General features: G+C 55.8%; 3 protein-coding genes across 4 annotated transcripts in view; 2 read left to right on the top strand and 1 right to left on the bottom strand.

The window, feature by feature from the left end:
- SCRN2 (secernin 2) overlaps nt 1–7,034 on the top strand; it is a 12,751-nt gene extending 5,717 nt beyond the window's left edge. Inside the window, exons 5-7 of one of the 2 annotated variants that reach the window (XM_075581658.1) lie at nt 534–699; nt 4,864–5,044; nt 6,786–7,034. In XM_075581658.1, coding sequence (XP_075437773.1) covers nt 534–699; nt 4,864–5,044; nt 6,786–6,947 — 509 coding nt within the window. In that variant the 3' untranslated portion in view covers nt 6,948–7,034. Of the gene's footprint in view, nt 1–533; nt 700–4,863; nt 5,045–6,309; nt 6,493–6,785 lie in introns of those variants that run through there. The other variant, XM_075581656.1, reaches the window with a different exon arrangement.
- A 22,275-nt stretch (nt 7,035–29,309) lies between these two features.
- MRPL10 (mitochondrial ribosomal protein L10) lies at nt 29,310–43,224 on the top strand. The gene is given in 8 exon segments (XM_075581659.1): nt 29,310–29,370; nt 33,709–33,836; nt 33,838–33,949; nt 34,239–34,315; nt 34,318–34,362; nt 34,365–34,407; nt 41,706–41,855; nt 42,908–43,224. Coding segments are annotated over 8 exon segments (828 nt in total). The 5' UTR covers nt 29,310–29,315; the 3' UTR covers nt 43,126–43,224.
- A 47-nt stretch (nt 43,225–43,271) lies between these two features.
- On the bottom strand, nt 43,272–67,088 carry LOC142476178 (T-box transcription factor TBX21-like). Its single transcript, XM_075581655.1, is given in 7 exon segments — nt 43,272–44,056; nt 46,445–46,530; nt 46,829–46,966; nt 54,159–54,280; nt 55,383–55,434; nt 55,436–55,538; nt 66,052–67,088. Coding segments are annotated over 7 exon segments (2,103 nt in total). The 3' UTR covers nt 43,272–43,491.
- Nucleotides 67,089–72,089: the final 5,001 nt, after the last annotated feature.

Below are 72,089 nucleotides of genomic sequence, written 5' to 3'. Positions count from 1 at the left end.
AGGGTAAGGAGGGGGGGCATGAGGGTGTGACGGGAGGGGGTAACAAGGCTATCTAATAAAGGTTAAGCCCGCTGGTTACCCCTGAACCCGTGGGGTCCCTGGTACCCCCATAAGCCGGGACCCGGGGTAACACGCGCTGGAGAATAAAATGACCCTGTGTTTTCCTATTTCATGTTCCCTTCCGTCACAGAGGGTGAGATGGGGGGCAGGAGAGGGGGGGCTGGAGGGTGAGGAGGGGGGCAGGAGGGTGACGAGGAGGGGGGCAGGAGGGTGACGAGGAGGGGGGGCAGGAGGGTGAGGAGGGGGGCAGGAGGGTGAGGAGGGCGAGGAGGGGTGGCTGGAGGGGGAGTGAAGACGGGAGTGTGAGGTGGGCAGGGGTGTGGGGGGCAGGAGGGTGAGAAGGGGGGGCAGGGGAGTAGTAGAGGGAGGCAGGGAAAAAGGTGTTGCGCTGCCCGTGTCACTCTCTCCACGGTTGTCCCCGTGTCACTCTCTCCGTGGCTGCCTCCATGTCACTCTGTCACGCTTGCCCCCAGGACATGTCACCGTGGCGTCGATGCTGCAGATTCTGCGGGACAAGGACAGTGGGATCTGTATGGACTCTGGGGGTTTCCGGACCACGTCCAGCATGGTTTCTGTGCTCCCCCGCAGCGCCCACGCGCCCTGCGTCCACCTGCTGACCGCTACGCCCGACCCCTCCAGGTACTGGGCATCTGTGACCCCGTGTCTCTGTGTGTGTGTGTGACCCTGTGTCTCTCTGTGTGTGACTCCGTGTCTATCTGTGTGTGTGACCCCGTGTCTCTCTCTGTGTGTGACCCCGAGTCTCTCTCTGTGTGTGACCCCGTGTCTCTGTGTGTGTGTGACCCCATGTCTCTCTCCGTGTGTGTGTGACCCCGTGTCCCTGTGTGTGTGTGACTCCGTGTCTCTCTGTGTGTGTGACCCCGTGTCTCTCTCCGTGTGTGTGTGACCCCGTGTGTCTCTCTGTGTGTGTGTGTGACCCCGTGTCTCTGTGTGTATGACCCAGTGTCTCTGTGTGTGTGACTCCGTGTCTCTGTGTGTATGACCCTGTGTCTCTGTGTGTGTGTGACCCCGTGTCTCTCTCCGTGTGTGTGTGACCCCTTGTCTCTGTGTGCGTGTGACCCCGTGTCTCTGTGTGCGTATGTGACCCCATGTCTCTCTCCGTGTGTGTGACCCCGTGTCTCTGTGTGCGTGTGACCCCGTGTCTCTCTCTCCGTGTGTGTGTGACACCGTGTCTCTGTGTGTGTGACCCCGTGTCTTTGTGTGTGTGTGTGACCCCATGTCTCTCTCCGTGTATGTGTGTGACCTCGTGTCTCTGTGTGCGTGTGTGACCCAGTCTCTCTCCGTGTGTGTGTGTGTGTGACCCCGTGTCTCTCTCCGTGTGCGACCCCGTGTCTCTGTGTGTGTGTGACCTCGTGTCTCTGTGTGTGTGTGACCCCGTGTCTCTCTCTCCGTGTGTGTGTGACACCGTGTCTCTGTGTGTGTGACCCCGTGTTTTTGTGTGTGTGTGTGTGACCCCATGTCTCTCTCCGTGTATGTGTGTGACCCCGTGTCTCTGTGTGCGTGTGTGACCCAGTCTCTCTCCGTGTGTGTGTGTGTGACCCCGTGTCTCTCTCTCCGTGTGCGACCCCGTGTCTCTGTGTGTGTGTGACCCCGTGTCTCTGTGTGTGTGACCCCGTGTCTCTCTGTGTGTGTGACCCCGTGTCTCTCTGTGTGTATGACCCCGTGTCTCTGTGTGCGTGTGACCCCGTGTCTCTCTGTGTGCGTGTGACCCCGTGTCTCTCTGTGTGCGTGTGACTCTGTGTCTCTCTGTGTATGACCTTGTGTCTCTCTGTGTGTGTATGACCCCGTGTCTCTCTGTGTGTATGACCCCGTGTCTCTGTGTGTGTATGACCCTGTGTGTCTCTGTGTATGACCCCGTGTCTCTCTGTGTATGACCTTGTGTCTCTCTGTGTATGACCTTGTGTCTCTCTGTGTATGACCTTGTGTCTCTCTGTGTATGACCTTGTGTCTCTCTGTGTATGACCTTGTGTCTCTCTGTGTATGACCCCGTGTCTCTCTGTGTATGACCTTGTGTCTCTCTGTGTATGACCCCGTGTCTCTCTGTGTATGACCCCGTGTCTCTCTGTGTATGACCTTGTGTCTCTCTGTGTATGACCCTGTGTCTCTCTGTGTATGACCTTGTGTCTCTCTGTGTATGACCCCGTGTCTCTCTGTGTATGACCCCGTGTCTCTCTGTGTATGACCTTGTGTCTCTCTGTGTATGACCCTGTGTCTCTCTGTGTATGACCTTGTGTCTCTCTGTGTATGACCCCGTGTCTCTCTGTGTATGACCCCGTGTCTCTGTGTATGACCCCGTGTCTCTCTGTGTATGACCCCGTGTCTCTCTGTGTATGACCCCGTGTCTCTCTGTGTGCGTGTGACCCCGTGTCTCTCTGTGTGCGTGTGACCCCGTGTCTCTCTGTGTATGACCTTGTGTCTCTCTGTGTATGACCCTGTGTCTCTCTGTGTATGACCTTGTGTCTCTCTGTGTATGACCCCGTGTCTCTCTGTGTATGACCCCGTGTCTCTGTGTATGACCCCGTGTCTCTCTGTGTATGACCCCGTGTCTCTCTGTGTATGACCCCGTGTCTCTCTGTGTGCGTGTGACCCCGTGTCTCTCTGTGTGCGTGTGACCCCGTGTCTCTCTGTGTGCGTGTGACCCCGTATCTCTCTGTGTGCGTGTGACCCCGTGTCTCTCTGTGTGTATGACCCCGTGTCTCTCTGTGTGTATGACCCCGTGTCTCTGTGTGCGTGTGACCCCGTGTCTCTCTGTGTGCGTGTGACCCCGTGTCTCTCTGTGTGCGTGTGACCCCGTATCTCTCTGTGTGCGTGTGACCCCGTGTCTCTCTGTGTGCGTGTGACCCCGTGTCTCTGTGTGCGTGTGACCCCGTGTTTCTCTGTGTGCGTGTGACCCCATATCTCTCTGTGTGCGTGTGACCCCGTGTCTCTCTGTGTGCGTGACCCCGTGTCTCTCTGTGTGCGTGTGACCCCATATCTCTCTGTGTGCGTGTGACCCCGTGTCTCTCTGTGTGTGTATGACCTTGTGTCTCTGTGTGCGTGTGACCCTGTGTCTCTCTGTGTATGACCCCGTGTCTCTCTGTGTATGACCCCGTGTCTCTCTGTGTGCGCGTGACCCCATATCTCTCTGTGTATGACCCCGTGTCTCTCTGTGTGCGCGTGACCCCATATCTCTCTGTGTATGACCCCGTGTCTCTCTGTGTGCGTGTGACCCCATATCTCTCTGTGTATGACCCCGTGTCTCTCTGTGTGCGTGTGACCCCGTGTCTCTCTGTGTATGACCCCGTGTCTCTCTGTGTATGACCCCGTGTCTCTCTGTGTGCGCGTGACCCCATATCTCTCTGTGTATGACCCCATATCTCTCTGTGTATGACCCCATATCTCTCTGTGTGCGTGTGACCCCGTGTCTCTTTGTGTATGACCTTGTGTCTCTCTGTGTATGACCCTGTGTCTCTCTGTCTGTGTATGACCTTGTGTCTCTCTGTGTGCGTGTGACCCCGTGTCTCTCTGTGTATGACCTTGTGTCTCTCTGTGTATGACCCTGTGTCTCTCTGTGTATGACCTTGTGTCTCTCTGTGTATGACCCCGTGTCTCTCTGTGTATGACCCCGTGTCTCTGTGTATGACCCCGTGTCTCTCTGTGTATGACCCCGTGTCTCTCTGTGTATGACCCCGTGTCTCTCTGTGTGCGTGTGACCCCGTGTCTCTCTGTGTGCGTGTGACCCCGTGTCTCTCTGTGTGCGTGTGACCCCGTATCTCTCTGTGTGCGTGTGACCCCGTGTCTCTCTGTGTGTATGACCCCGTGTCTCTCTGTGTGTATGACCCCGTGTCTCTGTGTGCGTGTGACCCCGTGTCTCTCTGTGTGCGTGTGACCCCGTGTCTCTCTGTGTGCGTGTGACCCCGTATCTCTCTGTGTGCGTGTGACCCCGTGTCTCTCTGTGTGCGTGTGACCCCGTGTCTCTGTGTGCGTGTGACCCCGTGTTTCTCTGTGTGCGTGTGACCCCATATCTCTCTGTGTGCGTGTGACCCCGTGTCTCTCTGTGTGCGTGACCCCGTGTCTCTCTGTGTGCGTGTGACCCCATATCTCTCTGTGTGCGTGTGACCCCGTGTCTCTCTGTGTGTGTATGACCTTGTGTCTCTGTGTGCGTGTGACCCTGTGTCTCTCTGTGTATGACCCCGTGTCTCTCTGTGTATGACCCCGTGTCTCTCTGTGTGCGCGTGACCCCATATCTCTCTGTGTATGACCCCGTGTCTCTCTGTGTGCGCGTGACCCCATATCTCTCTGTGTATGACCCCGTGTCTCTCTGTGTGCGTGTGACCCCATATCTCTCTGTGTATGACCCCGTGTCTCTCTGTGTGCGTGTGACCCCGTGTCTCTCTGTGTATGACCCCGTGTCTCTCTGTGTATGACCCCGTGTCTCTCTGTGTGCGCGTGACCCCATATCTCTCTGTGTATGACCCCATATCTCTCTGTGTATGACCCCATATCTCTCTGTGTGCGTGTGACCCCGTGTCTCTTTGTGTGCGTGTGACCCCGTGTCTCTCTGTGTGCGTGTGACCCCATATCTCTCTGTATGCGTGTGACCCCATATCTCTCTGTATGCGTGTGACCCCGTGTCTCTCTGTGTGCGTGTGACCCCATGTCTCTCTGTGTGCGTGTGACCCCATATCTCTCTGTATGCGTGTGACCCCATGTCTCTCTGTGTGCGTGACCCCGTGTCTCTCTGTGTGCGTGTGACCCCGTGTCTCTCTGTGTGCGTGTGACCCCGTATCTCTCTGTATATTCCAGGTCTGTGTACAAGCCCTTTGTATTCCTCCCACGGGTCACCTCTGTGCCCTGGGTGGTGTCCCCCAGTTTTGGGGCGAATGACCCGGTCAGACAGACTCCTCGGTTCCAGACACACGTGGATCGGAGACACGAGCTTTACAGGTGCCACCAGAGGGCGCTGGAGTCCTGCAAAGGAAGCGAGGTGAGGAGCAACGCTCTGCGGGGGAGGAGTCAGAGGAGCGACGCTCTATGGGGGAGGAGTCGGGGAGCAACGCTCTGCGGGGGAGGAGTCAGGGGAGCGACGCTCTACGGGGGAGGAGTCAGGGTAGCAACGCTCCGCGGGGGAGGAGTCAGGGTAGCAACGCTCCGCGGGGGAGGAGTCAGGGTTGCAACGCTCCGCGGGGGAGGAGTCAGGGTAGCAACGCTCCGCAGGGGAGGAGTCAGGGTAGCAACGCTCCGCGGGGGAGGAGTCAGGGTAGCAATGCTCCGCGGGGGAGGAGTCAGGGTAGCAACGCTCCGCGGGGGAGGAGTCAGGGTAGCAACGCTCCGCAGGGGAGGAGTCAGGGTAGCAACGCTCCGCGGGGGAGGAGTCAGGGTAGCAACGCTCCGCGGGGGAGGAGTCAGGGTAGCAACGCTCCGCGGGGAGGAGTCAGGGTAGCAACGCTCCGCGGGGGAGGAGTCAGGGTAGCAACGCTCCGTGGGGGAGGAGTCAGGGTAGCAACGCTCTGCGGGGGAGGAGTCAGGGTAGCAACGCTCTGCGGGGGAAGAGCCACAGCAGAGACACCTGCGGGAGTGGAGTCAGGGAAGTGACGCTCTGTGGGGGGGAGAAACTCTCTGCGGGGAGGAGTCAGTGGAGCAACGCTCTGCGGGGGACGAGCCGGGGCAGAGACACTCTGCGGGGGAGGAGTCAGGGGAGCGACGCTCTGCGTGGAAAGATCCAGGGCAGAGACACTCTGGTGCTGAGCACATCCCTCCCTGTGTAGGACGCAGAGCAGAGGCTGCAGGGGTCAGACTCAGGGGAGCGACGCTCTGCGGGGTGAGACTCAGGGGAGCGACGCTCTGCGGGGTGAGACTCAGGAGAGCGACGCTCTGCGGGGCCAGGTGCTCAGCACATGCCTCCCCATGTAGGACGCAGAGCGGAGGCTGCAGGAGGCACAGCAACGCTCTGCGGGATAGGGGAGCGACGCTCTGCGGGATAGGGGAGCGACGCTCTGCGGGAGAGGGGAGTGACGCTCTGAGGGATAGGGGAGCGACGCTCTGCGGGATAGGGGAGCGACGCTCTGCGGGATAGGGGAGCGACGCTCTGCGGGATAGGGGAGCGACGCTCTGCGGGATAGGGGAGCGACGCTCTGCGGGATAGGGGAGCGACACTCTGCGGGGTGACTCAGGGGAGCGACGCTCTGCGGGGTGAGACAGGGGAGCGACGCTCTGCGGGGCCAGGTGCTCAGCACATCCCTCCCCGTGTAGGACGCGGAGCGGAGCCTGCAGGAGGCGCAGCGAGGGCTGGAGGATAGGGGAGCGACGCTCTGCGGGGCCTGGTGCTCAGCACATCCCTCCCCGTGTAGGGCGCAGAGCGGAGCCTGCAGGAGGCGCAGCGAGGGCTGGAGGATAGGGGAGCGACGCTCTGCGGGGTGAGACAGGGGAGCGACGCTCTGCGGGGCCTGGTGCTCAGCACATCCCTCCCCGTGTAGGACGCGGAGCGGAGCCTGCAGGAGGCGCAGCGAGGGCTGGAGGATAGGGGAGCGACGCTCTGCGGGGTGAGACAGGGGAGCGACGCTCTGCGGGGCCTGGTGCTCAGCACATCCCTCCCCGTGTAGGACGCGGAGCGGAGCCTGCAGGAGGCGCAGCGAGGGCTGGAGGATAGGGGAGCGACGCTCTGCGGGGTGAGACAGGGGAGCGACGCTCTGCGGGGCCTGGTGCTCAGCACATCCCTCCCCGTGTAGGACGCGGAGCGGAGCCTGCAGGAGGCGCAGCGAGGGCTGGAGGATCACAATCTCAGCCTGGTGAACAAGCTACTGGACGGCAGTGTGACCTCTGACCTGTGTGACCTCTTTCTGCCCTGCGTGGAGAAGGAGCTGGCGCTGTACAGAGGGGAGGGGGAATAACCGCGCAGTGCCGGACACGCCGTGACATCATCGCTCTGACATCACTGTCAAGCTCTGCTATGAAATAAAAATGACCTGTTTATGACACATCTTTCTAACACGAATACAGGAACTCTGGGGCAGGGGCAGCTGGGGCGCAGGGGCAGCTGGGGCAGGGGCAGCTGGGGCGCAGGGGCAGCTGGGGCAGGGGCAGCTGGGGCGCAGGGGCAGCTGGGGCGCAGGGGCAGCGGGGGCGCAGGGGCAGCTGGGGCGCAGGGGCAGCTGGGGCGCAGGGGCAGCTGGGGCGCAGGGGCAGCTGGGGCAGGGGTCACATTCTATTGCCCCCAAGCTGGCTGGGTCTGGCTTTGAATGGGTGTCGGGTTTCCGCAGTTTTCCCGAGGGGCAGATGGTGGGGACAGTTACCTGGAGAGGGGGCAGATGGTGGGGACAGTTACCTGGAGAGGGGGCAGTTGGTGGGTGCAGTTACCTGGAGAGGGGGCAGTTGGTGGGTGCAGTTACCTGGAGAGGGGGCAGTTGGTGGGTGCAGTTACCTGGAGAGGGGGCAGTTGGTGGGTGCAGTTACCTGGAGAGGGGGCAGTTGGTGGGAGTTACCTGGAGAGGGGGCAGTTGGTGGGTGCAGTTACCTGGAGAGGGGGCAGTTGGTGGGGACAGTTACCTGGAGAGGGGGCAGTTACTGGGGACAGTTACCTGGAGAGGGGGCAGTTGGTGGGTGCAGTTACCTGGAGAGGGGGCAGTTGGTGGGTGCAGTTACCTGGAGAGAGGGCAGTTGGTGGGTGCAGTTACCTGGAGAGGGGGCAGTTGGTGGGTGCAGTTACCTGGAGAGGGGGCAGTTGGTGGGTGCAGTTACCTGGAGAGGGGGCAGTTACTGGGGACAGTTACCTGGAGAGGGGGCAGTTGGTGGGTGCAGTTACCTGGAGAGGGGGCAGTTGGTGGGGACAGTTACCTGGAGAGGGGGCAGTTGGTGGGTGCAGTTACCTGGAGAGGGGGCAGTTGGTAGGGACAGTTACCTGGAGAGGGGGCAGATGGTGGGGACAGTTACCTGGAGAGGGGGCAGTTGGTGGGTGCAGTTACCTGGAGAGGGGGCAGTTACTGGGGACAGTTACCTGGAAAGGGGGCAGTTGGTGGGTGCAGTTACCTGGAGAGAGGGCAGTTGGTGGGGACAGTTACCTGGAGAGAGGGCAGTTGGTGGGGAGTTACCTGGAGCGGGGGCAGTTACTGGGGACAGTTACCTGGAGAGGGGGCAGTTACTGGGGACAGTTACCTGGAGAGGGGGCAGTTGGTGGGGACAGTTACCTGGAGAGGGGGCAGTTGGTGGGTGCAGTTACCTGGAGAGGGGGCAGTTGGTGGGGACAGTTACCTGGAGAGGGGGCAGTTACTGGGGACAGTTACCTGGAGAGGGGGCAGTTGGTGGGTGCAGTTACCTGGAGAGGGGGCAGTTGGTGGGTGCAGTTACCTGGAGAGGGGGCAGTTGGTGGGTGCAGTTACCTGGAGAGAGGGCAGTTGGTGGGTGCAGTTACCTGGAGAGGGGGCAGTTACCTGGAGAGGGGGCAGTTGGTGGGTGCAGTTACCTTGAGAGGGGGCAGTTGGTGGGGACAGTTACCTGGAGAGGGGGCAGTTGGTGGGTGCAGTTACCTGGAGAGGGGGCAGTTGGTGGGGACAGTTACCTGGAGAGGGGGCAGATGGTGGGTGCAGTTACCTGGAGAGGGGGCAGTTAGTGGGTGCAGTTACCTGGAGAGGGGGCAGTTGGTGGGGACAGTTACCTGGAGAGGGGGCAGATGGTGGGTGCAGTTACCTGGAGAGGGGGCAGTTGGTGGGTGCAGTTACCTGGAGAGGGGGCAGTTGGTGGGTGCAGTTACCTGGAGAGGGGGCAGATGGTGGGTGCAGTTACCTGGAGAGGGGGCAGTTGGTGGGGACAGTTACCTGGAGAGGGGGCAGTTGGTGGGGACAGTTACCTGGAGAGGGGGCAGTTGGTGGGTGCAGTTACCTGGAGAGAGGGCAGTTGGTGGGTGCAGTTACCTGGAGAGGGGGCAGTTGGTGGGTGCAGTTACCTGGAGAGGGGGCAGTTGGTGGGTGCAGTTACCTGGAGAGGGGGCAGTTACTGGGGACAGTTACCTGGAGAGGGGGCAGTTGGTGGGTGCAGTTACCTGGAGAGGGGGCAGTTGGTGGGGACAGTTACCTGGAGAGGGGGCAGTTGGTGGGTGCAGTTACCTGGAGAGGGGGCAGTTGGTGGGGACAGTTACCTGGAGAGGGGGCAGATGGTGGGGACAGTTACCTGGAGAGGGGGCAGTTGGTGGGTGCAGTTACCTGGAGAGGGGGCAGTTACTGGGGACAGTTACCTGGAGAGGGGGCAGTTGGTGGGTGCAGTTACCTGGAGAGAGGGCAGTTGGTGGGGACAGTTACCTGGAGAGGGGGCAGTTGGTGGGTGCAGTTACCTGGAGAGGGGGCAGTTGGTGGGGACAGTTACCTGGAGAGGGGGCAGATGGTGGGGACAGTTACCTGGAGAGGGGGCAGTTGGTGGGTGCAGTTACCTGGAGAGGGGGCAGTTGGTGGGTGCAGTTACCTGGAGAGGGGGCAGTTGGTGGGGACAGTTACCTGGAGAGGGGGCAGTTGGTGGGGACAGTTACCTGCAGAGGGGGCAGCTGGTGGGGACAGTTACCTCGAGAGGGGGCAGATGGTGGGGACAGTTACCTGGAAAGGGGGCAGTTGGTGGGGACAGTTACCTGGAGAGGGGGCAGTTGGTGGGGACAGTTACCTGGAGAGGGGGCAGTTGGTGGGGACAGTTACCTGGAGAGGGGGCAGTTGGTGGGGACAGTTACCTGGAGAGGGGGCAGTTGGTGGGGACAGTTACCTGGAGAGGGGGCAGTTGGTGGGTGCAGTTACCTGGAGAGGGGGCAGTTGGTGGGGACAGTTACCTGGAGAGGGGGCAGTTGGTGGGGACAGTTACCTGGAGAGGGGGCAGTTGGTGGGTGCAGTTACCTGGAGAGGGGGCAGTTGGTGGGGACAGTTACCTGGAGAGGGGGCAGATGGTGGGGACAGTTACCTGGAGAGGGGGCAGTTGGTGGGGACAGTTACCTGGAGAGGGGGCAGTTGGTGGGTGCAGTTACCTGGAGAGGGGGCTGATGGTGGGGACAGTTACCTGGAGAGGGGGCAGTTGGTGGGGACAGTTACCTGGAGAGGGGGCAGTTGGTGGGTGCAGTTACCTGGAGAGGGGGCAGTTGGTGGGGACAGTTACCTGGAGAGGGGGCAGATGGTGGGGAGTTACCTGGAGAGGGGGCAGTTGGTGGGGACAGTTACCTGGAGAGGGGGCAGTTGGTGGGTGCAGTTACCTGGAGAGGGGGCAGTTGGTGGGTGCAGTTACCTGGAGAGGGGGCAGTTGGTGGGGACAGTTACCTGGAGAGGGGGCAGTTGGTGGGGACAGTTACCTGGAAAGGGGGCAGTTGGTGGGGACAGTTACCTGGAGAGGGGGCAGTTGGTGGGTGCAGTTACCTGGAGAGGGGGCAGTTGGTGGGTGCAGTTACCTGGAGAGGGGGCATTTGGTGGGTGCAGTTACCTGGAGAGGGGGCAGTTACTGGGGACAGTTACCTGGAGAGGGGGCAGTTGGTGGGTGCAGTTACCTGGAGAGGGGGCAGTTGGTGGGAACAGTTACCTGGAGAGGGGGCAGTTGGTGGGGACAGTTACCTGGAGAGGCGGCAGTTGCTGGGGACAGTTACCTGGAGAGGGGGCAGTTGGTGGGTGCAGTTACCTGGAGAGGGGGCAGTTACTGGGGACAGTTACCTGGAGAGGGGGCAGTTGGTGGGTGCAGTTACCTGGAAAGGGGGCAGTTGGTGGGGACAGTTACCTGGAGAGGGGGCAGTTGGTGGGTGCAGTTACCTGGAGAGGGGGCAGTTGGTGGGGACAGTTACCTGGAGAGGGGGCAGATGGTGGGGACAGTTACCTGGAGAGGGGGCAGTTGGTGGGTGCAGTTACCTGGAGAGGGGGCAGTTACTGGGGACAGTTACCTGGAGAGGGGGCAGTTGGTGGGTGCAGTTACCTGGAGAGAGGGCAGTTGGTGGGGACAGTTACCTGGAGAGGGGGCAGTTGGTGGGTGCAGTTACCTGGAGAGGGGGCAGTTGGTGGGTGCAGTTACCTGGAGAGGGGGCAGTTGGTGGGGACAGTTACCTGGAGAGGGGGCAGATGGTGGGGACAGTTACCTGGAGAGGGGGCAGTTGGTGGGTGCAGTTACCTGGAGAGGGGGCAGTTGGTGGGTGCAGTTACCTGGAGAGGGGGCAGTTGGTGGGGACAGTTACCTGGAGAGGGGGCAGTTGGTGGGGACAGTTACCTGCAGAGGGGGCAGCTGGTGGGGACAGTTACCTCGAGAGGGGGCAGATGGTGGGGACAGTTACCTGGAAAGGGGGCAGTTGGTGGGGACAGTTACCTGGAGAGGGGGCAGTTGGTGGGGACAGTTACCTGGAGAGGGGGCAGTTGGTGGGGACAGTTACCTGGAGAGGGGGCAGTTGGTGGGGACAGTTACCTGGAGAGGGGGCAGTTGGTGGGGACAGTTACCTGGAGAGGGGGCAGTTGGTGGGTGCAGTTACCTGGAGAGGGGGCAGTTGGTGGGGACAGTTACCTGGAGAGGGGGCAGTTGGTGGGGACAGTTACCTGGAGAGGGGGCAGTTGGTGGGTGCAGTTACCTGGAGAGGGGGCAGTTGGTGGGGACAGTTACCTGGAGAGGGGGCAGATGGTGGGGACAGTTACCTGGAGAGGGGGCAGTTGGTGGGGACAGTTACCTGGAGAGGGGGCAGTTGGTGGGTGCAGTTACCTGGAGAGGGGGCTGATGGTGGGGACAGTTACCTGGAGAGGGGGCAGTTGGTGGGGACAGTTACCTGGAGAGGGGGCAGTTGGTGGGTGCAGTTACCTGGAGAGGGGGCAGTTGGTGGGGACAGTTACCTGGAGAGGGGGCAGATGGTGGGGAGTTACCTGGAGAGGGGGCAGTTGGTGGGGACAGTTACCTGGAGAGGGGGCAGTTGGTGGGTGCAGTTACCTGGAGAGGGGGCAGTTGGTGGGTGCAGTTACCTGGAGAGGGGGCAGTTGGTGGGGACAGTTACCTGGAGAGGGGGCAGTTGGTGGGTGCAGTTACCTGGAGAGGGGGCAGTTGGTGGGTGCAGTTACCTGGAGAGGGGGCAGTTGGTGGGTGCAGTTACCTGGAGAGGGGGCAGTTGGTGGGTGCAGTTACCTGGAGAGGGGGCAGATGGTGGGGACAGTTACCTGGAGAGGGGGCAGATGGTGGGGACAGTTACCTGGAGAGGGGGCAGTTGGTGGGGACAGTTACCTGGAGAGGGGGCAGTTGGTGGGTGCAGTTACCTGGAGAGGGGGCAGTTGGTGGGGACAGTTACCTGGAGAGGGGGCAGATGGTGGGGACAGTTACCTGGAGAGGGGGCAGATGGTGGGGACAGTTACCTGGAGAGGGGGCAGTTGGTGGGTGCAGTTACCTGGAGAGGGGGCAGTTGGTGGGTGCAGTTACCTGGAGAGGGGGCAGTTGGTGGGTGCAGTTACCTGGAGAGGGGGCAGTTGGTGGGTGCAGTTACCTGGAGAGGGGGCAGATGGTGGGGACAGTTACCTGGAGAGGGGGCAGATGGTGGGGACAGTTACCTGGAGAGGGGGCAGTTGGTGGGGACAGTTACCTGGAGAGGGGGCAGTTGGTGGGTGCAGTTACCTGGAGAGGGGGCAGTTGGTGGGGACAGTTACCTGGAGAGGGGGCAGATGGTGGGGACAGTTACCTGGAGAGGGGGCAGATGGTGGGGACAGTTACCTGGAGAGGGGGCAGTTGGTGGGGACAGTTACCTGGAGAGGGGGCAGTTGGTGGGTGCAGTTACCTGGAGAGGGGGCAGTTACTGGGGATAGTTACCTGGAGAGGGGGCAGTTACTGGGTGCAGTTACCTGGAGAGGGGGCAGTTGGTGGGTGCAGTTACCTGGAGAGGGTGCAGTTGGTGGGGACAGTTACCTGGAGAGGGGGCAGTTGGTGGGGACAGTTACCTGGAGAGGGGGCAGTTGGTGGGGACAGTTACCTGGAAAGGGGGCAGTTGGTGGGGACAGTTACCTGGAGAGGGGGCAGTTGGTGGGTGCAGTTAACTGGAGAGGGGGCAGTTGGTGGGTGCAGTTACCTGGAGAGGGGGCATTTGGTGGGTGCAGTTACCTGGAGAGGGGGCAGTTACTGGGGACAGTTACCTGGAGAGGGGGCAGTTGGTGGGTGCAGTTACCTGGAGAGGGGGCAGTTGGTGGGGACAGTTACCTGGAGAGGGGGCAGTTGGTGGGGACAGTTACCTGGAGAGGGGGCAGTTGCTGGGGACAGTTACCTGGAGAGGGGGCAGTTGGTGGGTGCAGTTACCTGGAGAGGGGGCAGTTGGTGGGGACAGTTACCTGGAGAGGGGGCAGATGGTGGGGACAGTTACCTGGAGAGGGGGCAGTTGGTGGGGACAGTTACCTGGAGAGGGGGCAGTTGGTGGGGACAGTTACCTGGAGAGGGGGCAGTTGGTGGGTGCAGTTACCTGGAGAGGGGGCAGTTGGTGGGGACAGTTACCTGGAGAGGGGGCAGATGGTGGGTTCAGTTACCTGGAGAGGGGGCAGTTGGTGGGTGCAGTTACCTGCAGAGGGGGCAGTTGGTGGGGAGAGTTACCTGGAGAGGGGGCAGTTGGGGGGTGCAGTTACCTGGAGAGGGGGCAGTTGGTGGGTGCAGTTACCTGCAGAGGGGGCAGTTGGTGGGGACAGTTAGGAGAGGGGGCAGTTTGTGGGTGCAGTTACCTGGAGAGGGGGCAGTTGGTGAGTGCAGTTACCTGGAGAGGGGGCAGTTGGTGGGTGCAGTTACCTGGAGAGGGGGCACTTGGTGGGGACAGTTACCTGGAGAGGGGGCAGATGGTGGGTTCAGTTACCTGGAGAGGGGGCAGTTGGTGGGTGCAGTTACCTGGATAGGGGGCAGATGGTGGGTTCAGTTACCTGGAGAGGGGGCAGTTGCCTCCTGCAGGTACAGGATGTGGGGACAGTTACCTCCTGCAGGTACAGGATGTGGGGGACAGTTACCTCCTGCAGGTACAGTATGTGTGGGACAGTTACCTCCTGCAGGTACAGGATGTGGGGGACAGTTACCTCCTGCAGGTACAGGATGTGGGGGACAGTTACCTCCTGCAGGTACAGGATGTGGGGGACAGTTACCTCCTGCAGGTACAGGATGTGGGGGACAGTTACCTCCTGCAGGTACAGGATGTGGGGGACAGTTACCTCCTGCAGGTACAGGATGTGGGACAGTTACCTCCTGCAGGTACAGGATGTGTGGGACAGTTACCTCCTGCAGGTACAGGATGTGGGGGACAGTTACCTCCTGCAGGTACAGGATGTGGGGGACAGTTACCTCCTGCAGGTACAGGATGTGGGACAGTTACCTCCTGCAGGTACAGGATGTGGGGGACAGATATCTCCTGCAGGTACAGGATGTGTGGGGGACAGTTACCTCCTGCAGGTACAGGATGTGGGGGAATTATCTCCTGCAGGTACAGGATGTGTGGGGGACAGTTACCTCCTGCAGGTACAGGATGTGGGGGACAGTTACCTCCTGCAGGTACAGGATGTGGGGGACAGTTACCTCCTGCAGGTACAGGATGTGTGGGGACAGTTACCTCCTGCAGGTACAGGATGTGGGGAGTTACCTCCTGCAGGTACAGGATGTGGGGGGACAGTTACCTCCTGCAGGTACAGGATGTGTGGGACAGTTACCTCCTGCAGGTACAGGATGTGGGGGACAGTTACCTCCTGCAGGTACAGGATGTGGGGGACAGTTACCTCCTGCAGGTACAGGATGTGGGGGACAGTTACCTCCTGCAGGTACAGGATGTGGGGGACAGTTACCTCCTGCAGGTACAGGATGTGGGACAGTTACCTCCTGCAGGTACAGGATGTGTGGGACAGTTACCTCCTGCAGGTACAGGATGTGGGACAGTTACCTCCTGCAGGTACAGGATGTGGGGGACAGTTACCTCCTGCAGGTACAGGATGTGGGACAGTTACCTCCTGCAGGTACAGGATGTGGGACAGTTACCTCCTGCAGGTAAAGGATGTGTGACAGTTACCTCCTGCAGGTACAGGATGTGTGGGACAGTTACCTCCTGCAGGTACAGGATGTGGGACAGTTACCTCCTGCAGGTACAGGATGTGTGGGACAGTTACCTCCTGCAGGTACAGGATGTGGGGGACAGTTACCTCCTGCAGGTACAGGATGTGGGGGACAGTTACCTCCTGCAGGTACAGGATGTGTGGGACAGTTACCTCCTGCAGGTACAGCATGTGGGGGACAGTTACCTCCTGCAGGTACAGGATGTGGGACAGTTACCTCCTGCAGGTAAAGGATGTGGGACAGTTACCTCCTGCAGGTACAGGATGTGGGGGACAGTTACCTCCTGCAGGTACAGGATGTGGGGGACAGTTACCTCCTGCAAATACAGGATGTGGGGGACAGTTACCTCCTGCAGGTACAGGATGTGGGGGACAGTTACTGTACCTCCGCAGGTAAAGGATGTGGGGGACAGTTACCTCCTGCAGGTACAGGATGTGGGGGACAGTTACCTCCTGCAGGTACAGGATGTGGGACAGTTACCTCCTGCAGGTACAGGATATGGGGGACAGTTACCTCCTGCAGGTACAGGATGAGGGGGACAGTTACCTCCTGCAGGTACAGGATGTGGGGGACAGTTACCTCCTGCAGGTACAGGATGTGGGACAGTTACCTCCTGCAGGTACAGGATGTGGGGACAGTTACCTCCTGCAGGTACAGGATGTGGGGGGCAGTTGCCTCCTGCAGGTACAGTATGTGTGGGACAGTTACCTCCTGCAGGTATACAGGATGTGGGGACAGTTACCTCCTGCAGGTACAGGATGAGGGGGACAGTTACCTCCTGCAGGTACATGATGTGGGGGACAGTTACCTCCTGCAGGTACAGGATGAGGGGGACAGTTACCTCCTGCAGGTACAGGATGTGTGGGGGACAGTTACCTCCTGCAGGTACAGGATGTGTGGGGGACAGTTACCTCCTGCAGGTACAGGATGTGTGGGGGACAGTTACCTCCTGCAGGTACAGGATGTGTGGGGGACAGTTACCTCCTGCAGGTACAGGATGTGTGGGGGACAGTTACCTCCTGCAGGTACAGGATGTGTGGGGGACAGTTACCTCCTGCAGGTACAGGATGTGTGGGGGACAGTTACCTCCTGCAGGTACAGGATGTGGGGGACAGTTACCTCCTGCAGGTACAGGATGTGGGGGACAGTTACCTCCTGCAGGTACAGGATGTGGGGACAGTTACCTCCTGCAGGTACAGGATGTGTGGGGCAGTTACCTCCTGCAGGTACAGGATGTGGGGGACAGTTACCTCCTGCAGGTATACAGGATGTGGGGGACAGTTACCTCCTGCAGGTACAGGATGTGTGGGGGACAGTTACCTCCTGCAGGTACAGGATGTGTGGGGGACAGTTACCTCCTGCAGGTACAGGATGTGTGGGGGACAGTTACCTCCTGCAGGTACAGGATGTGTGGGGGACAGTTACCTCCTGCAGGTACAGGATGTGTGGGGGACAGTTACCTCCTGCAGGTACAGGATGTGTGGGGGACAGTTACCTCCTGCAGGTACAGGATGTGTGGGGGACAGTTACCTCCTGCAGGTACAGGATGTGGGGACAGTTACCTCCTGCAGGTACAGGATGTGGGGACAGTTACCTCTTGCAGGTACAGGATGTGGGGGACAGTTACTTCCTGCAGGTACAGGATGTGGGACAGTTACCTCCTGCAGGTACGGGATGTGGGGACAGTTACCTCCTGCAGGTACAGGATGTGGGGGACAGTTACCTCCTGCAGGTACAGGATGTGGGGGACAGTTACCTCCTGCAGGTACAGGATGTGGGGGACAGTTATCTCCTGCAGGTACAGGATGTGTGGGGGACAGTTACCTCCTGCAGGATGTGGGACAGTTACCTCCTGCAGGTACAGGATGTGGGGGACAGTTATCTCCTGCAGGTACAGGATGTGTGGGGGACAGTTACCTCCTGCAGGTACAGGATGTGGGACAGTTACCTCCTGCAGGTACAGGATGTGGGGGACAGTTACCTCCTGCAGGTACAGGATGTGGGGGAGTTATCTCCTGCAGGTACAGGATGTGTGGGGGACAGTTACCTCCTGCAGGTACAGGATGTGGGGGACAGTTACCTCCTGCAGGTACAGGTTGTGGGGGACAGTTACTGTACCTCCTGCAGGTACAGGATGTGGGACAGTTACCTCCTGCAGGTACAGGATGTGGGACAGTTACCTCCTGCAGGTAAAGCATGTGGGACAGTTACCTCCTGCAGGTACAGGATGTGGGACAGTTACCTCCTGCAGGTACAGGATGTGTGGGACAGTTACCTCCTGCAGGTACAGGATGTGGGGGACAGTTACCTCCTGCAGGTACAGGATGTGGGACAGTTACCTCCTGCAGGTACAGGATGTGGGACAGTTACCTCCTGCAGGTAAAGGATGTGGGACAGTTACCTCCTGCAGGTACAGGATGTGTGGGACAGTTACCTCCTGCAGGTACAGGATGTGGGACAGTTACCTCCTGCAGGTACAGGATGTGTGGGACAGTTACCTCCTGCAGGTACAGGATGTGGGGGACAGTTACCTCCTGCAGGTACAGGATGTGTGGGACAGTTACCTCCTGCAGGTACAGCATGTGTGGGACAGTTACCTCCTGCAGGTACAGGATGTGGGACAGTTACCTCCTGCAGGTAAAGGATGTGGGACAGTTACCTCCTGCAGGTACAGGATGTGGGGGACAGTTACCTCCTGCAGGTACAGGATGTGGGGGACAGTTACCTCCTGCAGGTACAGGATGTGGGGGACAGTTACCTCCTGCAGGTACAGGATGTGGGGGACAGTTACCTCCTGCAGGTAAAGGATGTGGGGGACAGTTACCTCCTGCAGGTACAGGATGTGGGGACAGTTACCTCCTGCAGGTACAGGATGTGGGACAGTTACCTCCTGCAGGTACAGGATTTGGGGGACAGTTACCTCCTGCAGGTACAGGATGAGGGGGACAGTTACCTCCTGCAGGTACAGGATGTGGGGGACAGTTACCTCCTGCAGGTACAGGATGTGGGACAGTTACCTCCTGCAGGTACAGGATGTGGGGACAGTTACCTCCTGCAGGTACAGGATGTGGGGGGCAGTTGCCTCCTGCAGGTACAGGATGTGTGGGACAGTTACCTCCTGCAGGTATACAGGATGTGGGGACAGTTACCTCCTGCAGGTACAGGATGTGGGAGACAGTTACCTCCTGCAGGTACATGATGTGGGGGACAGTTACCTCCTGCAGGTACAGGATGAGGGGGACAGTTACCTCCTGCATGTACAGGATGTGGGGGACAGTTACCTCCTGCAGGTACAGGATGTGGGACAGTTACCTCCTGCAGGTACAGGATGTGGGGACAGTTACCTCCTGCAGGTACAGGATGTGTGGGGCAGTTACCTCCTGCAGGTACAGGATGTGGGGGACAGTTACCTCCTGCAGGTATACAGGATGTGGGGGACAGTTACCTCCTGCAGGTACAGGATGTGTGGGGGACACTTACCTCCTGCAGGTACAGGATGTGTGGGGGACAGTTACCTCCTGCAGGTACAGGATGTGTGGGGGACAGTTACCTCCTGCAGGTACAGGATGTGTGGGGGACAGTTACCTCCTGCAGGTACAGGATGTGTGGGGGACAGTTACCTCCTGCAGGTACAGGATGTGTGGGGGACAGTTACCTCCTGCAGGTACAGGATGTGTGGGGGACAGTTACCTCCTGCAGGTACAGGATGTGGGGACAGTTACCTCCTGCAGGTACAGGATGTGGGGACAGTTACCTCCTGCAGGTACAGGATGTGGGGGACAGTTACCTCCTGCAGGTACAGGATGTGGGGGACAGTTACCTCCTGCAGGTACAGGATGTGTGGGACAGTTACCTCCTGCAGGTACAGGATGTGTGGGACAGTTACCTCCTGCAGGTACAGGATGTGTGGGACAGTTACCTCCTGCAGGTACAGGATGTGTGGGGACAGTTACCTCCTGCAGGTACAGGATGTGGGGGACAGTTACCTCCTGCAGGTACAGGATGTGGGGGACAGTTACCTCCTGCAGGTACAGGATGTGGGGGACAGTTACCTCCTGCAGGTACAGGATGTGGGGACAGTTACCTCCTGCAGGTACAGGATGTGGGACAGTTACCTCCTGCAGGTACAGGATGTGTGGGACAGTTACCTCCTGCAGGTACAGGATGTGGGACAGTTACCTCCTGCAGGTACAGGATGTGGGGGACAGTTACCTCCTGCAGGTACAGGATGTGGGACAGTTACCTCCTGCAGGTACAGGATGTGGGACAGTTACCTCCTGCAGGTAAAGGATGTGGGACAGTTACCTCCTGCAGGTACAGGATGTGTGGGACAGTTACCTCCTGCAGGTACAGGATGTGGGACAGTTACCTCCTGCAGGTACAGGATGTGTGGGACAGTTACCTCCTGCAGGTACAGGATGTGGGGGACAGTTACCTCCTGCAGGTACAGGATGTGTGGGACAGTTACCTCCTGCAGGTACAGGATGTGGGACAGTTACCTCCTGCAGGTACAGGATGTGTGGGACAGTTACCTCCTGCAGGTACAGGATGTGGGGGACAGTTACCTCCTGCAGGTACAGGATGTGGGGGACAGTTACCTCCTGCAGGTACAGGATGTGTGGGACAGTTACCTCCTGCAGGTACAGCATGTGGGGGACAGTTACCTCCTGCAGGTACAGGATGTGGGACAGTTACCTCCTGCAGGTAAAGGATGTGGGACAGTTACCTCCTGCAGGTACAGGATGTGGGGGACAGTTACCTCCTGCAGGTACAGGATGTGGGGGACAGTTACCTCCTGCAAATACAGGATGTGGGAGACAGTTACCTCCTGCAGGTACAGGATGTGGGGGACAGTTACCTCCGCAGGTAAAGGATGTGGGGGACAGTTACCTCCTGCAGGTACAGGATGTGGGGACAGTTACCTCCTGCAGGTACAGGATGTGGGACAGTTACCTCCTGCAGGTACAGGATTTGGGGGACAGTTACCTCCTGCAGGTACAGGATGAGGGGGACAGTTACCTCCTGCAGGTACAGGATGTGGGGGACAGTTACCTCCTGCAGGTACAGGATGTGGGACAGTTACCTCCTGCAGGTACAGGATGTGGGGACAGTTACCTCCTGCAGGTACAGGATGTGGGGGGCAGTTGCCTCCTGCAGGTACAGGATGTGTGGGACAGTTACCTCCTGCAGGTATACAGGATGTGGGGACAGTTACCTCCTGCAGGTACAGGATGTGGGGGACAGTTACCTCCTGCAGGTACATGATGTGGGGGACAGTTACCTCCTGCAGGTACAGGATGAGGGGGACAGTTACCTCCTGCAGGTACAGGATGTGTGGGGGACAGTTACCTCCTGCAGGTACAGGATGTGTGGGGGACAGTTACCTCCTGCAGGTACAGGATGTGTGGGGGACAGTTACCTCCTGCAGGTACAGGATGTGTGGGGGACAGTTACCTCCTGCAGGTACAGGATGTGTGGGGGACAGTTACCTCCTGCAGGTACAGGATGTGTGGGGGACAGTTACCTCCTGCAGGTACAGGATGTGTGGGGGACAGTTACCTCCTGCAGGTACAGGATGTGTGGGGGACAGTTACCTCCTGCAGGTACAGGATGTGGGGACAGTTACCTCCTGCAGGTACAGGATGTGGGGACAGTTACCTCTTGCAGGTACAGGATGTGTGGGACAGTTACCTCCTGCAGGTACAGGATGTGTGGGACAGTTACCTCCTGCAGGTACAGGATGTGTGGGGACAGTTACCTCCTGCAGGTACAGGATGTGGGGGACAGTTACCTCCTGCAGGTACAGGATGTGGGGGACAGTTACCTCCTGCAGGTACAGGATGTGGGGGACAGTTACCTCCTGCAGGTACAGGATGTGGGGACAGTTACCTCCTGCAGGTACAGGATGTGGGACAGTTACCTCCTGCAGGTACAGGATGTGTGGGACAGTTACCTCCTGCAGGTACAGGATGTGGGACAGTTACCTCCTGCAGGTACAGGATGTGGGGGACAGTTACCTCCTGCAGGTACAGGATGTGGGACAGTTACCTCCTGCAGGTACAGGATGTGGGACAGTTACCTCCTGCAGGTACAGGATGTGGGACAGTTACCTCCTGCAGGTACAGGATGTGGGGGACAGTTACCTCCTGCAGGTACAGGATGTGGGGGACAGTTATCTCCTGCAGGTACAGGATGTGTGGGGGACAGTTACCTCCTGCAGGATGTGGGACAGTTACCTCCTGCAGGTACAGGATGTGGGGGACAGTTATCTCCTGCAGGTACAGGATGTGTGGGGGACAGTTACCTCCTGCAGGTACAGGATGTGGGACAGTTACCTCCTGCAGGTACAGGATGTGGGGGACAGTTACCCCCTGCAGGTACAGGATGTGGGGGAGTTATCTCCTGCAGGTACAGGATGTGTGGGGGACAGTTACCTCCTGCAGGTACAGGATGTGGGGGACAGTTACCTCCTGCAGGTACAGGTTGTGGGGGACAGTTACTGTACCTCCTGCAGGTACAGGATGTGGGACAGTTACCTCCTGCAGGTACAGGATGTGGGACAGTTACCTCCTGCAGGTAAAGGATGTGGGACAGTTACCTCCTGCAGGTACAGGATGTGGGGGGCAGTTGCCTCCTGCAGGTACAGGATGTGTGGGACAGTTACCTCCTGCAGGTACAGGATGTGTGGGACAGTTACCTCCTGCAGGTACAGGATGTGTGGGACAGTTACCTCCTGCAGGTACAGGATGTGTGGGGACAGTTACCTCCTGCAGGTACAGGATGTGGGGGACAGTTACCTCCTGCAGGTACAGGATGTGGGGGACAGTTACCTCCTGCAGGTACAGGATGTGGGGGACAGTTACCTCCTGCAGGTACAGGATGTGGGGACAGTTACCTCCTGCAGGTACAGGATGTGGGACAGTTACCTCCTGCAGGTACAGGATGTGGGGGACAGTTACCTCCTGCAGGTACAGGATGTGGGACAGTTACTTCCTGCAGGTACAGGATGTGGGACAGTTACCTCCTGCAGGTAAAGGATGTGGGACAGTTACCTCCTGCAGGTACAGGATGTGTGGGACAGTTACCTCCTGCAGGTACAGGATGTGGGACAGTTACCTCCTGCAGGTACAGGATGTGTGGGACAGTTACCTCCTGCAGGTACAGGATGTGGGGGACAGTTACCTCCTGCAGGTACAGGATGTGTGGGACAGTTACCTCCTGCAGGTACAGGATGTGGGACAGTTACCTCCTGCAGGTACAGGATGTGTGGGACAGTTACCTCCTGCAGGTACAGGATGTGGGGGACAGTTACCTCCTGCAGGTACAGGATGTGGGGGACAGTTACCTCCTGCAGGTACAGGATGTGTGGGACAGTTACCTCCTGCAGGTACAGCATGTGGGGGACAGTTACCTCCTGCAGGTACAGGATGTGGGACAGTTACCTCCTGCAGGTAAAGGATGTGGGACAGTTACCTCCTGCAGGTACAGGATGTGGGGGACAGTTACCTCCTGCAGGTACAGGATGTGGGGGACAGTTACCTCCTGCAAATACAGGATGTGGGGGACAGTTACCTCCTGCAGGTACAGGATGTGGGGGACAGTTACCTCCGCAGGTAAAGGATGTGGGGGACAGTTACCTCCTGCAGGTACAGGATGTGGGGACAGTTACCTCCTGCAGGTACAGGATGTGGGACAGTTACCTCCTGCAGGTACAGGATTTGGGGGACAGTTACCTCCTGCAGGTACAGGATGAGGGGGACAGTTACCTCCTGCAGGTACAGGATGTGGGGGACAGTTACCTCCTGCAGGTACAGGATGTGGGACAGTTACCTCCTGCAGGTACAGGATGTGGGGACAGTTACCTCCTGCAGGTACAGGATGTGGGGGGCAGTTGCCTCCTGCAGGTACAGGATGTGTGGGACAGTTACCTCCTGCAGGTATACAGGATGTGGGGACAGTTACCTCCTGCAGGTACAGGATGTGGGGGACAGTTACCTCCTGCAGGTACATGATGTGGGGGACAGTTACCTCCTGCAGGTACAGGATGAGGGGGACAGTTACCTCCTGCAGGTACAGGATGTGTGGGGGACAGTTACCTCCTGCAGGTACAGGATGTGTGGGGGACAGTTACCTCCTGCAGGTACAGGATGTGTGGGGGACAGTTACCTCCTGCAGGTACAGGATGTGTGGGGGACAGTTACCTCCTGCAGGTACAGGATGTGTGGGGGACAGTTACCTCCTGCAGGTACAGGATGTGTGGGGGACAGTTACCTCCTGCAGGTACAGGATGTGTGGGGGACAGTTACCTCCTGCAGGTACAGGATGTGTGGGGGACAGTTACCTCCTGCAGGTACAGGATGTGGGGACAGTTACCTCCTGCAGGTACAGGATGTGGGGACAGTTACCTCTTGCAGGTACAGGATGTGTGGGACAGTTACCTCCTGCAGGTACAGGATGTGTGGGACAGTTACCTCCTGCAGGTACAGGATGTGTGGGGACAGTTACCTCCTGCAGGTACAGGATGTGGGGGACAGTTACCTCCTGCAGGTACAGGATGTGGGGGACAGTTACCTCCTGCAGGTACAGGATGTGGGGGACAGTTACCTCCTGCAGGTACAGGATGTGGGGACAGTTACCTCCTGCAGGTACAGGATGTGGGACAGTTACCTCCTGCAGGTACAGGATGTGTGGGACAGTTACCTCCTGCAGGTACAGGATGTGGGACAGTTACCTCCTGCAGGTACAGGATGTGGGGGACAGTTACCTCCTGCAGGTACATGATGTGGGACAGTTACCTCCTGCAGGTACAGGATGTGGGACAGTTACCTCCTGCAGGTAAAGGATGTGGGACAGTTACCTCCTGCAGGTACAGGATGTGTGGGACAGTTACCTCCTGCAGGTACAGGATGTGGGACAGTTACCTCCTGCAGGTACAGGATGTGGGGGACAGTTACCTCCGCAGGTAAAGGATGTGGGGGACAGTTACCTCCTGCAGGTACAGGATGTGGGACAGTTACCTCCTGCAGGTACAGGATTTGGGGGACAGTTACCTCCTGCAGGTACAGGATGAGGGGGACAGTTACCTCCTGCAGGTACAGGATGTGGGGGACAGTTACCTCCTGCAGGTACAGGATGTGGGACAGTTACCTCCTGCAGGTATACAGGATGTGGGGACAGTTACCTCCTGCAGGTACATGATGTGGGGGACAGTTACCTCCTGCAGGTACAGGATGAGGGGGACAGTTACCTCCTGCAGGTACAGGATGTGTGGGGGACAGTTACCTCCTGCAGGTACAGGATGTGTGGGGGACAGTTACCTCCTGCAGGTACAGGATGTGTGGGGGACAGTTACCTCCTGCAGTTACAGGATGTGTGGGGGACAGTTACCTCCTGCAGGTACAGGATGTGTGGGGGACAGTTACCTCCTGCAGGTACAGGATGTGTGGGGGACAGTTACCTCCTGCAGGTACAGGATGTGTGGGGGACAGTTACCTCCTGCAGGTACAGGATGTGTGGGGGACAGTTACCTCCTGCAGGTACAGGATGTGGGGACAGTTACCTCCTGCAGGTACAGGATGTGGGACAGTTACCTCCTGCAGGTACAGGATTTGGGGGACAGTTACCTCCTGCAGGTACAGGATGAGGGGGACAGTTACCTCCTGCAGGTACAGGATGTGGGGGACAGTTACCTCCTGCAGGTACAGGATGTGGGACAGTTACCTCCTGCAGGTACAGGATGTGGGGACAGTTACCTCCTGCAGGTACAGGATGTGGGGGGCAGTTGCCTCCTGCAGGTACAGGATGTGTGGGACAGTTACCTCCTGCAGGTACAGGATGTGGGGGACAGTTACCTCCTGCAGGTACAGGATGTGGGACAGTTACCTCCTGCAGGTACAGGATGTGGGACAGTTACCTCCTGCAGGTAAAGGATGTGGGACAGTTACCTCCTGCAGGTACAGGATGTGTGGGACAGTTACCTCCTGCAGGTACAGGATGTGTGGGACAGTTACCTCCTGCAGGTACAGGATGTGGGACAGTTACCTCCTGCAGGTACAGGATGTGTGGGAGTTACCTCCTGCAGGTACAGGATGTGGGGGACAGTTACCTCCTGCAGGTACAGGATGTGTGGGACAGTTACCTCCTGCAGGTACAGCATGTGGGGGACAGTTACCTCCTGCAGGTACAGGATGTGGGACAGTTACCTCCTGCAGGTAAAGGATGTGGGACAGTTACCTCCTGCAGGTACAGGATGTGGGGGACAGTTACCTCCTGCAGGTACAGGATGTGGGGGACAGTTACCTCCTGCAGGTACAGGATGTGGGGGACAGTTACCTCCTGCAGGTACAGGATGTGGGGGACAGTTACCTCCTGCAGGTAAAGGATGTGGGGGACAGTTACCTCCTGCAGGTACAGGATGTGGGGACAGTTACCTCCTGCAGGTACAGGATGTGGGACAGTTACCTCCTGCAGGTACAGGATTTGGGGGACAGTTACCTCCTGCAGGTACAGGATGAGGGGGACAGTTACCTCCTGCAGGTACAGGATGTGGGGGACAGTTACCTCCTGCAGGTACAGGATGTGGGACAGTTACCTCCTGCAGGTACAGGATGTGGGGACAGTTACCTCCTGCCGGTACAGGATGTGGGGGGCAGTTGCCTCCTGCAGGTACAGGATGTGTGGGACAGTTACCTCCTGCAGGTATACAGGATGTGGGGACAGTTACCTCCTGCAGGTACAGGATGTGGGGGACAGTTACCTCCTGCAGGTACATGTGGGGGACAGTTACCTCCTGCAGGTACAGGATGAGGGGGACAGTTACCTCCTGCAGGTACAGGATGTGGGGGACAGTTACCTCCTGCAGGTACAGGATGTGGGACAGTTACCTCCTGCAGGTACAGGATGTGGGGACAGTTACCTCCTGCAGGTACAGGATGTGTGGGGCAGTTACCTCCTGCAGGTACAGGATGTGGGGGACAGTTACCTCCTGCAGGTATACAGGATGTGGGGGACAGTTACCTCCTGCAGGTACAGGATGTGTGGGGGACAGTTACCTCCTGCAGGTACAGGATGTGAGGGGACAGTTACCTCCTGCAGGTACAGGATGTGTGGGGGACAGTTACCTCCTGCAGGTACAGGATGTGTGGGGGACAGTTACCTCCTGCAGGTACAGGATGTGTGGGGGACAGTTACCTCCTGCAGGTACAGGATGTGTGGGGGACAGTTACCTCCTGCAGGTACAGGATGTGTGGGGGACTGTTACCTCCTGCAGGTACAGGATGTGTGGGGGACAGTTACCTCCTGCAGGTACAGGATGTGGGGACAGTTACCTCCTGCAGGTACAGGATGTGGGGGACAGTTACCTCCTGCAGGTACAGGATGTGGGGGACAGTTACCTCCTGCAGGTACAGGATGTGTGGGACAGTTACCTCCTGCAGGTACAGGATGTGTGGGACAGTTACCTCCTGCAGGTACAGGATGTGTGGGACAGTTACCTCCTGCAGGTACAGGATGTGTGGGGACAGTTACCTCCTGCAGGTACAGGATGTGGGGGACAGTTACCTCCTGCAGGTACAGGATGTGGGGGGACAGTTACCTCCTGCAGGTACAGGATGTGGGGGGACAGTTACCTCCTGCAGGTACAGGATGTGTGGGGGACAGTTACCTCCTGCAGGTACAGGATGTGTGGGGGACAGTTACCTCCTGCAGGTACAGGATGTGTGGGGGACAGTTACCTCCTGCAGGTACAGGATGTGTGGGGGACAGTTACCTCCTGCAGGTACAGGATGTGGGGGACAGTTACCTCCTGCAGGACAGGATGTGTGGGGGACAGTTACCTCCTGCAGGTACAGGATGTGTGGGGGACAGTTACTTCCTGCAGGTACAGGATGTGGGGGACAGTTACCTCCTGCAGGTACAGGATGTGTGGGACAGTTACCTCCTGCAGGTACAGGATGTGTGGCACAGTTACCTCCTGCAGGTACAGGATGTGTGGGACAGTTACCTCCTGCAGGTACAGGATGTGTGGGACAGTTACCTCCTGCAGGTACAGGATGTGGGACAGTTACCTCCTGCAGGTACAGGATGTGTGGGGGACAGTTACCTCCTGCAGGTACAGGATGTGGGGGACAGTTACCTCATGCAGGTACAGGATGTGTGGGGGACAGTTACCTCCTACAGGTACAGTATGTGGGGGACAGTTACCTCCTGCAGGTACAGGATGTGGGACAGTTACCTCCTGCAGGTACAGGATGTGTGGGGGACAGTTACCTCCTGCAGGTACAGGATGTGTGGGGGACAGTTACCTCCTGCAGGTACAATATGTGGGGGACAGTTACCTCCTGCAGGTACAGGATGTGGGGGACAGTTACCTCCTGCAGGTACAGGATGTGTGGGACAGTTACCTCCTGCAGGTACAGGATGTGGGACAGTTACCTCCTGCAGGTACAGGATGTGTGGGGGACAGTTACCTCCTGCAGGTACAGGATGTGGGGGACAGTTACCTCCTGCAGGTACAGGATGTGTGGGGGACAGTTACCTCCTGCAGGTACAGTATGTGGGGGACAGTTACCTCCTGCAGGTACAGGATGTGGGACAGTTACCTCCTGCAGGTACAGGATGTGTGGGGGACAGTTACCTCCTGCAGGTACAGGATGTGTGGGGGACAGTTACCTCCTGCAGGTACAGTATGTGGGGGACAGTTACCTCCTGCAGGTACAGGATGTGGGGGACAGTTACCTCCTGCAGGTACAGGATGTGGGGGACAGTTACCTCCTGCAGGTACAGGATGTGGGGGACAGTTACCTCCTGCAGGTACAGGATGTGGGGACAGTTACCTCCTGCAGGTACAGGATGTGGGGGACAGTTACCTCCTGCAGGTACAGGATGTGGGGGACAGTTACCTCCTGCAGGTAAAGGATGTGGGACAGTTACCTCCTGCAGGTACAGGATGTGGGACAGTTACCTCCTGCAGGTACAGGATGTGGGGACAGTTACCTCCTGCAGGTACAGGATGTGGGGGACAGTTACCTCCTGCAGGTACAGGATGTGGGGGACAGTTACCTCCTGCAGGTACAGGATGTGTGTACACCGTGTGTGTATGTGTATGACTGTGTGTGTGTATGACTGTGTGTGTGTGTATGTGTATGACTGTGTGTGCCTATCACTATGTGTGTATCACTGTGTATGTGTATCACTGTGTGTGTGTGTGTGTCACTGTCTATGTGTATCACTGTGTGTGTGTGTGTGTGTGTGTGTGTGTGTGTGTGTGTGTGTATGTGTATGACTGTGTGGGTGTGTGTGCCTATCACTGTGTGTGTATCACGTTGTGTGTCACTGTGTATGTGTGTATCACTGTGTGTGTGTGTATGTGTATCACTGTGTGTGTATGTGTATGACTGTGTGTGTGTGTGTGTGTGTATGTGTATGCCTATCACTGTGTGTGTATGTGTATGCCTATCACTGTGTGTGTGTGTGTGTGTGTGTGTATCACGTTGTGTGTATCACTGTGTGTGTGTGTGTGTATCACTGTGTGTGTATGTGTATCACTGTGTGTGTGTGTGTGTATGTGTATCACTGTGTGTGTGTCACTGTCTATGTGTATCACTGTGTGTGTGTGTGTGTGTGTGTGTGTGTGTATGTGTATGACTGTGTGGGTGTGTGTGTGTGTGCCTATCACTGTGTGTGTATCACGTTGTGTGTGTCACTGTGTATGTGTGTATCACTGTGTGTGTGTGTATGTGTATCACTGTGTGTGTATGTGTATGACTGTGTGTGTGTGTATGTGTATGCCTATCACTGTGTGTGTGTGTGTGTGTATGACGTTGTGTGTATCACTGTGTGTGTGTATCACTGTGTGTGTATGTGTATCACTGTGTGTGTGTGACTGTGTGTGCCTATCAGTGTGTGTGTGTGTGTGTGTGTGTGTGTGTGTGTGTGTGTGTGTGTGTGTGTGTGTGTGTGTGTGTGTGTGTGTGTGTGTGTGTGTGTGTGTGTGTGTGTGTGTGTGTGTGTGTGTGTGTGTGTGTGTGTGTCTCTCTCATGGTGTGAGCCGTGCGCGCGTCCTAGTCACGTGACTTCGCGCGCCTAGTTGCCATGACGCCACCGGCTCCCAGAATTCCCCGCGCTTTGCAGAGCTTCTCACATTACTTCCGGGTCAGATGGCTGTGACACTGGCGCGAGCGGCGGCCGGTAAGTATGTGACGTCACGCTTTGCCCCCCCCTCCCCCCTTATGTGCCCCCTATATCTGTGCCCGGTAATTATGCGCCCCCCTATATCTGTGCCCGGTAATTATGCGCCCCCCTATATCTGTGCCCGGTAATTATGCGCCCCCCTATATCTGTGCCCGGTAATTATGCGCCCCCTATATCTGTGCCCGGTAATTATGCGCCCCCCTATATCTGTGCCCGGTAATTATGCGCCCCCTATATCTGTGCCCGGTAATTATGCGCCCCCCTATATCTGTGCCCGGTAATTATGCGCCCCCTATATCTGTGCCCGGTAATTATGCGCCCCCTATATCTGTGCCCGGTAATTATGCGCCCCCTATATCTGTGCCCGGTAATTATGCGCCCCCCTATATCTGTGCCCGGTAATTATGCGCCCCCCTATATCTGTGCCCGGTAATTATGCGCCCCCTATATCTGTGCCCGGTAATTATGCGCCCCCCTATATCTGTGCCCGGTAATTATGCGCCCCCCTATATCTGTGCCCGGTAATTATGCGCCCCCCTATATCTGTGCCCGGTAATTATGCGCCCCCTATATCTGTGCCCGGTAATTATGCGCCCCCTATATCTGTGCCCGGTAATTATGCGCCCCCCTATATCTGTGCCCGGTAATTATGTGCCCCCCTATATCTGTGCCCGGTAATTATGCGCCCCCCTATATCTGTGCCCGGTAATTATGCGCCCCCCTATATTTGTGCCCGGTAATTATGTGCCCCCTATATCTGTGCCCGGTAATTATGCGCCCCCCTATATCTGTGCCCGGTAATTATGCGCCCCCCTATATTTGTGCCCGGTAATTATGTGCCCCCTATATCTGTGCCCGGTAATTATGCGCCCCTCTATATTTGTGCCCGGTAATTATGTGCCCCCTATATCTGTGCCCGGTAATTATGCGCCCCCCTATATCTGTGCCCGGTAATTATGTGCCCCCTATATCTGTGCCCGGTAATTATGCGCCCCCCTATATCTGTGCCCGGTAATTATGCGCCCCCTATATCTGTGCCCGGTAATTATGTGCCCCCTATATCTGTGCCCGGTAATTATGCGCCCCCCTATATCTGTGCCCGGTAATTATGTGCCCCCTATATCTGTGCCCGGTAATTATGCGCCCCCCTATATCTGTGCCCGGTAATTATGCGCCCCCTATATTTGTGCCCGGTAATTATGCGCCCCCTATATCTGTGCCCGGTAATTATGCGCCCCCCTATATCTGTGCCCGGTAATTATGCGCCCCCTATATCTGTGCCCGGTAATTATGCGCCCCCCTATATCTGTGCCCGGTAATTATGCGCCCTCCTATATCTGTGCCCGGTAATTATGCGCCCCCTATATCTGTGCCCGGTAATTATGTGCCCCCTATATCTGTGCCCGGTAATTATGCGCCCCCCTATATCTGTGCCCGGTAATTATGCGCCCCCTATATTTGTGCCCGGTAATTATGCGCCCCCTATATCTGTGCCCGGTAATTATGCGCCCCCCTATATCTGTGCCCGGTAATTATGCGCCCCCTATATCTGTGCCCGGTAATTATGCGCCCCCTATATCTGTGCCCGGTAATTATGCGCCCCCCTATATCTGTGCCCGGTAATTATGCGCCCCCCTATATCTGTGCCCGGTAATTATGCGCCCCCTATATCTGTGCCCGGTAATTATGCGCCCCCTATATCTGTGCCCGGTAATTATGCGCCCCCCTATATCTGTGCCCGGTAATTATGCGCCCCCTATATCTGTGCCCGGTAATTATGCGCCCCCTATATCTGTGCCCGGTAATTATGCGCCCCTATATCTTGTGCCCGGTAATTATGCGCCCCCCTATATCTGTGCCCGGTAATTATGCGCCCCCCTATATCTGTGCCCGGTAATTATGCGCCCCCTATATCTGTGCCCGGTAATTATGCGCCCCCCTATATCTGTGCCCGGTAATTATGCGCCCCCTATATCTGTGCCCGGTAATTATGTGCCCCCTATATCTGTGCCCGGTAATTATGCGCCCCCCTATATCTGTGCCCGGTAATTATGTGCCCCCTATATCTGTGCCCGGTAATTATGCGCCCCCCTATATCTGTGCCCGGTAATTATGCGCCCCCCTATATCTGTGCCCGGTAATTATGCGCCCCCTATATCTGTGCCCGGTAATTATGCGCCCCCCTATATCTGTGCCCGGTAATTATGCGCCCCCCTATATCTGTGCCCGGTAATTATGCGCCCCCCTATATCTGTGCCCGGTAATTATGCGCCCCCCTATATCTTGTGCCCGGTAATTATGCGCCCCCCTATATCTGTGCCCGGTAATTATGCGCCCCCCTATATCTGTGCCCGGTAATTATGCGCCCCCCTATATCTGTGCCCGGTAATTATGCGCCCCCCTATATCTGTGCCCGGTAATTATGCGCCCCCCCTATATCTGTGCCCGGTAATTATGCGCCCCCCTATATCTGTGCCCGGTAATTATGCGCCCCCCTATATCTGTGCCCGGTAATTATGCGCCCCCCCCTATATCTGTGCCCGGTAATTATGCGCCCCCCTATATCTGTGCCCGGTAATTATGCGCCCCCTATATCTGTGCCCGGTAATTATGCGCCCCCCTATATCTGTGCCCGGTAATTATGCGCCCCCCTATATCTGTGCCCGGTAATTATGCGCCCCCTATATCTGTGCCCGGTAATTATGCGCCCCCCTATATCTGTGCCCGGTAATTATGCGCCCCCCTATATCTGTGCCCGGTAATTATGCGCCCCCCTATATCTGTGCCCGGTAATTATGCGCCCCCCTATATCTGTGCCCGGTAATTATGCGCCCCCCTATATCTGTGCCCGGTAATTATGCGCCCCCCTATATCTGTGCCCGGTAATTATGCGCCCCCCTATATCTGTGCCCGGTAATTATGCGCCCCCCTATATCTGTGCCCGGTAATTATGCGCCCCCTATATCTGTGCCCGGTAATTATGCGCCCCCCTATATCTGTGCCCGGTAATTATGCGCCCCCCCTATATCTGTGCCCGGTAATTATGCGCCCCCCTATATCTGTGCCCGGTAATTATGCGCCCCCCTATATCTGTGCCCGGTAATTATGCGCCCCCTATATCTGTGCCCGGTAATTATGCGCCCCCCTATATCTGTGCCCGGTAATTATGCGCCCCCCTATATCTGTGCCCGGTAATTATGCGCCCCCTATATCTGTGCCCGGTAATTATGCGCCCCCTATATCTGTGCCGGTATATGCGCCCCCTATATCTTGCCCGGTAATTATGCGCCCCCTATATCTGTGCCCGGTAATTATGCGCCCCCTATATTTGTGCCCGGTAATTATGCGCCCCCCTATATCTGTGCCCGGTAATTATGCGCCCCCCTATATTTGTGCCCGGTAATTATGCGCCCCCCTATATCTGTGCCCGGTAATTATGCGCCCCCCTATATCTGTGCCCGGTAATTATGCGCCCCCCTATATCTGTGCCCGGTAATTATGCGCCCCCCTATATCTGTGCCCGGTAATTATGCGCCCCCCTATATCTGTGCCCGGTAATTATGCGCCCCCTATATCTGTGCCCGGTAATTATGCGCCTCCTATATCTGTGCCCGGTAATTATGCGCCCCCCTATATCTGTGCCCGGTAATTATGCGCCCCCCTATATCTGTGCCCGGTAATTATGCGCCCCCTGTATCTGTGTGCCCCTTATGTGTACCCGGTAATTATGTACCCCCTATATCTATGCGCCCCCCTATATCTGTACGCCCCCCTTATATCCCGGGCGTTTGCCCCCCCCCCCCCTCTCAGGCTGACTCTCTGGCGTGCGTGTCCCCCCCCCTCAGTGCTCCCTCTCCCCCCCTCTCAGGCTGGCTCTCGGGCGTGCATCCCCCCCTCTCGGCTGGCTCCCGGGCGTGCATGTCCCCCCCTCAGTGCTCCGTCTCCCCCCCCTCTCAGGCTGGCTCCCGGGTGTGCGTCCCCCCCCCCCCTCTCAGGCTGACTCTCTGGCGTGCGTGTCCCCCCCCCGCCCCTCAGTGCTCCCTCTCCCCCCCTCTCAGGCTGGCTCCCGGGCGTGCCTCCCCCCCTCTCGGGCTGGCTCCCGGGCGTGCATGTCCCCCCCTCAGTGCTCCGTCTCCCCCCCTCTCAGGCTGGCTCCCGGGCGTGCGTCCCCCCCCCCCCCTCTCAGGCTGACTCTCTGGCGTGCGTGTCCCCCCCCCCCCCCCTCAGTGCTCCCTCTCCCCCCCTCTCAGGCTGGCTTCCGGGCGTGCCTCCCCCCCTCTCGGGCTGGCTCCCGGGCGTGCATGTCCCCCCCTCAGTGCTCCGTCTCCCCCCCTCTCAGGCTGGCTCCCGGGCGTGCATGTCCCCCCCTCAGTGCTCCCTCTCCCCCTGTGCGTGTCCCCCCCTCAGTGCTCCGTCTCCCCCCCCTCTCAGGCTGGCTCCCGGGCGTGCGTCCCCCCCTCTCGGGCCGGCTCCCGGCCGTGCGTCCCCCCCTCTCGGGCTGGCTCCCGGCCGTGCAGTGGGTCCGCCATGGCTCTAAAGCGGTGACCCGGCACAGGAAGGGCTTCGCACTTCGAGAAGCAGAAGCTGATGGCGTTAACACAATACATCGCCCCCGAAACCCACGGTCCCCGCGAGAAGTGTCGCCCCCGGGACAAGACCCAGCCAGGAGGAGGTAACGGCCAGGCTGTGTGTCCCATATATGCATTATAAACAAATACTGCAGATACTCGGCCCTTACCTACAGCGGCACATAGTGAGACGGGAAGGATACTCGCGTTCTCCGTATACGAGGGATATAGTGAGGGCTCCCCGTGTGTCGGACAGTGCCCGGAGAAGGGTGTGTGTGACCCGCATACGTTGTGCGTGTGTGTCCCGTGTTTTAGGGCTCCCCGTGCGTCGGACAGTGCCCGGAGAGGGTGTGTAACCGCACACGTGTGCGTGTCCCCCCCCCCGTGTTTTAGGGCGGGCCCCCCTGGAGCGGCTCCTGTGCTCCCAGCTGGACGCGGTGCTCCGGGATTGTAAAATGGTGGCCGTGTTTCTCAGCGCAACGCCGCGCGGGCTGACGACTTGCTGAGGCTGCGGACATTCGGCTCCTCAAACACGAGATCCACATCAAGCACACTTTCCCAACCAGGTTAATGAGGGGGGAGGAAGGACCCCGGTCCCCATCTCCCCTCCCTCCCCACTCCCCTCCCTCCCATCTCCCCTTCCCTCCCCATCTCCCCTCCTCCCATCTCCCCTCCCTCCCCATCTCCCCTCTCCCCTCCCCATCTCCCTCTCCCGCCCCATCTCCCCATCTCCCCTCCCTCCACATCTCCCTCCCTCCCCATCTCCCCTCCCTCCCCATCTCCCCTCACTCCCCTATCTCCCCTCCCTCCCCATCTCCCACACTCCCCATCCCCCTCCCTCCCCATCTCCCCCCTCCCATCTCCCCTCCCTCCCCATCTCCCCTCCCTCCCCATCTCCCCTCCCTCCCCATCTCCCTCCCTCCCCATCTCCCCACCACCCCATCTCCCCTCCCCTCCCCCACTCCCCCTCCCTCCCCCATCTCCCCATCTCCCTTCCCTCCCCATCTCCCCTCCCTCCCCATCTCCCCTCCCTCCCCCATCTCCCCATCTCCCACCCCTCCCCTCCCCACTCTCCCTTCCCTCCCCATCTCCCATCTCCCTCCCTCCATCCCCCATCTCCCCTCCTCCCATCTCCCCTGCCCTCCCATCTCCCCTCCCTCCCCATCTCCTCCTCCCTCCCTCTCCCCTCCCCCTCCCTCCCCATCTCCCCTCCTCCCCATCTCCCCTCCCTCCCCATCTCCCTCCCTCCCCATCTCCCATCTCTCCTCCCTCCCCATCTCGCCCTCCCTCCCCATCTCCCCTCCCTCCCCATCGTCCCCAGCTCCTCTCCCCATCTCCCCATCCTCCCCTCCCTCCCATCTCACCCTCCCTCCCCAATCTCCCCTCCTCCCCATCTCACCCACTTCCCCATCTCCCCATCTCCCCGCTTCCCCATCTTCCCCTCCTCCCCATCTCCCCGCTCCCCATCTCCCCTCCCTCCCCATCTCCCTCCCTCCCCATCCCCCCCCTCCCCATCTCCCTCCCCCTCCATCTCCCATCTCCCGCTCCCCATCTCCCCTCCCTCCCCATCTCTCCATCTCCCCGCTCTCCCCATCTCCCCTCCCCCTCCCTATCTCCCCTCCCCCTCCCTCCTCCCATCTCCCCTCCCCTCCCATCTCCCCTCCCTCCCCATCCTCCCATCTCCCCTCCCTCCCCACTCCCCATCTCCCCCCATCTCCCCATCCTCCCCTCCCTCCCCATCTCCCCATCTCCCCTCCCTCCCCATCTCCCCGCTCCCCATCTCCCCTCCCTCCCCATCTCCCCTCCCTTCCCATCTCCCCCATCTCCCCGCTCCCCATCTCCCCTCCCCCTCCCTCCTCCCCATCTCCCCCCCCTCCCTCCCTCCCCATCTCCCCCTCACCTCCCCATCTCCCCTCCCTTCCCATCTCCCCATCTCCCCTCCCTCCCCATCTCCCCTCCCTCCCCCATCTCCCCACTCCCCATCTCCCCATCTCCCCTCCCTCCCCATCTCCCCTCCCTCCCTCCATCTCCCATCTCCCCGCTCCCCCATCTCCCCATCTCCCCATCTCCCCGCTCCCCCATCTCCCCGCTCCCCATCTCCCCATCTCCCCATCTCCCCGCTCCCCATCTCCCTCCCCCCTCCCTCCCTCCCCATCTCCCCCCCCCCCCTCCCTCCCCATCTCCCCCCCCTCCCTCCCTCCCCATCTCCCCTCCCCTCCCCCATCTCCCCATCTCCCCTCCCTCCCCATCTCCCCATCTCCCCTCCCTCCCCATCTCCCCATCTCCCCTCCCTCCCCATCTCCCCATCTCCCCTCCCTCCCCATCTCCCCTCCCTCCCCATCTCCCCATCTCCCCTCCCTCCCCATCTCCCCGCTCCCCATCTCCCCTCCCTCCCCATCTCCCCGCTCCCCTATCTCCCCTCCCCCCTCCCCTCCTCCCTCCCCATCTCCCTCCCCTCCCTCCCCATCTCCCTCCCCTCCCTCCCCATCTCCCCCATCTCCCCATCTCCCTCCCTCCCCATCTCCCCATCTCCCCTCCCCATCTCCCCATCTCCCCTCCCTCCCCATCTCCCCGCTCCCTCCCTCCCCATCTCCCCGCTCCCCATCTCCCCTCCCTCCCCATCTCCCCGCTCCCTCCCTCCCCATCTCCCCGCTCCCCATCTCCACGCTCCCTCCCTCCCCATCTCCCCGCTCCCTCCCTCCCCATCTCCCCGCTCCCCATCTCCCCGCTCCCTCCCCATCTCCCCGCTCCCTCCCCATCTCCCCGCTCCCCATCTCCCCGCTCCCTCCCCCATCTCCCCGCTCCCTCCCCATCTCCCCGCTCCCTCCCCATCTCCCCGCTCCCTCCCTCTCCATCTCCCCGCTCCCTCCCTCCCCATCTCCCCGCTCCCTCCCTCCCCATCTCCCCGCTCCCTCCCTCCCCATCTCCCCGCTCCCTCCCTCCCCATCTCCCCGCTCCCTCCCTCCCCCATCTCCCCGCTCCCTCCCTCCCCATCTCCCCGCTCCCTCCCTCCCCATCTCCCCGCTCCCTCCCTCCCATCTCCCCGCTCCCTCCCTCCCCATCTCCCCGCTCCCTCCCTCCCCATCTCCCCGCTCCCTCCCTCCCCATCTCCCCGCTCCCTCCCTCCCCATCTCCCCGCTCCCTCCCTCCCCATCTCCCCGCTCCCTCCCCATCTCCCCGCTCCCTCCCCCCTCTCTCCCCATCTCCCCTCCCTCCCCATCTCCCCGCTCCCTCCCCCCTCTCTCCCGCTCCGTCCCCCCTCTCTCCCCATCTCCCCTCCCTCCCCCATCTCCCCCGCTCCCTCCCCCATCTCCCCGCTCCCCTCCCCCTCTCTCCCCATCTCCCCTCCCTCCCCATCTCCCCGCTCCCTCCCCATCTCCCCGCCCCTCCCCAACTCCCCGATCCCTCCCTCCCCATCTCCCCGCCCTCCCCCAACTCCCCGATCCCCATCTCCCCGCCCTCCCCAACTCCCCGATCCCTCCCTCCTCCCTCCCTCCTCATCTCCCCCTCCCTCCTCCCTCCCCATCTCCCCCTCCCCTCCTCCCTCCCCATCTCCCCTCCCTCCATCTCCCCTCCCTCCTCTCTCCCCATCTCCCCGCTCTCCCCATCTCCCCGCTCCCTCCCCATCTCCCCGCTCCCTCCCCCATCTCCCCGCTCCCCCTCCCCCCTCTCTCCCCCATCTCCCCCTCCCTCCCCATCTCCCCGCTCCCTCCCCCATCTCCCCCGCCCTCCCCAACTCCCCGATCCCTCCCTCCTCCCTCCCCATCTCCCCGCCCTCCCCAACTCCCCGATCCCTCCCTCCCTCCCTCCCCATCTCCCCGCCCTCCCCAACTCCCGATCCCTCCCTCCTCCCTCCTCATCTCCCCTCCCTCCTCCCTCCTCCCTCCCCATCTCCCCTCCCTCCTCCCTCCTCCCTCCCCATCTCCCCTCCCTCCTCCCTCCTCCTCCCATCTCCCCTCCCTCCTCTCTCCCCATCTCCCCCCCGCTCCCCTCCCCCCATCTCCCCGCTCCCTCCCCATCTCCCCGCTCCCTCCCCATCTCCCCCGCTCCCTCCCCATCTCCCCGCTCCCTCCCCATCTCCCCGCTCCCTCCCATCTCCCCGCTCCTCCCCATCTCCCCGCTCCCTCCCTCCACCCCCTGGCACTCTGGTTACCTGCCCCCAGGTAGTGAGGCAGTGTGTGACACGCTCCCCGCTCCCTCCCTCCCCCCCCCGCTCCCTCCCCTCCCCCCCCGACACTCTGGTTACCTGCCCCCAGGTGGTGAGGCAGTGTGTGACACGCTCCCCGCTCCCTGACACTCTGGTTACCTGCCCCCAGGTGGTGAGGCAGTGTGTGACACGCTCCCCGCTCCCTGACACTCCGGTTACCTGCCCCCAGGTGGTGAGGCAGTGTGTGACCCGCTCCCTGACACTCTGGTTACCTGTCCCCAGGTGGTGAGGCAGTGTATGACACGCTCCCCGCTCCCTGACACTCTGGTTACCTGCCCCCAGGTGGTGAGGCAGTGTGTGACACGCTCCCCGCACCCTGACACTCTGGTTACCACTGCCCCCAGGTGGTGAGGCAGTGTGTGACACGCTCCCCGCTCCCTGACACTCTGGTTACCTGCCCCCAGGTGGTGAGGCAGTGTGTGACACGCTCCCCGCACCGCTCCCTGACACTCTGGTTACCTGCCCCCAGGTGGTGAGGCAGTGTGTGACACGCTCCCCGCTCCCTGACACTCTGGTTACCTGCCCCCAGGTGGTGAGGCAGTGTATGACACGCTCCCCGCTCCCTGACACTCTGGTTACCTGCCCCCAGGTGGTGAGGCAGTGTGTGACACGCTCCCCGCTCCCTGACACTCTGGTTACCTGCCCCCAGGTGGTGAGGCAGTGTATGACACGCTCCCCGCTCCCTGACACTCTGGTTACCTGCCCCCAGGTGGTGAGGCAGTGTGTGACACCGCTCCCCGCTCCCTGACACTCTGGTTACCTGCCCCCAGGTGGTGAGGCAGTGTGTGACACGCTCCCCGCTCCCTGACACTCTGGTTACCTGCCCCCAGGTGGTGAGGCAGTGTGTGACACGCTCCCCGCTCCCTGACACTCTGGTTACCTGCCCCCAGGTGGTGAGGCAGTGTGTGACACGCTCCCCGCTCCCTGACACTCCGGTTACCTGCCCCCAGGTGGTGAGGCAGTGTGTGACACGCTCCCCGCTCCCTGACACTCCGGTTACCTGCCCCCAGGTGGTGAGGCAGTGTGTGACACGCTCCCCGCTCCCTGACACTCTGGTTACCTGCCCCCAGGTGGTGAGGCAGTGTGTGACACGCTCCCCGCTCCCTGACACTCCGGTTACCTGCCCCCAGGTGGTGAGGCAGTGTGTGACACGCTCCCCGCTCCCTGACACTCCGGTTACCTGCCCCCAGGTGGTGAGGCAGTGTGTGACACGCTCCCCGCACCGCTCCCTGACACTCCGGTTACCTGCCCCCAGGTGGTGAGGCAGTGTGTGACACGCTCCCCGCTCCCTGACACTCTGGTTACCTGCCCCCAGGTGGTGAGGCAGTGTGTGACACGCTCCCCGCTCCCTGACACTCTGGTTACCTGCCCCCAGGTGGTGAGGCAGTGTGTGACACGCTCCCCGCTCCCTGACACTCCGGTTACCTGCCCCCAGGTGGTGAGGCAGTGTATGACACGCTCCCCGCTCCCTGACACTCTGGTTACCTGCCCCCAGGTGGTGAGGCAGTGTGTGACACGCTCCCCGCTCCCTGACACTCTGGTTACCTGCCCCCAGGTGGTGAGGCAGTGTGTGACCCGCTCCCTGACACTCTGGTTACCTGCCCCCAGGTGGTGAGGCAGTGTGTGACACGCTCCCTGCTCCCTGACACTCTGGTTACCTGCCCCCAGGTGGTGAGGCAGTGTGTGACACGCTCCCCGCTCTCTGACACTCTGGTTACCTGCCCCCAGGTGGTGAGGCAGTGTGTGACACGCTCCCCGCTCCCTGACACTCTGGTTACCTGCCCCCAGGTGGTGAGGCAGTGTGTGACACGCTCCCCGCTCCCTGACACTCTGGTTACCTGCCCCCAGGTGGTGAGGCAGTGTGTGAAACGCTCCCCGCTCCCTGACACTCTGGTTACCTGCCCCCAGGTGGTGAGGCAGTGTGTAACACGCTCCCCGCTCCCTGACACTCTGGTTACCTGCCCCCAGGTGGTGAGGCAGTGTGTGACACGCTCCCCGCTCCCTGACACTCTGGTTACCTGCCCCCAGGTGGTGAGGCAGTGTGTGACACGCTCCCCGCTCCCTGACACTCTGGTTACCTGCCCCCAGGTGGTGAGGCAGTGTGTGACACGCTCCCCGCTCCCTGACACTCTGGTTACCTGCCCCCAGGTGGTGAGGCAGTGTGTGACACGCTCCCCGCTCCCTGACACTCTGGTTACCTGCCCCCAGGTGGTGAGGCAGTGTGTGACACGCTCCCCGCTCCCTGACACTCCGGTTACCTGCCCCCAGGTGGTGAGGCAGTGTGTGACACGCTCCCCGCTCCCTGACACTCTGGTTACCTGCCCCCAGGTGGTGAGGCAGTGTGTGACACGCTCCCCGCTCCCTGACACTCTGGTTACCTGCCCCCAGGTGGTGAGGCAGTGTGTGACACGCTCCCCGCTCCCTGACACTCTGGTTACCTGCCCCCAGGTGGTGAGGCAGTGTGTGACACGCTCCCCGCTCCTTGACACTCTGGTTACCTGCCCCCAGGTGGTGAGGCAGTGTGTGACACGCTCCCCGCTCCCTGACACTCTGGTTACCTGCCCCCAGGTGGTGAGGCAGTGTGTGACACGCTCCCCGCACCGCTCCCTGACACTCCGGTTACCTGCCCCCAGGTGGTGAGGCAGTGTGTGACACGCTCCCCGCTCCCTGACACTCTGGTTACCTGCCCCCAGGTGGTGAGGCAGTGTGTGACACGCTCCCCGCTCCCTGACACTCCGGTTACCTGCCCTCAGGTGGTGAGGCAGTGTGTGACACGCTCCCCGCACCCTGACACTCTGGTTACCTGCCCCCAGGTGGTGAGGCAGTGTGTGACACGCTCCCCGCTCCCTGACACTCCGGTTACCTGCCCCCAGGTGGTGAGGCAGTGTGTGACACGCTCCCCGCTCCCTGACACTCTGGTTACCTGCCCCCAGGTGGTGAGGCAGTGTGTGACACGCTCCCCGCTCCCTGACACTCTGGTTACCTGCCCCCAGGTGGTGAGGCAGTGTGTGACACGCTCCCCGCACCGCTCCCTGACACTCCGGTTACCTGCCCCCAGGTGGTGAGGCAGTGTGTGACACGCTCCCCGCTCCCTGACACTCTGGTTACCTGCCCCCAGGTGGTGAGGCAGTGTGTGACACGCTCCCCGCTCCCTGACACTCCGGTTACCTGCCCCCAGGTGGTGAGGCAGTGTGTGACACGCTCCCCGCACCCTGACACTCTGGTTACCTGCCCCCAGGTGGTGAGGCAGTGTGTGACACGCTCCCCGCTCCCTGACACTCCGGTTACCTGCCCCCAGGTGGTGAGGCAGTGTGTGACACGCTCCCCGCACCCTGACACTCTGCCTCACCACCTGGGGGCAGGTAACCAGTGTGTGACACGCTCCCCGCTCCCTGACACTCTGGTTACCTGCCCCCAGGTGGTGAGGCAGTGTGTGACACGCTCCCCGCTCCCTGACACTCTGGTTGCCTGCCCCCAGGTGGTGAGGCAGTGTGTGACACGCTCCCCGCACCCTGACACTCTGGTTACCTGCCCCCAGGTGGTGAGGCAGTGTGTGACACGCTCCCCGCTCCCTGACACTCTGGTTACCTGCCCCCAGGTGGTGAGGCAGTGTGTGACACGCTCCCCGCTCCCTGACACTCTGGTTACCTGCCCCCAGGTGGTGAGGCAGTGTGTGACACGCTCCCCGCACCGCTCCCTGCTGCCGCTCTTCATGGGACAGACGCTGCTGGTGGTCAGTCACCCCGTGAAGGTCAGAGAGATGCTGCAGGGCGTGAGGATCCTGCCCCAGATACAGCTGCTAGGTAATTACCCCGATGTGGGAGGACAGTCCTGCTCCAGGTACAGCTGCCAGGTAATTGCCCCGGGGGGGCGTGTGGGTCCTTCCCCAGATACAGCTGCCAGGTAATTACCCCGGGAGGAGGGGGCGTGTGGGTCCTTCCCCAGATACAGCTGCCAGGTAATTACCCCGGGAGGAGGGGGGCGTGAGGATCCTGCCCCAGATACAGCTGCTAGGTAATTACCCCGATGTGGGAGGACAGTCCTGCTCCAGGTACAGCTGCCAGGTAATTGCCCCGGGGGGGCGTGTGGGTCCTTCCCCAGATACAGCTGCCAGGTAATTACCCTGGGAGGAGGGGGGCGTGTGGGTCCTTCCCCAGATACAGCTGCCAGGTAATTACCCCGGGAGGAGGGGGGCGTGTGGGTCCTTCCCCGGATACAGCTGCCAGGTAATTGCCCCGGGAGGAGGGGGGCGTGTGGGTCCTTCCCCGGATACAGCTGCCAGGTAATTACCCCGGGAGGAGGGGGGCGTGTGGGTCCTTCCCCGGATACAGCTGCCAGGTAATTGCCCCGGGAGGAGGGGGCGTGTGGGTCCTTCCCCAGATACAGCTGCCAGGTAATTACCCTGGGAGGAGGGGGGCGTGTGGGTCCTTCCCCAGATACAGCTGCCAGGTAATTACCCCGGGAGGAGGGGGGCGTGTGGGTCCTTCCCCGGATACAGCTGCCAGGTAATTGCCCCGGGAGGAGGGGGGCGTGTGGGTCCTTCCCCGGATACAGCTGCCAGGTAATTACCCCGGGAGGAGGGGGGCGTGTGGGTCCTTCCCCGGATACAGCTGCCAGGTAATTGCCCCGGGAGGAGGGGGGCGTGTGGGTCGTGCCCCAGATACAGCTGCCAGGTAATTACCCCGGGAGGAGGGGGGCGTGTGGGTCCTGCCCCAGGTACAGCTGCCAGGTAATTACCCCCCGGGGGGTGTGTGGGTCCTGCCCCAGATACAGCTGCCAGGTAATTACCCCCGGGGGGCGTGTGGGTCCTGCCCCAGGTACAGCTGCCAGGTAATTACCCCCCGTGTCCCCCCAGGTGCCAGCGTGGATGGCAGTGTCCTGAGCCGGCAGGGAGTGCAGAGCTACGCCAGACTGCAGAGCAGGGAGGTGCTGCTGGGGCAGCTGCTGGGAGCGCTCACAATGATGACATCACACACCTGCGCGCTGCTGGCACAGCACCCTGCGCGGACCAGCGCTCTGCTGGAGCAGCACATCAGGGAGCAGAGCGCTGAGCAGCACAGCCAGGCGCAGTAACCCGCGGGGGAGCCGGGCGCAGTAACCCGCGGGGGAGCCGGGCGGACCCCTCGTACGCACAGACCCCCTCAAATAAATACCCCACGTGTATATAAAACATTTTATTATGGTGTGTGTGTTCCGGGGGGGGGGGGGGGGGTGGTGTGTGTGTTCCTGGGGGGGGGGTGGAAGCGTGGCACTGTCCTTGGTGGCTGGGTCACTGGCTGCAGTGTGAGCGTGGCACTGTCCTAGGTGGCTGGGTCACTGGCTGCAGTGTGAGCGTGGCACTGCCCTTGGTGGCCGGGTCACTGGCTGCAGTGTGAGGGTGGCACTGTCCGTGGCCGGGTCACTGGCTGCAGTGTGAGGGTGGCACTGTCCGTGGCCGGGTCACTGGCAGTAGTACATACAGTAGGCCGCCTCTGTGTCCCTGTCGCACACGTGGGGGGCCCCCTCTGTGTCCCTGTCGCACACGTGGGGGGCCCCCTCTGTGTCCCTGTCGCACACGTGGGGGGCCCCCTCTGTGCTGAAGCAGTGGGGGGACGGGCGCCTGCTCTCCCTGTACCCTGCGTTGGGATCAGGCTCTCCCCAGGGTTCCTCCTCTTTCCCCCGGGACTCCAGCAGGGGGCGCAGCCAGCTCCGAGGGGCAGGTTTGGGGTGGTATTGTGCAGCCCAGTCAGAGCCCATAGCGTGCTCCGGGTAATACCCCAGGGGGGGTGGCTGGGGGTAATGCTTCATCGTGTACGTCGCCATCTTTCCCGGGGGGTCATAGGGTGCGTATTCCAGGTGAGGAGCGATGCTCTGCGGGGGCAGGTACCACGGAGGGGGCTGCTTCTGCTCCCCGGGGTACAGGCGGATCGGAAGCAGCGGGTCCTGAAAGAAGGGCAGGTAACGTCCAGCGGCCACCGGGGGCGAGGGGGCCAAAGGCTCCTCCCCGCCGGGCACAGCACAGAGCCTGCACAGAGAGAGGGTGAGGGTCACACACCCGCAGAGCATCGCGCCAGCCGCAGAGCATCGCGCCAGCCGCAGAGCATCGCGCCACCCGCAGAGCATCGCACCAACCGCAGAGCATCGCACATCCACCAAGCATCACCTCATCCGCAGAGCATCGCACATCCACCGAGCATCACCTCAACCGCAGAGCATCGCTCATCCACCTCATCCGCAGAGCATCGCTCATCCACCTCATCCGCAGAGCATCGCTCATCCACCTCATCCGCAGAGCATCGCTCATCCGCAGAGCATCGCTCATCCACCTCATCCGCAGAGCATCGCTCATCCACCTCATCCGCAGAGCATCGCTCATCCACCTCATCCGCAGAGCATCGCTCATCCACCTCACCCGCAGAGCACCACACGCAGAGCATCGCACCACCCACCACCATCAGGGCATCGCACCACCCGCAGAGCATCGCACCACCCGCAGAGAATCACACCACCCACCACCATCAGGGCATCGCACCACCCGCAGAGTATCAGGGCATCGCACATCCGCCGATCACACCACCCGCAGAGCATCGCTCATCCACCATCTGCAGAACATTGCGCCCTATACTCTCCGTGCCACACCCGCAGAGCATCACACCACCCGCAGAGTATCAGGGCATCGCACATCCGCCTCATCCTCAGAGCATTGCACCATCCACCAGCCGCAGAACATTGCGCCCTCCATATACACACACACTCGCAGAGCATCGCACCATCCGCAGAACATTGCACCATTCACCAGCCGCAGAACATTGCACCCTATACACTCCGTGTCACACCCGCAGAGCATCGCGCCATCTACAGCCAGCAGAGCATCACACCATCCACCACCCGCAGAACACTGTGCCCAATACACTCTGTCACACCCGCAGAGCATCGCGCCATCTACAACCCACAGACCATTACACCATGTATGTATGTATGTATGTATGTCTTTATTTGAATAGTGCCATAAAATGTACATAGCGCTTCACAGTAGTAATACATGTCATATAAATAACAGATCATGGGAATAAGCGCTTCAGATATACTGTAAAAGTAACATTTCGGAAGGAGTCCCTGCTCCGAGGAGCTTACAGTCTAATTGGTAGGTAGGGAGAACGTACAGAGACAGTAGGAGGGAGTTCTGGTAAGTGCGTCTGCAGGGGGCCAAGCTTTATGTGCCATGTGTTCAGAATATCCACAGTGCTATTCATATGCTTCTTTAAGCAAGTGTGTCTTAAGGTGGGTCTTAAAGGTGGATAGAGAGGGGGCTAGTCGGGTACTGAGGGGAAGGGCATTCCAGAGGTGCGGGGCAGTCAGTGAGAGAGGTTTAAGGCGGGAGAGGGCTTTAGATACAAAGGGGGTAGAAAGAAGACATCCCTCAGCAGAACGCAAGAGTCGGGATGGTGCATAGCGAGAAATTAGGGATGAGATGTAAGGAGGGGCAGAGGAGGGTATAGTGAGGTATTAGGACTGAGATGTAAGGAGGGGCAGAGGAGGGTATAGTGAGATATTAGGGGGAGATGTAAGGAGGGGCAGAGGGGGGTATAGTGAGATATTAGGGGGAGATGTAAGGAGGGGCAGAGGATGGTATAGTGAGATATTAGGGCTGAGATGTAAGGAGGGGCAGAGGAGGGTATAGTGATATGTAAGGAGGGGCAGAAGAGTGTAAAGCTGTAAAAGTGAGGAGGAGAATGGAGTGTGAGACGCGGGATTTGATCGGAAGCCAGGAGAGGGATTTCAGGAGGGGAGACGCGGGGACAGATTTAGGAAAGAGCAGAGTGATTCTGGCAGCAGCGTTTAGGATAGATTGTAGGGGAGACAGGTGAGAGGCAGGAAGGCCGGACAGCAGGAGGTTACAGTAATCCAGACGGGAGAGAATGAGGGCCTGAGTCAGAGTTTTAGCAGTTGAGTAACAGAGGAAAGGGCGAATCTTAGTTATATTGCGGAGGAAAAAGCGACAGGTTTTAGAAACGTTTTGAATATGAGGGGCAAATGAGAGAGAGGAATCAAGTGTGACCCCTAGGCAGCGTGCCATCCACAGAACACTGTGTCCAATACACTCCGTGTCACACCCGCAGAGCATCGCACCATCCACCTCATCCGCAGAGCATCGCACCATCTACCACCCGCAGAACATTGCGCCCTGTACACTGTGCCACCCGCGCAGAGCACTGCACCATCCACTTCATCCGCAGAGCATTGCGCCCCATGCACGCTGTGGCACCCCGCAGAGCATCGCGCCCTACACCCCCGGTGCCCCACACACTTGCCCTAATCCCTGCCAGTGTCACATACATCCATAGACTGTAAGCACGGTGTCGCGCTTCACTAAACACAGCGCCGCACACCCGCAGAGCGTCGCCCCACTTACCCCGCCAGCCGCCCGGGGACTTGCGTCTCACAGTGATCACGGAATCCTTTAGCGAACGGGTTGTGATCAATTTTCAGCTGAGTGATCTGCAGAGAACAGGAGCAGCGTCACGTAAACTGCGGGCACTCACACTCACACTCACTCTCACACTCTCACACTCACACTCACACTCACACTCACTCTCTCACACTGTCTCTCTCACACTGTCTCTCACGCTGTCTCTCTCACGCTCTCACTCTCTCTCTCACGCTGTCTCTCTCACACTCTCACACCCTCACCCCGACTTACACACATTCTCACCATGAACCCCCGTTACGCACAGATCTGATCCGTGTGCAGCTGCACGCATAGAGCCGTGTTGTGTAACGAACGCGTGTTACTCACGTCTGCGTTCTGATATGCGGTAACAGCGATGAACTGCGTCTCTGGGAAGGTTAAGGTGTGAGCGTCGCATTCGGGATCCGGCACTCGTGTTATGTGCAGCCTCGGCTGATACTTGTGCAGGGACTGGAGTGTCACCATCTGGGAGGTACATAGTTACATAGCCGTTACATGTATGTGCAGGGACTGGAGTGTCACCATCTGGGAGGTACATAGTTACATAGCCGTTACATGTATGTGCAGGGACTGGGGTATCAGCATCTGGGAGGTACATAGTTACATAGCCGTTACATGTATGTGCAGGGACTGGAGTACCATCATCTGGGAGGTACATAGTTACATAGCCGTTACATGTATGTGCAGGGACTGGAGTATCAGCATCTGGGAGGTACATAGTTACATAGCCGTTACATGTATGTGCAGGGACTGGAGTATCAGCATCTGGGAGGTACATAGTTGCATAGCCGTTACATGTATGTGCAGGGACTGGGGTATCAGCATCTGGGAGGTACATAGTTACATAGCCGTTACATGTATGTGCAGGGACTGGAGTACCAGCATCTGGGAGGTACATAGTTACATAGCCGTTACATGTATGTGCAGGGACTGGGGTATCAGCATCTGGGAGGTACATAGTTACATAGCCGTTACATGTATGTGCAGGGACTGGAGTATCAGCATCTGGGAGGTACATAGTTACATAGCCGTTACATGTATGTGCAGGGACTGGGGTATCAGCATCTGGGAGGTACATAGTTACGTAGCCGTTACATGTATGTGCAGGGACTGGAGTACCAGCATCTGGGAGGTACATAGTTACATAGCCGTTACATGTATGTGCAGGGACTGGAGTACCAGCATCTGGGAGGTACATAGTTACATAGCCGTTACATGTATGTGCAGGGACTGGAGTATCAGCATCTGGGAGGTACATAGTTACATAGCCGTTACATGTATGTGCAGGGACTGGGGTATCAGCATCTGGGAGGTACATAGTTACATAGCCGTTACATGTATGTGCAGGGACTGGAGTATCAGCATCTGGGAGGTACATAGTTACATAGCCGTTACATGTATGTGCAGGGACTGGAGTACCAGCATCTGGGAGGTACATAGTTACATAGCCGTTACATGTATGTGCAGGGACTGGAGTACCAGCATCTGGGAGGTACATAGTTACATAGCCGTTACATGTATGTGCAGGGACTGGAGTATCAGCATCTGGGAGGTACATAGTTACATAGCCGTTACATGTATGTGCAGGGACTGGGGTATCAGCATCTGGGAGGTACATAGTTACATAGCCGTTACATGTATGTGCAGGGACTGGAGTACCAGCATCTGGGAGGTACATAGTTACATAGCCGTTACATGTATGTGCAGGGACTGGAGTATCAGCATCTGGGAGGTACATATTAACATAGCCGTTACATGTATGTGCAGGGACTGGAGTATCAGCATCTGGGAGGTACATAGTTACATAGCCGTTACATGTATGTGCAGGGACTGGAGTACCAGCATCTGGGAGGTACATAGTTACATAGCCGTTACATGTATGTGCAGGGACTGGAGTATCAGCATCTGGGAGGTACATAGTTACATAGCCGTTACATGTATGTGCAGGGACTGGAGTACCAGCATCTGGGAGGTACATAGTTACATAGCCGTTACATGTATGTGCAGGGACTGGAGTACCAGCATCTGGGAGGTACATAGTTACATAGCCGTTACATGTATGTGCAGGGACTGGAGTACCAGCATCTGGGAGGTACATAGTTACATAGCCGTTACATGTATGTGCAGGGACTGGAGTACCAGCATCTGGGAGGTACATAGTTACGTAGCCGTTACATGTATGTGCAGGGACTGGAGTATCAGCATCTGGGAGGTACATAGTTACGTAGCCATTACATGTATGTGGAGGGACTGGAGTACCAGCATCTGGGAGGTACATAGTTACGTAGCCGTTACATGTATGTGCAGGGACTGGAGTATCAGCATCTGGGAGGTACATAGTTACATAGCCGTTACATGTATGTGCAGGGACTGGAGTACCATCATCTGGGAGGTACATAGTTACATAGCCGTTACATGTATGTGCAGGGACTGGAGTATCAGCATCTGGGAGGTACATAGTTACATAGCCGTTACCCCAGTCCCTGCACATACATGTAACGGCTATGTAACTATGTACCTCCCAGATGCTGATACCCCAGTCCCTGCACATACATGTATCAGCATCTGGGAGGTACATAGTTACATAGCCGTTACATGTATGTGCAGGGACTGGAGTACCAGCATCTGGGAGGTACATAGTTACATAGCCGTTACATGTATGTGCAGGGACTGGAGTACCAGCATCTGGGAGGTACATAGTTACATAGCCGTTACATGTATGTGCAGGGACTGGAGTATCAGCATCTGGGAGGTACATAGTTACATAGCCGTTACATGTATGTGCAGGGACTGGGGTATCAGCATCTGGGAGGTACATAGTTACATAGCCGTTACATGTATGTGCAGGGACTGGAGTATCAGCATCTGGGAGGTACATAGTTACATAGCCGTTACATGTATGTGCAGGGACTGGAGTACCAGCATCTGGGAGGTACATAGTTACATAGCCGTTACATGTATGTGCAGGGACTGGAGTACCAGCATCTGGGAGGTACATAGTTACATAGCCGTTACATGTATGTGCAGGGACTGGAGTATCAGCATCTGGGAGGTACATAGTTACATAGCCGTTACATGTATGTGCAGGGACTGGGGTATCAGCATCTGGGAGGTACATAGTTACATAGCCGTTACATGTATGTGCAGGGACTGGAGTACCAGCATCTGGGAGGTACATAGTTACATAGCCGTTACATGTATGTGCAGGGACTGGAGTATCAGCATCTGGGAGGTACATATTAACATAGCCGTTACATGTATGTGCAGGGACTGGAGTACCAGCATCTGGGAGGTACATAGTTACATAGCCGTTACATGTATGTGCAGGGACTGGAGTATCAGCATCTGGGAGGTACATAGTTACATAGCCGTTACATGTATGTGCAGGGACTGGAGTATCAGCATCTGGGAGGTACATAGTTACATAGCCGTTACATGTATGTGCAGGGACTGGAGTACCAGCATCTGGGAGGTACATAGTTACATAGCCGTTACATGTATGTGCAGGGACTGGAGTACCAGCATCTGGGAGGTACATAGTTACATAGCCGTTACATGTATGTGCAGGGACTGGAGTACCAGCATCTGGGAGGTACATAGTTACATAGCCGTTACATGTATGTACAGGGACTGGAGTATCAGCATCTGGGAGGTACATAGTTACATAGCCGTTACATGTATGTGCAGGGACTGGAGTACCAGCATCTGGGAGGTACATAGTTACGTAGCCGTTACATGTATGTGCAGGGACTGGAGTACCAGCATCTGGGAGGTACATAGTTACGTAGCCGTTACATGTATGTGCAGGGACTGGAGTATCAGCATCTGGGAGGTACATAGTTACGTAGCCGTTACATGTATGTGGAGGGACTGGAGTACCAGCATCTGGGAGGTACATAGTTACGTAGCCGTTACATGTATGTGCAGGGACTGGAGTATCAGCATCTGGGAGGTACATAGTTACATAGCCGTTACATGTATGTGCAGGGACTGGGGTATCAGCATCTGGGAGGTACATAGTTACATAGCCGTTACATGTATGTGCAGGGACTGGAGTACCAGCATCTGGGAGGTACATAGTTACATAGCCGTTACATGTATGTGCAGGGACTGGAGTACCAGCATCTGGGAGGTACATAGTTACATAGCCGTTACATGTATGTGCAGGGACTGGAGTATCAGCATCTGGGAGGTACATAGTTACATAGCCGTTACATGTATGTGCAGGGACTGGGGTATCATCATCTGGGAGGTACATAGTTACATAGCCGTTACATGTATGTGCAGGGACTGGAGTATCAGCATCTGGGAGGTACATAGTTACATAGCAGTTACATGTATGTGCAGGGACTGGAGTACCAGCATCTGGGAGGTACATAGTTACATAGCCGTTACATGTATGTGCAGGGACTGGAGTACCAGCATCTGGGAGGTACATAGTTACATAGCCGTTACATGTATGTGCAGGGACTGGAGTATCAGCATCTGGGAGGTACATAGTTACATAGCCGTTACATGTATGTGCAGGGACTGGGGTATCAGCATCTGGGAGGTACATAGTTACATAGCCGTTACATGTATGTGCAGGTACTGGAGTATCAGCATCTGGGAGGTACATAGTTACATAGCCGTTACATGTATGTGCAGGGACTGGAGTACCAGCATCTGGGAGGTACATAGTTACATAGCCGTTACATGTATGTGCAGGGACTGGAGTATCAGCATCTGGGAGGTACATAGTTACATAGCCGTTACATGTATGTGCAGGGACTGGAGTACCAGCATCTGGGAGGTACATAGTTACATAGCCGTTACATGTATGTGCAGGGACTGGAGTACCAGCATCTGGGAGGTACATAGTTACATAGCCGTTACATGTATGTGCAGGGACTGGAGTATCAGCATCTGGGAGGTACATAGTTACATAGCCGTTACATGTATGTGCAGGGACTGGAGTACCAGCATCTGGGAGGTACATAGTTACATAGCCGTTACATGTATGTGCAGGGACTGGAGTACCAGCATCTGGGAGGTACATAGTTACGTAGCCGTTACATGTATGTGCAGGGACTGGAGTATCAGCATCTGGGAGGTACATAGTTACATAGCCGTTACATGTATGTGGAGGGACTGGAGTACCAGCATCTGGGAGGTACATAGTTACGTAGCCGTTACATGTATGTGCAGGGACTGGAGTATCAGCATCTGGGAGGTACATAGTTACATAGCCGTTACATGTATGTGCAGGGACTGGAGTATCAGCATCTGGGAGGTACATAGTTACATAGCCGTTACATGTATGTGCAGGGACTGGAGTACCAGCATCTGGGAGGTACATAGTTACATAGCCGTTACATGTATGTGCAGGGACTGGAGTACCAGCATCTGGGAGGTACATATTAACATAGCCGTTACATGTATGTGCAGGGACTGGAGTACCAGCATCTGGGAGGTACATAGTTACATAGCCGTTACATGTATGTGCAGGGACTGGAGTATCAGCATCTGGGAGGTACATATTAACATAGCCGTTACATGTATGTGCAGGGACTGGAGTATCAGCATCTGGGAGGTACATAGTTGCATAGTCGTTACTTCCCTTCCATCCATTGCCCGTTTGATGCAAGATAAGATCTTGTTTGCCTTTGCAGCTACTGCATGACATTGGGCACTATTTGTAAACCTGCTGTCTACCAGCACTCCTAAATCCTTCTCCATCAAGGATTCCCCAATTTATCCCCATTTAATTTGTAAGTTGCCTGTTTATTCTTGTTTCCCAAATGCATAACCTTACATTTATCTGTATTAAACCTCATCTGCCATTTACCTGCCCACGTTTCCAGTCTCTCCAAGTCCTTCTGGAGAGAAATTACAATATGGAAAATAGCTGAAGCGCTCAAATGCAGGTATATCTCAAAATGATAATAAGCCAGACCACTGTACCAGGGTACTAACAATTGATATAGTACAACTATCCTCCTGAAGACAGGTGGTGTGTGGTGCAACCCACTCACCATCAGTCTCATTGGCAGGTTCCCCTGAAAAATATGCAAATACTCACATCCTGGTAGGGCAGGCAGGCAGGCAGGCTGTGCAGCTACTCAATGCAATACAGGGAAAAGGGAGACCAAAAAGCGCACCAGCACAAACGGAGCAGGAAGAAACCAGGACAAAAAAATGATTAAAAGGGCACTTTAATGTGGCAAAAGACCCATCCAATGCATTTCGAACGTCGCAGCGTTCGAAATGCATTGGATGGGTCTTTTGCCACATTAAAGTGCCCTTTTAATCATTTTTTTGTCCTGGTTTCTTCCTGCTCCGTTTGTGCTGGTGCGCTTTTTGGTCTCCCTTTTCCCTGAAGAGAAATTACATCCTGCTCTGATTCTATTACCTTACACAATTTAGTATCATCAGCAAAGATAGAGACTTTGCTCTCGATCCCAACCTCAAGGTCATTAATAAACAAGTTAAAAAGCAGGGGTCCCAGTACCTATCCCTGAGGTACTCCACTCACGACTTTAGCCCAACCTGAAAAAGTTCCATTTATGACAACCCTCTGTTGTCTGTCCTTCAACCAGTTTTCAATCCAGGTGCATATATTATTACTGAGTCCCATTTTCTTTATTTTGTACACCAACCTCTTGTGTGAAACCATATCAAAAGCTTTTGCAAAATCTAAGTAGACCACATCAACTGCATTACCCTGGTCTAAATTCCTACTTACCTCCTCAAAGAAACAAATAAGGGTAGTTTGGCAAGATCTATCCTTCATAAATCCATGCTGACTATTACTAATAACTGTGTTTTCCATGAGGTATTCCTGAATATTATCCTGTATTAAACCTTCAAGTAGTTTCCCTACTATTGAAGTCAGGCTAACAGGTCTGTAATTCCCCGGGTGTGATCTAGCTCCCTTTTTAAATATAGGCACCACATCTGCTTTACATTGAAGGGCAAAGGTCACCGCTCAGTCACGTCATTAGAAGCCTGTGTCGTGTCATTATAACGTGTGTGTCCCGGGTACCTGTGTCACGGTCTAAGACACACCCCCCACTGGTACCAGTGTATCATTATTAGATACCCACTCTGGGTACCTGTGTAACATTATTAGATGCCCCCCCCCCCCCCCCAGGTACCTGTGTAACATTATTAGATGCCCCCCAGGTACCTGTGTAACATTATTAGATGCCCCCCCCCCCCCCTGCATACCTGTGTAACATTATTAGATGCCCCCAGGTACCTGTGTAAAATTATTAGATGCTTCCCCCCCCCAGGTACCTGTGTAACATTATTAGATGCCCCCCAGGTACCTGTGTAACATTATTAGATGCCCCCAGGTACCTGTGTAAAATTATTAGATGCTTCCCCCCCCCCAGGTACCTGTGTAACATTATTAGATCCCCCCCCAGGTACCTGTGTAACATTATTAGATGCCCCCCCCCAGGTACCTGTGTAACATTATTAGATGCCCCCCCAGGTATCTGTGTAACATTATTAGATGCCCCCAGGTACCTGTGTAAAATTATTAGATGCTTCCCCCCCCCCCCCCAGGTACCTGTGTAACATTATTAGATGCCCCCCAGGTACCTGTGTAACATTATTAGATGCCCCCCAGGTACCTGTGTAACATTATTAGATGCTCCCCCCCCCCAGGTACCTGTGTAACATTATTAGATGCCCCCTTGTTGTTGGTCAGCTTGAGTTTGGTGAACACCACTTCCTGCCGCATCCAGTGGGCGCCGGTGTTGGGGGAGTCGGGGTGCTGGTAGCTCCGGTTACCTGGGGATGGGGGGGGGGGAGAGGAGTGGGTGAATTAGTCTGTGAGCCCCCTGCTATAAGAGTGCCTCACAGGTTTGTCTAGGAAACAACCCAGTGAGGAATTCCTGTCCCGCAGAGCTGACAATCTATATGGGAAGGTGGGAAAGGAGTAAATGCAGTGGCTAGCAGTGCCTGGCCTTGATGGTGGGTATGTTGCAGTGGGTGGCAGTGCCTGGCCTTGATGGTGGGTATGTTGCAGTGGGTGGCAGTGTCTGGCCTTGATGGTGGGTGAGTGTAGTTGGTGGCAGTGCAGTGGGTGACATTGTTTCTCTCTCTGCTATTCCTCCCCTTCTCTCTCCCCCCTCCCCTTCTTTCTCTCCCCCCTGCCCTTCTCTCTCTTACCCCCCCCCCACCTCTCTTCCACCCCCCCACCTCTCTCTTCCCCCCCCACCTCTCTCTTCCCCCCCCCCCACCTCTCTCTTCCACCCCCCCACCTCTCTCTTCCACCCCCCCACCTCTCTCTTCCCCCCCCCCACCTCTCTCTTCCCCCCCCCACCTCTCTCTTCCCCCCCCCACCTCTCTCTTCCCCCCCCCCCACCTCTCTCTTCCCCCCCCCCCACCTCTCTCTTCCCCCCCCCCCACCTCTCTCTTCCACCCCCCCACCTCTCTCTTCCCCCCCCACCTCTCTCTTCCCCCCCCACCTCTCTCTTCCCCCCCCCCCACCTCTCTCTTCCCCCCCCCCCCCACCTCTCTCTTCCCCCCCCCCACCTCTCTCTTCCCCCCCCCCACCTCTCTCTTCCCCCCCCCCACCTCTCTCTTCCCCCCCCCCACCTCTCTCTTCCCCCCCACCACCTCTCTCTTCCCCCCCACCTCTCTCTTCCCCCCCCCACCCTCCCCTCCTCTCTTTCCCCCCCCCCCCACCCTCCCCTCCTCTCTTTCCCCCCCCCCACCCTCCCCTCCTCTCCCCCCCCTCACCCTCCCCTCCTCTCCCCCCCCCTCACCCTCCTCTCCCCCCCCTCACCCTCCTCTCCCCCCCCTCACCCTCCTCTCCCCCCCCTCACCCTCCTCTCCCCCCCCTCACCCTCCTCTCTCTTTCCCCCCTTCTCTCTCTCCCCCCTGGTACCTGGCATGCTGCCCTCGGCCTTCCCGCACTGGACCCATTTTCCTCCCTGGTACCCGCCAGTGGTTCTGATCCGCCAGCAGCACGTCCACGTGGATCTTATACTCAGACATGGGGTCCAGGCCAGACACCCTGAAACTGAGGAACGGGAACATGCGCCTGGAAGAGGGAGAGAGGCCCTATAAATATCCTATTATATTAATGGGACGTACTACAGAGGCTCCGTCCTATAAATATCCTATTATATTAATGGGACGTACTACAGGGGCTCCGTCCTATAAACATCCTATTATATTAATGGGACGTACTACAGGGGCTCCGTCCTATAAATATCCTATTATATTAATGGGATGTACTACAGACGCTCCGTCCTATAAATATCCTATTATATTAATGGGATGTACTACAGAGGCTCCGTCCTATAAATATCATATTATATTAATGGGACGTACTACAGGGGCTCCGTCCTATAAATATCCTATTATATTAATGGGACGTACTACAGGGGCTCCGCCCTATAAACATCCTATTATATTAATGGGACGTACTACAGGGGCTCCGCCCTATAAACATCCTATTATATTAATGGGACGTACTACAGGGGCTCCGCCCTATAAACATCCTATTATATTAATGGGACGTACTACAGGGGCTCCGCCCTATAAACATCCTATTATATTAATGGGATGTACTACAGACGCTCCGTCCTATAAACATCCTATTATATTAATGGGACGTACTACAGGGGCTCCGCCCTATAAATATCCTATTATATTAATGGGGCGTACTACAGGGGCTCCGCCCTATAAATATCCTATTATATTAATGGGACGTACTACAGGGGCTCCGCCCTATAAATATCCTATTATATTAATGGGACGTACTACAGGGGCTCCGCCCTATAAACATCCTATTATATTAATGGGACGTACTACAGGGGCTCCGTCCTATAAATATCCTATTATATTAATGGGACGTACTACATGGGCTCCGCCCTATAAATATCCTATTATATTAATGGGACGTACTACAGGGGCTCCGCCCTATAAATATCCTATTATATTAATGGGACGTACTACAGGGGCTCCGCCCTATAAATATCCTATTATATTAATGGGACGTACTACAGGGGCTCCGCCCTATAAATATCCTATTATATTAATGGGACGTACTACAGGGGCTCCGTCCTATAAATATCCTATTATATTAATGGGACGTACTACAGGGGCTCCGTCCTATAAATATCCTATTATATTAATGGGACGTACTACAGGGGCTCCGCCCTATAAATATCCTATTATATTAATGGGACGTACTACAGGGGCTCCGTCCTATAAATATCCTATTATATTAATGGGACGTACTACAGGGGCTCCGTCCTATAAATATCCTATTATATTAATGGGACGTACTACAGGGGCTCCGCCCTATAAATATCCTATTATATTAATGGGACGTACTACAGGGGCTCCGCCCTATAAATATCCTATTATATTAATGGGACGTACTACAGGGGCTCCGCCCTATAAATATCCTATTATATTAATGGGACGTACTACAGGGGCTCCGCCCTATAAATATCCTATTATATTAATGGGACGTACTACAGGGGCTCCGTCCTATAAATATCCTATTATATTAATGGGACGTACTACAGGGGCTCCGCCCTATAAATATCCTATTATATTAATGGGACGTACTACAGGGGCTCCGTCCTATAAATATCCTATTATATTAATGGGACGTACTACAGGGGCTCCGTCCTATAAACATCCTATTATATTAATGGGACGTACTACAGGGGCTCCGTCCTATAAACATCCTATTATATTAATGGGACGTACTACAGGGGCTCCGTCCTATAAATATCCTATTATATTAATGGGGTGTACTACAGAGCTCCGTCCTATAAACATCCTATTATATTAATGGGACGTACTATAGGGGCTCCGCCCTATAAATATCCTATTATATTAATGGGACGTACTATAGGGGCTCCGCCCTATAAATATCCTATTATATTAATGGGACGTACTACAGGGGCTCCGCCCTATAAATATCCTATTATATTAATGGGGTGTACTACAGGGGCTCCGTCCTATAAATATCCTATTATATTAATGGGACGTACTACAGGGGCTCCGTCCTATAAATATCCTATTATATTAATGGGATGTACTACAGGGGCTCCGTCCTATAAATATCCTATTATATTAATGGGATGTACTACAGGGGCTCCGTCCTATAAATATCCTATTATATTAATGGGACGTACTACAGGGGCTCCGCCCTATAAATATCCTATTATATTAATGGGACGTACTACAGGGGCTCCGCCCTATAAATATCCTATTATATTAATGGGACGTACTACAGAGGCTCCGTCCTATAAATATCCTATTATATTAATGGGATATACTATAGAGGCTCCGTCCTATAAACGCTGACCCTATAAATATCCTATTATATTAATGGGATATACTACAGAGGCTCCGTCCTATAAACGCTGACCCTATAAATATCCTATTATATTAATGGGGTATACTACAGAGGCTCTGTCCTATAAACGCTGACCCTATAAATATCCTATTATATTAATGGGATATACTACAGAGGCTCCGTCCTATAAACACTGACCCTATAAATATCCATACTCTTTAAATATCCACACTGTCACCCAGCTCATACGTGTCACACACTGTGTCACCCAGCTCATATGTGTCACACACTCACCCAGCTCATACGTGTCACACACTGTCACCCAGCTCATACGTGTCACACACTGTGTCACCCAGCTCATACGTGTTACACACTGTCACCCAGCTCATACGTGTCACACACTGTCACCCAGCCCATACATGTCACACACTGTGTCACCCAGCTCATATGTGTCACACACTGTGTCACCCAGCTCATACGTGTCACCCAGCTCATACGTGTCACACACTGTGTCACCCAGCTCATACGTGTCACACACTGTCACCCAGCTCATACGTGTCACACACTGTCACCCAGCTCATACGTGTCACACACTGTCACCCAGCTCATACGTGTTACACACTTTGTCACCCAGCTCATATGTGTCACACACTGTCACCCAGCTCATACGTGTCAAACACTGTGTCACCCAGCTCATACGTGTCACACACTGTGTCACCCAGCTCATACGTGTCACACTGTCACCCAGCTCATACATGTCACACACTGTCACCCAGCTCATACGTGTCACACACTGTCACCCAGCTCATACGTGTCACACACTGTCACCCAGCTCATACGTGTCACACACTGTGTCACCCAGCTCATACGTGTCACACACTGTGTCACCCAGCTCATACGTGTCACACACTGTCACCCAGCTCATACGTGTCACACACTGTGTCACCCAGCTCATACGTGTCACACACTGTCACCCAGCTCATACGTGTCACACACTGTGTCACCCAGCTCATACGTGTCACCCAGCTCATACGTGTCACACACTGTGTCACCCAGCTCATACGTGTCACACACTGTCACCCAGCTCATACGTGTCACACACTGTCACCCAGCTCATACGTGTTACACACTGTGTCACCCAGCTCATATGTGTCACACACTGTCACCCAGCTCATACGTGTCACACACTGTCACCCAGCTCATACGTGTCACACACTGTCACCCAGCTCATACGTGTTACACACTGTGTCACCCAGCTCATATGTGTCACACACTGTCACCCAGCTCATACGTGTCACACACTGTGTCACCCAGCTCATACGTGTCACACACTGTGTCACCCAGCTCATACGTGTCACACACTGTCACCCAGCTCATACGTGTCACACACTGTCACCCAGCTCATACGTGTTACACACTGTGTCACCCAGCTCATATGTGTCACACACTGTCACCCAGCTCATACGTGTCACACACTGTGTCACCCAGCTCATACGTGTCACACACTGTGTCACCCAGCTCATACGTGTCACACACTGTCACCCAGCTCATACGTGTCACACACTGTGTCACCCAGCTCATACGTGTCACACACTGTGTCACCCAGCTCATACGTGTCACACACTGTCACCCAGCTCATACGTGTCACACACTGTCACCCAGCTCATACGTGTTACACACTGTGTCACCCAGCTCATATGTGTCACACACTGTCACCCAGCTCATACGTGTCACACACTGTGTCACCCAGCTCATACGTGTCACACACTGTGTCACCCAGCTCATACGTGTCACACACTGTCACCCAGCTCATACGTGTCACACACTGTCACCCAGCTCATACGTGTCACACACTGTGTCACCCAGCTCATACGTGTCACACACTGTCACCCAGCTCATACGTGTCACACACTGTGTCACCCAGCTCATACGTGTTACATGGACATGGCTCAGGATAGGATGCTGCAGAGGAGAACACACATACACACACACACACACATATAATATATATACATACACACACACACACACACATATAATATATATATACATACACACACACACATATAATATATATACATACACACACACACATAATATATATACATACACACACACACATATAATATATATACATACACACACACACACACATAATATATATACATACACACACACACACACATAATATATATACATACACACACACACATATAATATATATACATACACACACACATATAATATATATATATACATACACACACTTCACACACATATAATATATATATATACATACACACACTTCACACACATATAATATATATATACATACACACACACATATAATATATATACATACACACACACACACATATAATATATATACATACACACACACACATATAATATATATACATACACACACACACACACACATATAATATATATATACATACACACACATATATAATATATATACATACACACACACACACACACACACATATAATATATATACATACACACACACACATATAATATATATACACACACACACACACACACACACACACACACACACACACACACACACACACACACACACACACACACACACACACACACACACACACACACACACATAATATATATACATACACACACACACACACACACACACACACATATAATATATATACATACACACACACACACATATAATATATATATACATACACACACACATATAATATATATACATACACACACACACATATAATATATATACATACACACACACACATATAATATATATATACATACACACACACACACACATATAATATATATACATACACACACACACACATATAATATATATACATACACACACACATATAATATATATACATACACACACACACACATATAATATATATACATACACACACACACATATAATATATATACATACACACACACATATAATATATATACATACACACACACACACACACACATATAATATATATACATACACACACACACACACACATATAATATATATATACATACACACACACACATATAATATATATACATACACACATATAATATATATACATACACACACACACACACACATATAATATATATACATACACACACACACATATAATATATATACATACACACACACACACACATATAATATATATACATACACACACACACACATATAATATATATATACATACACACACACACATATAATATATATACACACACACACACACACACACACACACACACATATAATATATATACATACAAACACACATATAATATATATACATACACACACATATAATATATATACATACACACACACACATATAATATATATACATACACACACACACATATAATATATATACACACACACACACACACATATAATATATATACATACACACACACACACACACACACACACATATATACATATATATATATATATTACTAGACTTGATTTTAGGCGCAAAGTTCACCTTTCCTGTCTCACCTTCAAATACTTTCTGGGCAAGCTACCCAGCTACCTGAACAAGCTCCTCACCCCTACCACATGCAGTACCTATCACCTGAGATCAGACTCCAAAAGACTGTTCATGGTCCCAAGGCTCAACAAAGTATCCGGCCGCTCCTCCTTCTCCTTCCGTGCACCCCAAAACTGGAACAGTCTGCCGGAGACTCTCACAGCCACCACCAGCTTAAGTTCTTTCAAATCTAAGGTTGCCTCACATTTTAATCTGGTCTGTAACTGATAACATATATTATCTGTAACTGTTACATACGCCTATAATATATATTATCTGTAACTGTTACATACGCCTATAACATATATTATCTGTAACTGTTACATACGCCTATAATATATATTATCTGTAACTGTTACATACGCTCATAATATATATTATCTGTAACTGTTACATACGCCTATAACATATATTATCTGTAACTGTTACATACGCCTATAACATATATTATCTGTAACTGTTACATACGCCTATAATATATATTATCTGTAACTGTTACATACGCCTATAATATATATTATCTGTAACTGTTACATACGCCTATAATATATATTATCTGTAACTGTTACATACGCCTATAACATATATTACCTGTAACTGTTACATACGCCTATAACATATATTATCTGTAACTGTTACATACGCCTATAATATATATTATCTGTAACTGTTACATACGCCTATAACATATATTATCTGTAACTGTTACATACGCCTATAATATATATTATCTGTAACTGTTACATACGCCTATAATATATATTACCTGTAACTGTTACATACGCCTACAACATATATTATCTGTAACTGTTACATACGCCTATAATATATATTATCTGTAACTGTTACATACGCCTATAATATATATTATCTGTAACTGTTACATGCGCCTATAACATATATTATCTGTAACTGTTACATACGCCTATAATATATATTATCTGTAACTGTTATATACGCCTATAATATATATTATCTGTAACTGTTACATACGCCTATAATATATATTATCTGTAACTGTTACATACGCCTATAATATATATTATCTGTAACTGTTACATACGCCTATAATATATATTATCTGTAACTGTTACATACGCCTATAATATATATTATCTGTAACTGTTACATACGCCTATAACATATATTATCTGTAACTGTTACATACGCCTATAATATATATTATCTGTAACTGTTACATACGCCTATAATATATATTACCTGTAACTGTTACATACGCCTATAATATATATTACCTGTAACTGTTACATACGCCTATAACATATATTATCTGTAACTGTTACATACGCCTATAACATATATTATCTGTAACTGTTACATACGCCTATAATATATATTATCTGTAACTGTTACATACGCCTATAATATATACTGCTGCGGCACAGTTTATTCGAGCATTTGCCCGTTCTGTGCCGCAGCAGTAGCCTGGCGCGCGCCCGAGAGTGACGGGCGCGCGCCGAAGCAGCGGAAGAGCGCCCTCCGATCGGGGCGCTCTCCCTACCGCTGCCGGGTCCGCCGGGTCCCCCGGAACCCCCTGCCGCTGTCCCGCGATCGCGGGACACCAGGGCTCCCTCGGGGAGCCCCTGGACGCGCGTGCAGGGGGCGCACGCTCCCGAAGACGCGTGACCGCGCGTCTATGACGCGCGGCACGCCGAGGGGCGGCCACTAGCAAGCCGGGAAATCTCCCGGCTTGCGGATATGGCCGCAGTGTAATAAACTGTGTCGCCAGTGTATTATCTGTAACTGTTACATACGCCTATAACATATATTATCTGTAACTGTTACATACGCCTATACTATATATTATCTGTAACTGTTACATACGCCTATAATATATATTATCTGTAACTGTTACATACGCCTATAATATATATTATCTGTAACTGTTACATACGCCTATAATATATATTATCTGTAACTGTTACATACGCCTATAACATATATTATCTGTAACTGTTACATACGCCTATAATATATATTATCTGTAACTGTTACATACGCCTATAATATATATTATCTGTAACTGTTACATACGCCTATAATATATATTATCTGTAACTGTTACATACGCCTATAATATATATTATCTGTAACTGTTACATACGCCTATAACATATATTATCTGTAACTGTTACATACGCCTATAACATATATTATCTGTAACTGTTACATACGCCTATCTACTATATATTTGTGAAAGCATTGTATGTTTGTCTGCATGGCCTGTGTCCCTAGCGGCAATCTCATTGGTCCCTTGGGATGCCCGCCCCCGCACACCTCCCATTGGCCTGAGGCGGAGTGACGGGCCAAAACACACACACACACACACACAGCGCTCATCGTGACCCCGCGCACCTCCTCCTCTCCCTCACCCCCCCCCCCCCACACACAGAGCACGCGGCTCTCCCCTCACCCGGCGCGCTCCCTCACCCCCTCCCCCCCCCCCACACAGAGCACGCGGTTCTCCCCTCACACAGGCCGCTACCCGTCCCCGCGGGCGCTCCTCCAGCTGTCTCCGCCTCTCCTCCAGCTGTCTCCGCCTCTCCCCGCGAGAGGCGCAGCACCTCCTCACCGGAGCGTCTCAGCCTCGCCGCGGAGGAGCCCGAGGTGGAGGAGGAGGGCGGCCGGTACCCGTAGGAAGAGGAGCGCGGCCGTGTGCAAGGTGAGTACACGCAGGGGAATGGGTTATTTAACGCGTCCCTGACTCACCCTGCCCTTTGCCCCTCCTGCCCTTTGCCCCCCCTGCCCTCCCTCCCCCTGCCCTTTGCCCCCCTGCCCTCCCTCCCCCTGCCCTTTGCCCCCGGCCCTTTGCCCCCTGCCCTCCCTCCCAATGCCCTTTGCCCCCTGCCCTCCCTCCCTCCCCCTGCCCTTTGCCCCCTGCCCTTTGCCCCCTGCCCTCCCTCCCAATGCCCTTTGCCCCCTGCCCTCCCTCCCAATGCCCTTTGCCCCCTGCCCTCCCTCCCAATGCCCTTTGCCCCCTGCCCTCCCTCCCAATGCCCTTTGCCCCCTGCCCTTGCCCCCTGCCCTCCCCTCCCTCTGCCCTTGCCCCTGCCCTCCCTCCCCCTGCCCTTGCCCCCTGCCCTCCCTCCTCCTGCCCTCCCTCCCCCTGCCCTTTGCCCCCTGCCTTTTCCCCCTGCCCTCCCTCCCCCTGCCCTTTGCCCCCTGCCCTCCCTCCCCTGCCCTTGCCCTCCCTCCCCCTGCCCTTTGCCCCCTGCCCTCCCTCCCCCTGCCCTTGCCCTCCCTCCCCCTGCCCTTTGCCCCCCCCTGCCCCTCCCCTCCCTGCCCTTTGCCCCCCCCACCCCTCCCTGCCCTTTGCCCCCCCCACCCCTCCCTGCCCTTTGCCCCCCCCCACCCCTCCCTGCCCTTTGCCCCCCCCCACCACCCCCCTGCCCTTTGCCCCCCCCCACCCCTCCCTGCCCTTTGCCCCCCCCACCCCTCCCTGCCCTTTGCCCCCCCCACCCCTCCCTGCCCTTTGCCCCCCCACCCGCCCCTCCCTGCCCTTTGCCCCCCCACCCGCCCCTCCCTGCCCTTTGCCTCCCCCTGCCCCTCCCTGCCCTTTGTCCCCCCACCCCTCCCTGCCCTTTGCCCCCCCCCACCCCTCCCTGCCCTTTGCCCCCCCACCCCCTCCCTGCCCTTTTCCCCCCCACCCTTTATATGTAACTGTTACATACGCCTATAACATATATTATCTGTAACTGTTACATACGCCTATAACATATATTATCTGTAACTGTTACATACGCCTATAATATATATTATCTGTAACTGTTACATACGCCTATAATATATATTATCTGTAACTGTTACATACGCCTATAACATATATTATCTGTAACTGTTACATACGCCTATAATATATATTATCTGTAACTGTTACATACGCCTATAACATATATTATCTGTAACTGTTACATACGCCTATAATATATATTATCTGTAACTGTTACATACGCCTATAACATATATTATCTGTAACTGTTACATACGCCTATAACATATATCCTATGACATCAATTGTTAGTTCAAATAAAAAAGGTATCACCTAATACTGAAGAACACATTTATTCTGCAATATCGCAACTGGACTAACACAGCTATTTCCGTTTTATTCATACACACACACACACACACACACACACACATATATATATATATATATATATATATATATATATATATATATATATATATGTATGTATATATGTATGTATATATATATATATATGTATATATTTATATACATACACACATTCATACACACACACAGATATGCATATATACAGACACACACACAGCGGTGTCTCTGTGTGTAATTGTTTGACAATCTGTGCGGCTGTGTGTAGTTTTGTGTCAGTGTGGCAGTTATGTGTTAGTATGTGGTTGTATTATTTTGTGTCAGTGTAGTTTTGTCTATAGTTTTGTGTCAGTGGGCAGTTTTGTGTGTCAGTGCGTAGTGTAGTTGTGTGGTTTTGTGTGTCATTGTGTGGTTTTGTGTGTCAGTGTGTAGTGGTGTGGTTTTGTGTGTCAGTGTGTAATTGTGTCTGTGTAGTGTAGTTTGGTGTCAGTGTGTGGTTTTGTGAGTAGTTGTGTGTCAGTGTGTGGTTGTCACTCACCTCCCCTGCTTGGTTACGATCATTTCCGTCTGGTGCTTGTGAAATTTGCCCCACAGGGGGTAGTTAGTGAGAGTGACCTGGACCTCCCCTGAGGCCTGAGACCCCGGGGAGCAGCGGGGCAGGACCTGCTGCCGGGAGTGCAGGTAGGAGGGGTCACTTGCCCCTTGGGGGTAACTCTTAGCTCCTGCCCCTCCAGGGGGGTATTCCTGGCTGTAGGGGCAGTTAGTTTGGTTGAGGACAGGGGAGGGGGGCAGGAGGCATAGCCCAGAGGGGTAGGAGAAGCTTGCTGGCAGGGTGTCCTGGCCCGAATCTGGGTAACAGTACTTATGCTGCTCTGCGGCAAGGCCCTGCACATCCGCTGCGCTCTGCATCTTCACTGTGCTCTGCAGCCCCGCTGCGTTCTGCATCTTCACTGTGCTCTGCAGCCCCGTTGTGTTCTGCATCTTCACTGTGCTCTGCAGCCACGCTGCATTCTGCATCTTCACTGTGCTCTGCAGCCCTGCTGCGTTCTGCATCTTCACTGTGCTCTGCAGTCCCGCTGCGTTCTGCATCTTCACTGTGCTCTGCAGCCCCGCTGCGTTCTGCATCTTCACTGTGCTCTGCAGCCCCGCTGCGTTCTGCATCTTCACTGTGCTCTGCAGCCCCGCTGCGTTCTGCATCTTCACTGTGCTCTGCAGCCCCGTTGTGTTCTGCATCTTCACTGTGCTCTGCAGCCACGCTGCATTCTGCATCTTCACTGTGCTCTGCAGCCCTGCTGCGTTCTGCATCTTCACTGTGCTCTGCAGCCCCGCTGCGTTCTGCATCTTCACTGTGCTCTGCAGCCCCGCTGCGTTCTGCATCTTCACTGTGCTCTGCAGCCCCACAGCACTCTGCAGCCCCGCTGCGTTCTGCATCTTCACTGTGCTCTGCAGCCCCACTGCGTTCTGCATCTTCACTGTGCTCTGCAGGCCCGCTGCATTCTGCATCTTCACTGTGCTCTGCAGGCCCGCTGCGTTCTGCATCTTCACTGTGCTGTGCAGGCCCGCTGCGTTCTGCATCTTCACTGTGCTCTGCAGCCCGCAGTGCTCTGCATGCTCTGTGTCACCTCTGCTCTGCGTCCTCACTGCAGCCCTGCTGTGCTCTGCGTGTGATGCTCTGCAGACTGTCTCTGCATCCTGACAGCGATCTGTGTGTGACGCTCCGCTGCACCCATGGAGTGAGTACTGTTACTGCTCCCTGAACCTCTGTCACTGCGTGTCCCCAAGACCAGGTGGGTGTCACAGGGGAATCACATGGGGGGGGGCAGCCCCTCCCCCACCTCTGCACCTGTCACCCACCCACAGTCCTTGTCACTTCTCTCCCCATCACTGACACTCATCCCCCTGTCACTATTACTGTACCTCTGTCACACTGTGTCCCCTCTCAGTGCTCCGCTGCCTGCCTTGTGTCACTCTCCCCGTGTGTTCCCCTGTCCCTGTCACTATTACTGTATCTCTGTCACACTGTGTCCCCTCTCAGTGCTCCGCTGCCTGCCTTGTGTCACTCTCCCCGTGTGTTCCTCTGTCCCTGTCACTATTACTGTACCTCTGTCACACTGTGTCCCCTCTCTCAGTGCTCCGCTGCCTGCCTTGTGTCACTCTCCCCGTGTGTTCCCCTGTCCCTGTCACTATTACTGTATCTCTGTCACACTGTGTCCCCTCTCAGTGCTCCGCTGCCTGCCTTGTGTCACTCTCCCCGTGTGTTCCTCTGTCCCTGTCACTATTACTGTACCTCTGTCACACTGTGTCCCCTCTCTCAGTGCTCCGCTGCCTGCCTTGTGTCACTCTCCCCGTGTGTTCCTCTGTCCCTGTCACTATTACTGTACCTCTGTCACACTGTGTCCCCTCTCTCAGTGCTCCGCTGCCTGCCTTGTGTCACTCTCCCCGTGTGTTCCCCTGTCCCTGTCACTATTACTGTATCTCTGTCACACTGTGTCCCCTCTCAGTGCTCCGCTGCCTGCCTTGTGTCACTCTCCCCGTGTGTTCCCCTGTCCCTGTCACTATTACTGTACCTCTGTCACACTGTGTCCCCTCTCTCAGTGCTCTGCTGCCTGCCTTGTGTCACTCTCCCCGTGTGTCCCTCTGTCCCTGTCACTATTACTGTACCTCTGTCACACTGTGTCCCCTCTCTCAGTGCTCCGCTGCCTGCCTTGTGTCACTCTCCCCGTGTGTCCCTCTGTCCCTGTCACTATTACTGTACCCTCTGTCACACTGTGTCCCCTCTCAGTGCTCCGCTGCTGCCTTGTCACTCTCCCGGTGTTCCCCTGTCCCTGTCACTTTACTGTACCTCTGTCACACTGTGTCCCCTCTCAGTGCTCCGCTGCCTGCCTTGTGTCACTCTCCCCGTGTGTTCCTCTGTCCCTGTCACTATTACTGTACCTCTGTCACACTGTGTCCCCCTCTCAGTGCTCCGCTGCCTGCCTTGTGTCACTCTCCCCGTGTGTTCCTCTGTCCCTGTCACTATTACTGTACCTCTGTCACACTGTGTCCCCTCTCAGTGCTCCGCTGCCTGCCTTGTGTCACTCTCCCCGTGTGTTCCTCTGTCCCTGTCACTATTACTGTACCTCTGTCACACTGTGTCCCCCTCTCAGTGCTCCGCTGCCTGCCTTGTGTCACTCTCCCCGTGTGTTCCTCTGTCCCTGTCACTATTACTGTACCTCTGTCACCTCCTGGTCCCCTCTCTCAGTGCTCCGCTGCCTGCCTTGTGTCACTCTCCCCGTGGGTTCCTCTGTCCCTGTCACTATTACTGTACCTCTGTCACACTGTGTCCCCTCTCAGTGCTCCGCTGCCTGCCTTGTGTCACTCTCCCCGTGTGTTCCTCTGTCACTTTCATGTGATTTCCTCTCACTCTCTGTCCCCGTCATTCTGTTTCAGTGTCCTTGTGTCTCTGTGTCTCCGTGTCCCTGTCACCCTGTCCCCATCACTCTATCTGTGTCCCTGTCACCCTGTCCCCATCACTCTGTCTCTGTGTCCTCTCACCCTGCCCCCATCACTCTGTCTCTGTGTCCCTGTCACCCTGTCCCCATCACTCTCTCTGTGTCCCTGTCACCCTGTCCCCATCACTCTCTCTCTGTGTCCCTGTCACGCTGTCCCCATCACTCTGTCTCTGTGTCCTGTCACCCTGTCCCCATCACTCTGTCTCTGTGTCCCTGTCACCCTGTCCCCATCACTCTGTCTCTGTGTCCTGTCACCCCTGTCCCCATCACTCTGTCTCTGTGTCCTGTCACCCTGTCCCCATCACTCTGTCTCTGTGTCCCTGTCCCCATCACTGTCTCTGTCACCCTGTCCCCCATCACTCTGTCTCTGTGTCCATGTCCCCATCACTCTGTCTCTGTGTCCCTGTCACGCTGTCCCCATCACTCTGTCACTGTGTCCCTGTCACGCTGTCCCCATCACTCTGTCTCTGTGTCCTTGTCACCCCGTGTCCCCATCACTCTGTCTCTGTGTCCCTGTCCCCATCACTCTGTCTCTGTGTCCCTGTCACCCTGTCCCCATCACTCTGTCTCTGTGTCCCTGTCAACCTGTCCCCATCACTCTCTCTCTGTGTCCATGTCCCCATCACTCTAACTCTGTGTCCCTGTCACTCTGCCTCTGTGTCCCTGTCACCCTGTCCCCATCACTCTTTCTCTGTGTCCCTGTCACCCTGTCCCCATCACTCTGTCTCTGTGACCCTGTCACCCTGTCCCCATCACTCTGTCTGTGTCCCTGTCACTCTGTCCCCATCACTCTGTCTCTGTGTCCCTGTCACCCTGTCCCATCACTCTGTCTCTGTGACCCTGTCACCCTGTCCCCATCACTCTGTCTGTGTCCCTGTCACTCTGTCCCCATCACTCTGTCTCTGTGTCCCTGTCACCCTGTCCCCATCACTCTGTCTCTGTGTCCTGTCACCCTGTCCCCATCACTCTGTCTATGTGTCCCTGTCACCCTGTCCCCATCACTCTGTCTCTGTGTCCTGTCACCCTGTCCCCATCACTCTGTCTCTGTGTCCCTGTCACCCTGTCCCCATCACTCTGTCCGTGTCCCTGTCACCCTGTCCCCATCACTCTGTATCTGTGTCCCTGTCACTCTGTCCCCATCACTCTGTCTCTGTGTCCCTGTCACCCTGTCCCCATCACTCTGTCTCTGTGTCCTGTCACCCTGTCCCCATCACTCTGTCTCTGTGTCCCTATCACCTTGTCCCCATCACTCTGTATCTGTGTCCCTGTCACTCTGTCCCCATCACTCTGTCTGTGTCCTGTCACCCTGTCCCCATCACTCTGTCTCTGTGTCCTGTCACCCTGTCCCCATCACTCTGTCTCTGTGTCCTGTCACCCTGTCCCCATCACTCTGTCTCTGTGTCCTGTCACCCTGTCCCCATCACTCTGTCTTTGTGTCCCTGTCACCCTGTTCCCATCACTCTGTCTCTGTGTCCTGTCACCCTGTCCCCAACACTCTGTCTTTGTGTCCCTGTCACCCTGTCCCCATCACTCTGTCTTTGTGTCCCTGTCACCCTGTCCCCATCACTCTGTCTCTGTGTCCCTGTCACCCTGTCCCCATCACTCTGTCTCTGTGTCCCTGTCACCTTGTCCCCAACACTCTGTCTCTGTGTCCTGTCACCGCGTGCGAACGAAATATCAATTGTGCAGATACGACACGCGTATAATCGCAGTGTGTCATGTTGTGTAGATACGACGCGTATAATCGCAGTGTGTCATGTTGTGCAGATACGACACGCGTATAATCGCAGTGTGTCATGTTGTGCGGATACGACACGCGTATAAACGCAGTGTGTCATGTTGTGCGGATATACGACACGCGTATAATCGCAGTGTGTCATGTTGTGCGGATACGACACGCGTATAATCGCAGTGTGTCATGTTGTGTAGATACGACACGCGTATAATCGCAGTGTGTCATGTTGTGCAGATACGACACGCGTATAATCGCAGTGTGTCATGTTGTGCGGATACGACACGCGTATAAACGCAGTGTGTCATGTTGTGCGGATACGACACGCGTATAATCGCAGTGTGTCATGTTGTGCGGATACGACACGCGTATAATCGCAGTGTGTCATGTTGTGCAGATACGACACGCGTATAATCGCAGTGTGTCATGTTGTGCTGATACGACACGTGTATAATCGCAGTGTGTCATGTTGTGCGGATACGACACGCGTATAATCGCAGTGTGTCATGTTGTGCGGATACGACACGCGTATAATCGCAGTGTGTCATGTTGTGCGGATACGACACGCGTATAATCGCAGTGTGTCATGTTGTGCTGATACGACACGTGTATAAACGCAGTGTGTCATGTTGTGCGGATACGACACGCGTATAATCGCAGTGTGTCATGTTGTGCGGATACGACACGCGTATAATCGCAGTGTGTCATGTTGTGCTGATACGACACGTGTATAATCGCAGTGTGTCATGTTGTGCAGATACGACACGCGTATAATCGCAGTGTGTCATGTTGTGCAGATACGACACGCGTATAATCGCAGTGTGTCATGTTGTGCAGATACGACACGTGTATAATCGCAGTGTGTCATGTTGTGCAGATACGACACGTGTATAATCGCAGTGTGTCATGTTGTGCAGATACGACACGCGTATAAACGCAGTGTGTCATGTTGTGTAGATACGACGCGTATAATCGCAGTGTGTCATGTTGTGCAGATACGACACGCGTATAATCGCAGTGTGTCATGTTGTGCAGATACGACACGCGTATAATCGCAGTGTGTCATGTTGTGCTGATACGACACGCGTATAATCGCAGTGTGTCATGTTGTGCGGATACGACACGCGTATAATCGCAGTGTGTCATGTTGTGCGGATACGGCACGCGTATAATCGCAGTGTGTCATGTTGTGCTGATACGACACGCGTATAATCGCAGTGTGTCATGTTGTGCGGATACGACACGCGTATAATCGCAGTGTGTCATGTTGTGCGGATACGACACGCGTATAAACGCAGTGTGTCATGTTGTGCGGATACGACACGCGTATAAACGCAGTGTGTCATGTTGTGC

This window comes from Ascaphus truei, unplaced genomic scaffold (genome assembly GCF_040206685.1).
Source record: "Ascaphus truei isolate aAscTru1 unplaced genomic scaffold, aAscTru1.hap1 HAP1_SCAFFOLD_1470, whole genome shotgun sequence".
Classification (NCBI taxonomy): Eukaryota; Metazoa; Chordata; class Amphibia; order Anura; family Ascaphidae; genus Ascaphus; species Ascaphus truei.
This window is presented reverse-complemented; position numbering and strand designations above follow the sequence as displayed.